Here is a 72,089-nt window from a genome sequence, read left to right on the forward strand (position 1 = left end):
TTGTAAACCTGCACAAGGCTGGGATGGGCTATAGGACAATAGGCAAGCAGCTTGGTGAGAAGGCAACAAATGTTGGCGCAATTATTAGAAAATGGAAGAAGTTCAAGATGACGGTCAATCTCCCTCGGTCTGGGGCTCCATGCAAGATCTCACCTCGTGGGGCATCAATGATCATGAGGAAGGTGAGGGATCAGCCCAGAACTACACGGCAGGACCTGGTCAATGACCTGAAGAGAGCTGGGACCCCTGCTCAAGCCAGCGCATGTCCAGGCCCGTCTAAAGTTTGCCAATGACATCTGGATTTTTGGTCTAAACTCCACTCGCCGTGTTTGGAGGAAGAAGAAGGATGAGTACAACCCCAAGAACACCATCCCAACCGTGAAGCATGGAGGTGGAAACATCATTCTTTGGGGAGATGGACGACTGCACCATATTGAGGGGAGGATGGATGGGGCCATGTATCACAAGATCTTGGCCAACAACCTCCTTCCCTCAGTAAGGGCTTTGAAGATGGGTCGTGGCTGGGTCTTCCAGCATGACAACGATCCGAAACACACAGCCAGGGCAACTAAGGAGTTGCTCCGTAAGAAGCATTTCAAGGTCCTGGAGTGGCCTAGCCAGTCTCCAGACCTGAACCCAATAGAAAATATTTTGGAGGGAGCTGAAACCTGAAGAATCTGGAGAAGGTCTGTAACGGAGGAGTGGGCCAAAATCCCTGCTGCGGTGTGTGTGCAAACCTGGTCAAGAACTACAGGAAACATATGATCTCTGTAATTGCAAACAAAGGTTTCTGTACCAAATATTAAGTTCTGCTTTTCTGATGTATCAAATACTTATGTCATGCAATAAAATGCAAATTAATTACTTAAATATCATACAATGTGATTTTCTGGATTTTTGTTTTAGATTCCGTCACTCACAGTTAAAGTGTACCTAATGATAAAAATTACAGACCTCTACATGCTTTGTAAGTGGGAAAACCCGCAAAATCGGCAGTGTATCAAATCACCCCACTGTTTAAAGTCTGATTTTTTAGAAGACCCACTGACTAAAAAGGTGTTAAGTGGACCAGAGACGACACAACTATCTTGACGCCTGGTCAGAAATGTGTACACTCACAACCGTCAGTGGATCTAAGGGCTGTAAGCTAAATGACTTAAACGTAAATGTGATAAATAGTTGGACAATACTATAGATGATAGATAGATAAACAGATAGAAAGACAGGTAGATATAGTGTATATTTAGATTGCCCCGTGCTGGCGGTGCCGGGTGGACCTGAATGGTTGGCACAGTCCCTGGCTCCAATGGTTGGCAACTTTGATAACCTCCATCGGTGAGTCCGTATGTAGTGACCGTCCAGGCTCCTCTGAGGTGAGTACAACAGGGAACAGGGAAGCGGTGAGCATTTCCAGAGCATCTCCATTGTTGTGGATCGGGGTGTACTCAGTCTTGTTCAGTGTCGACTTCACAATCAGTTCCTTTGGTTTGGCTGATGTTAAAGGGAGAGGTTGCTCACCTACGCCACAACGTCGGCAGACCAACCTCCGCTCTGTCACCGTCTTGTTGTTGTCGGTGATTAAGCCTGCCACCGCTGTATCATCAGCTGTTGACAGACCTGGAGCTGTTTGGGACCACGCATTCAGGAGGGGGTTCAGGACGCACCCTAGGGGGGCCCCCGTGTTGAGGGTCAGCGTGGAGGACGTGGCGTTGCCTTTCTTCACCACCTGGGACTATTCCCATTCGGGAGGTTCAAGGCCCAGTTGCGTACGGAAGAGTTCAGACCCAGAAGTTAGCTTTGTGGTGAGCAAGGCGGGCATTATGTGGTGCTGAAGGTTGATTAACGGCGTGCGTAACTTCTATGTGTTTCCTGACGAAACGAGAAACGGAATCCGCAAATATATTTATGTTGTCTCCAGAAGCATCCAGAAAACATGCTCCAGTCCACAATTATCAAAACAGGAGCAGGGATTCTGATCATTCCAAACCTTTACAGTCTTTCCCACTGGAAACTCCTTCCTCTTTAGCCTTTGTCCTTTCGTCATGATAAACTGTATCTGTAACAGCCAGCCCTGTGCTGTTACATTTCTATGTTTAATGTCTTTAGGTTCCGTTTGTTCTGTTTCTATGTTCTTTGATTGGTCTCATCTGTGTCTCCCATTATATGCATCGATAAGTTCCTCCTGTCCTAGAGTTTCTTGTTAGTCGTTGTTGGATATTGGGGTCTGATATTATGTGTGTGCTCCTTAGAGCAAGGCATTGTAAGCAAGTCAGTCTTTGGATTAAACTACGTTTATTTATACGCCTCTTCGCCTGTGTCCTGCCTTCTCAACCGTGACAATATCCCGCTGACTGGATGTAATTTGTTTTGTCCGGGGTGAGCCAAGTTTCAGAAAAACAGAGATTATTACAGTGTTTGATGTCCCTCTGGAAGGAGATCTTCACTCTGAGTTTGTCTACCTTGTTCTCCAGGGATAGCGTGCCGGCACGTAATACGCTTGGTAGTGGAGGTTGAGCAGTTCGGCGTCTCAGTCTTACAAGGACCCCTGTTCATCTGCCTTGGTGGCAGCCCCTACATTTCTTGTCCATATGTGGTGAGTCACATGTCAAACCACCACAGTCGCCTATCAAACATGGGGAAGGTCAGAGAACATACATATAAAATAAGACTAATTCCGGTTTTTGACCCTCATAAATTAGACAATAATTATGTTCAGCATTGTGGCCATAATTGAAATATTTATGTGAACCGGAGCAGGGAAGAATTGCATGGAAGGACACAAGTGTGTTTTGCCACTGTGCACACTGGGAAGGAAGGTTTGGTTAAGACATAAAAAACTGATCCAAGGAGTTGGAGCAAGAGTACAGCATTGAGTTTGATATGGGAGGGGACGCATTTAATATTTCTTTCAGTGTTCTTATTATTGGGGGGACCGATTTACCTTATTCTAATATTTGGGAGGACCCCCCCCCCCCGCCAAGTCCGCCCATGTTCCCATGCCCTACGCACTTGAGTCAGAGTATTACAGGAGGTGGTTGAATCTTGGGGTCCCCAAGTCTTCAAAAACCTCCAAACAATTAGATGCCTTCTCCATTCCAGCAAGCTATTAATTATTGATGATTGCTGTAAACGTCATTCAAACTTTGATCAGTGTCTATGGTTAGGTCAGATAATATTTTGAGATTCCTGGCCAGCAACATCAGAGACGAGCTTGCAAAGATTTCTCAGTGACCATAGAATCATGCTTTTGCAATGGCTATTCCAGTCCTCTGACCTAAACCAGATTGAAACCCATGTGGGATGAGCAGAAGAGGAGGGTCCACATGCAAGGACCATTGGTTCTGAAGGATCTAGAGAGATGCATGAATGAACGGTCCCAGAACCGTCATTATTTCTTCTCCCACATCATCAGACACTAGAGTGGAAAACTCAATGCTGTTATCGTGACACGGTGAGGATTCACAAAGGTCTGAATGCAGGGGGTGTTAATAATTGGGACATTTTAGGGAATACTATTAATTTGCTGATTATGAACAATTAGAACCATACATTTTACTAATTAATAAATTAATTTTGAAGCGGGCTAATAATTCTGAAGGGCAAAAAAGCAACTTTGTATCCAATAATAATTTTCTAATGCAATAAATACTAGTTTTAATGAAGATAATGTTGAGTATACCATAGATTTAGTGTACAGTAGATGCATGACAGGTATAGTATACTGATATAAAGAAATAATGTTCCTCAAAATCAGTTCGTAAATGCAGTTAACAGTTTGTCCATTAACAATCCATACAACAATCCATGTGACAAGGATGAATAGGCAATGTGTTTTTCTGTCAATGAAACCCCTCCCCAGCCTAAGGTTGACATGAGGAGAAACACTGTGATACAAAGGGTTAAAACAAGGAGGGAAAAAAACTTGGCCGATGTTCAAGTGGAGAGCACCTCCAGGCAGTGCTGGTTGTGGCTCACAGCTGCCGAAAGAGAAGGCTGCATTTCCCCCTCATGTCTCTCTGTCTCCATTTAATTACACCGAGGCTGACAGACGTGGTGCTTAGAGAAACAAAACAAAAAGACAGGGTCGAAAATAAACAGCGCTGCAGTCATTCATTGAAGGCGCGTCGCGTCACTGACATACGCCCTATATAGCGTTCTCTACGCCATACTACCAAGTCCGACCAGCTTGATGCTGACTGTGTGCGGAACTGTAGGCAACGAGATGAATGCTGAGTGGGCAACCACAAATTGGAAAAGCCAGCGTGCCAGAAGGCCTCCGTATCTCGTAATGCTAAACAAACCGTGATCAAACAGTAATGCTTTGTATCCAGCGGTGGGTGGTAAACACAGCTTTATCCACCTTTTATTATTTGGCATCACAGTTTGCCCACCTTTTGTGAAAAAATGCATCATTGGCATAGAGAGTGATATTATATAAATATTGTGAAAGTCTGTGAAATATTTTATTTCTTAACCCCCCCAAAGTTTTTCTCCCAGATTTTGTGATATCCCAACCTGTGATTAAGGCCCTGCTCCATGGAGGAAACTCCCATCGGATTTGGGTCAGTCATGTTGAGATACATTACATTACATGGCAATAAATATAGCACATCTATGTGTATGTATGTATGTATGTATGTATGTATGTATGTATGTATGCACAACCTCTCCTAACGTTATAATTTGTTTGAGTCTTTAATCAACACGATTGGAATTGAAATTGGTTCAGTGACATTTGGAGGAGGTCTAAATAGGAAGTACTGATGTGAAATGCAAACACACGCCATTTTGTAGGTTTTGGCATATATTATACATTTATTGAACATTGATCATATTTTAATACTTATTAATTACGAGACAGTCTCTTGTGTTTGTTTCCAGCCAAAGATAGCCTTGCCGTTCCTGTAGACAGGTACCTTGGTTATGGAAAAAAACCCGATGCATGTTGTAGTCAAACAGATGACGGACACTGTGAAGTTCCTTTGAATTAGCCCACTTCATTCTCAGTTCAATATGGGGTCAACAGCACACCACAAGCGGCTCCTCAAGCCAAGGACCTCCTCCAAAAACAGCTGGAGACTATTTCATCTGTTTGTCATCTCTTCAAATCACGACAAAGGAAAACAGTGACAGGTGGAGTGTCAAGAGCCCTCCTTTCAGAAACCCATTTGTTCATTAGAGCACATACAGTGGCAAACATTTTCTATAAAGAAAAAATGACTACCTAAATGCCTTTGTTATTGTGAGGAATTTAGGTAGTTCCTCAATGTTTCCGTCATTTTTACCATTTGGTGTCTAATCAATACAACTCGAATGAGATGTAGAACAAGACAATACCTAACTCATCACTATCTTACCTCCAACAGCTCTGCCATCAACCCACAATATTTATTCATTTTTAAACTTTTTCTACATTTCTTTGTCCCCAAATCTGTTATATTCAATTTGAGATTAGGGCCCTGCTTTGTTGCAGAAAATCCTGGCAAATTTAGCACAGCCGTTGTTGTGCTTATCACTTTGCCCGCTAAACCAGGATGTCTGTACCAGAATCCCCATGGTAGAAAGGAACGTATTCTACAACCTTTTAACTTGATTGAGCTCACAGGCGCCCAAGCTTCCACAAGGAGTCACTAGGGTGTGACAGGTCATGGCAACCACATTTGTTTGCTAAACTGATGGCATCACTTTTTATTGAACTAATTGCATTGGTAACTGGTTTGTAATTGCTAATAAGGCATCTTAGGGGTTTGTAATATACTGCCAAAATTCCATGGTTAAGTGCTGTGACCAGGCACTCTGAGCTGTGTCCTGCCTAAGCTCTTAGCTGTGGTAAATTGGCCCCTCATGCCTTTCTGATTAAAGATGCAGTTTTGGACTTTTATGAATAACAAAGTACTTTCTCAAAACTCAAATTATGTATGTGTAATATGCGTAATATGGAAGTGTAAAATGTGAGTGACTGGATGTGTAATATGTAATATGGTCACTATCATACCCCATGAAATTCCAAGTATGAAAGTGAGCGGTTATGGATGACTTCGGCACACATCGGCAAACACATTACGTATTTCACAATTTTCGGGGATCCTTTTTTTACAGCACTACTTTTAAAATGACTGGCTATCTTGTAACGCATCATACGGCCAAATACACTGCTAATCCTGTGATTTAGCTTTAGTTGATTTGTTTGCTACCGTTTTTTAAATCCCAGTTTTTCAACTTGCAACTTCTGTTGTTTGATCATTTTTGCATTGATTTTTCAACTACTGCAGATTCACATTTTTTCATAGCCTTTGGTAGGAATACTGCAAATAACCGAAGAAAAATAACATCTGAAAATAACTTTTGAAAAAACATCTACATTTAAATGGCTGAGCTTGATTCTATACCACAATCGTTGTGTAATCAGCTCTTGTTTACTTTTCAAGCTTAAAACTAATTACAGCTTTCAAAAGGCAGCAGCTCAGATCTTAATCAGGGACAAAAACAAAATGGCCACCCTCTCAGAATGAAACACAGGCGTCTTGAGACAATTCATAACCGTGGCCTGTCAAACCACTACTGCTTACATTGCCTTTCCAGCAAGCCATTCTCTCTTAGCTTCTTACCCAAATACGAGAGCTTCCACAAATACTTGTGTTGTTGAAAGACTCAAACAGGATGCCATTGTGCTATAAACACAGAACTTTCTCCTACTGGAGTCGGTCTGGGCCCACGTACCCGCTGTGGTTTGTTGTGTAATCATTCAGCTATGCGTTTTCTGTTTCTCACAACTACCCGCTGTGTGTTTCCATTGGTATTGCTGGACCCTCTTCACATGGAGGGAGTTGGGGGGGAGGGAATGTGATTTCCGCAGATTGGAGCAGAAACCATTTATAAGGTGCAATTCTTTTTTGGGGTGTTGGTTGGTTTTTTCTTCGATACACTAATTAATTTAGCCAATGCAGAACGTTTCCAGATGCACCCACTGTTTCATTACAACTCATTTGGTAATGTGTTTCGGGAAGACAGACAGGTCCTAACCCTCCGCTCTTCATGCAGCATGGCAGCTGACCGGGGGATGTCCACACCACACCTTCCCCACGTGTTCCAGGAACTTCAGAAAACAGCCAAATGCACTGAATCTCATTTGGTTGATGTGGATGGAGGTCGGTAACACAGCCATATATTCAATAGTGAGGCTCTGGCTTCATGAAAGAGAAAGCGAAATGCACTTTAAATGATCATGTTCTCGCCACCTCTCTGAGCCTGGTACTTCTCTCGGTTTCTTCCTTTGTTACTGACTTTCTGGGGAGTTATTTTTTAGCCACTGTGCTTTGGAATTGCTTGCTCTTTTGGGTTTTAGGATGGATGTCTGGAAAGCACTAAGACAACTGCTGATGTAAAAAGGCATTTAAACATTTGCAAAAGATTTTGATTGATTTGTTTGATTGTTTGAAGCAATCCTGTCTTGTTATTAACCAAAAACCCAATTGTTATTCTACTACGATTATAACACTAGATTACGACTGAAACTATCTCAACTCAATACACAAAACTCAGTGAACATATCAGTAAACAGACACATCAAATGTTAAAGAAAGCCCAGATTCATATAATACGAGTACTTTATTGTCAATGTGTGAATGGCATAACTTTTCAGGTAATTGATAAAATATGACTAAAACCAGGGGTTTCCTATTGTTATTTTTTTTTGCAGTATACATTTTTTTTTTCAAAAGGCATTGAGAAACTCTATAATACATATATAGAATCCAAAGTGCATAATTCTGTTCCTTTTTTATTTCGTCCATATACACATTACACTATACATAAATAATTACATTGTAAAAATGACTCAGTATTTACAAGTATAATATATTTCATATAATATATAAAACTTTATATTAAATCTAGGTAGATTATATTTGGGATAGTTGGTTGAGATAGCTGTGTGTGTGTGTGTGTGTGTGTGTGTGTGTAATGACCAACTATGTTTACTGTGTGTATCTTTATTTTGTAAATGCACAGTTAATGCCGTAGAGCACCTGTTTGTGTGTGTGTGTGTGTGTGTGTGTGTGTGTCCCCGTCCTCCTCATCCACCCGTGTGTCCGTGTGCTATCTGTGGGTATTGAGGAGCACCTCCACCCAACAGGGACAGGAGGTGATGAACTGCCGGGAGTAGCAGGGGCCCCAGCCCTTGGCGAAGCTGATCCTGACACTGTTGGGGTCGTAGGGGCCCTCCAGTCCACCAGGGGGCTCTATGCCCTGCTGCAGGATCCAGCTGGACTTCTCATAGTCAAACACTTTGAGCGAGTAGCCCGGCATGACGCGCCTCACCGCCAGGCCCCTCGCCAGGTTGGGCGGGTCCAGGGTGGGCGAGTGGACGAAGACGGGGTGCTCGCTGCGGTTGTACACCCAGACGCCGTCGGGCTCCCGGCTCAGGACGATCCCGTGGCCGATTTTGCCGCGCGTCCGTCGGACGCAGCCGCCCGCGCCGCCGGCGTTGTCGCGGCGACCGTCGCCTCCGTCAGCGACAGCCCCGAGCTGGCCCAGGCAGAGGCCCGTGCCCTGAGGTAGGTCGTAGAAGATGCTGAGCGAGGGCTCGTGGGTCGGGTACAGGCGGCCCACCCGCGTCCTCTGCTCCCAGTAGGCCACGCTGCACCAGTGGGAGTGTCGCCCGCAGGAGGACGAGGAACCCACGGAGGTACCGGTGTCTGAGGAGGAGAAGGGAGGGAGGGAGGTTAATTTTTCACACTGAATTTGACCAAGTTTTATTAATCTGTCGGGTAACATTTTCATCGTGAGCTGAAAACACAGCCAGGTCCGAATTAAAGCGCCAGAGAGAGAGAGAGAGAGGATCCAGTCCTTCATTCGTGGACTTCAGTTTGAGGAACGGTTTGATCGACCCACACTGATTTGAAGACAGGACTTAAACACGGAATAGGTTTTATTAGGTGCTCTAACTTTACACGAACAGGTGTCCATTGATAAAGCAGAGATCTAGGAGAGGGGCCAGGAGCACTGTGCCCGTAGTTAATGGACCAAAAGGGAAACGGTTACATTTTCATTGCAAAACAATCCTATTCCACATGAACCCCTTATACAAACAAAACCTCCTTCACTTGTAGTATGTACAGTATTTAGTTACTCTGTTCCCATGAGCCATTGGGTGTACGTTCTAAAACCCCTGGTAAACTGTCATCTTGGCCGACAACACCCCTTTCTCCCTTTCTACCTCCGCCCCCTCCCCTCTGCATTCCAGACGGGTGAGCCCGCGTGGAACAGTCAGGGGGTCCCCCTTCCCCCATCTCAGAGGCACCTCCCCCAACAGGCTAGGGGAGAGAGAGTGTGCAAGAGTGCGAGAGAGAGAGTACAAGGGGGAAAGAGAGGGAAGAAGAGACCAAAAGAGAGGGAGAGAGCGAGAGAGAGAGAAGGGGGGAGGGGGATAATGCAGCATTCAGCTCCCTGACAACATAGCGCGAGCCTAGAAACCCATGACCCCCCAGTCCTCATGCTATCAGCCTAGAAACCCCTGACCCCCCAGTGCTCATGCTATCAGCCTAGAAACCCCTGACCCCCCAGTCCTCATGCTATCAGCCTAGAAACCCCTGACCCCCCAGTCCTCATGCTATCAGCCTAGAAACCCCTGACCCCCCAGTGCTCATGCTATCAGCCTACAAACCCATGACCCCCCAGTCCTCATGCTATCAGCCTACAAACCCCTGACCCCCCAGTCCTCATGCTATCAGCCTACAAACCCATGACCCCCCAGTCCTCATGCTATCAGCCTACAAACCCCTGACCCCCCAGTCCTCATGCTATCAGCCTACAAACCCCTGACCCCCCAGTGCTCATGCTATCAGCCTAGAAACCCCTGACCCCCCAGTCCTCATGCTATCAGCCTACAAACCCCTGACCCCCCAGTGCTCATGCTATCAGCCTACAAACCCCTGACCCCCCAGTCCTCATGCTATCAGCCTACAAACCCATGACCCCCCAGTCCTCATGCTATCAGCTCGCATTAACTCCCACACAGAGTGATGCCATTATTTTGCTCCAGAGACTCTATTGACACAGAGGATTTAAAGCCCATGCGCCTGTGGCCCCATTCCTTTCATACTCTGGCTAGCCCCCCTCTCTAGGGCCCTAATGGCCGCCCTCTTTCCTATTAACAAGCTGCTTGAAGGTGAAGCTGGGCGGAGAGCTATACATTTACGCTGCAGCCATTTTAGTTTTTGTTAGGTGGATTTACTTTGTGTGCAATCTATGGTGTGTCCTAACTCACACACACACACACACACACACACAGGAGGTCTTCTCGCACCCCAAAACTGATATCTGAGCTGAATTGGATCTGTGAAATTCCTGTTCAATAGGACCTGATAATTCATTTAGAAAATCTATTTCTGATCTAACAGGAATCCGAGGCTGAACACATTTGTTTCCCCGAAAACCCACAGCAATAATGAAGGATCTAATCTTAATCTGACAGAAACATTTAAAATGCATCTTTACCGCCTGCAAGTCAGCTGCATTGTTTTGCCCAATGTTCATCGTGCATTTTCTATAGTTGATGCATCATTTATTTAATGACATCCATAATTAAAAATCTGGAGACAAGAAGGTAGGACAAAGACAAATACGTTGCTTGCCAGAACTCATCCGCTAATTTGTGCACATCATTATACATCTTTTTTATATACGCAGGCAATGAGATGATCTGGCCTTTGCACGAATGTGGGCAGAATTGGCCTTTTGGGGATATCTGATAGTAAGCTATTCATTGTCTTGACTGGCCACCAGAGCTGTGGCTTCTCGAGGTCTTCATTTTGTCAGAGACGAAGTCAACAGCGGCTGTTTCATACATATTACCAGAACCCTGTGGGGAACCGAACTATCATACATATTACCAGAACCCTATGTGGAACCGAACTATCATACATATTACCAGAACCCTGTGGGGAACCGAACTATCTTACATATTACCAGAACCCTGTGTGGAACCGAACTATCATACATATTACCAGAACCCTGTGTGGAACCAAACTATCATGCATATTACCAGAACCCTGTGTGAAACCGAACTATCACACATATTACCAGAACCCTGTGCGGAACCGAACTATCACACATATTACCAGAACCCTGTGTGAAACCAAACTATCATACATATTACCAGAACCCTGTGTCAAACCGAACTATCATGCATTTTTAGATTACACTGATATATTTGCACGATTTGTAATTATCTTAATATAGTTTTGGATATGGTCGGTACCAAATATTTTCAAAAAGATCAGAAACTGACCTTCCGAATAAAGAATCCGACACAGTTGGTTATCGGTAAAGATCTCAGGTAATTGGGTTAGTGTGTATTTGTGAAAACCTCAAACATACGCACGTGCACACACACACACACACACACACACACACACACACACAAACACACATTCATACACAAACACACACAGACACATTGAGCAGGGGATTCTCAATGTGGGGCCTTGTTGCTGAACCAAACATACCCTCCTTCCACTACACACACACACACACACACACTTTTTCAAATTGCACTTCTCATTTGAGGCCCATGTGTGTCATTAGCGAATTCCAGCCTGGCAGGTCCAACGTTCTGCCGTTTTTACAGCTCCACATTAAGATGGAGCAGCCTGGTAGCCGGGATCAGACACACAGCTCTTCCCTGTAATAATGCAGGATAAACACATGGGAAAGAATGTGGAAGGAAGACCACGGGAAAAATCCAGATCTGAACAAAGCGTGGCAGTCAAACTTCAGGGATTAGCTCTCCCTGCATCAACTAAAAGGTTGCGAATCCTTCACCGAAATGAAATGCTAGCTCTTTGACTGCGTAATGCGTTCCCGGTTCTCACTCAAACGCATTCGACAAGAGAATTATTTCAGGACGTTTTGACTACGGATGGGCATTGATGGTGATTGGTGGGTGGCGACTCCGACCAAAGTTCACGCTGTGTCAGACACAAAGTGCTGAATTCTGAAATAGCTTTGGGCCTACCACGTCAGTCGTCACAAAGTGCCTTTGAGAGGGAGCGATAGGCGGAGATTTGGAGCAACAGGAATGTACACCTTCTGTGGAATTTTAAAAGGAGCTTCCAATCTAAAGGTTATCAATATGTTTGGTTCTGGTTTGTGGAAGACACAGCTCTGTCTGTGGCATGTGTTTGTGCATATTTCCTTCAGGATTTCAAAGTGTTTATTGTTTGTCATTGTCTTGTCTAACCTGAAACTTGCGCTAAACTGAAAGTGCCAGTTAGAAAGAAAAATCTGTACCCTCTTATATGTGAAACATTTATCATATTCATATATGAGTTCTGGTAATATTCAACACAGATGATCCTGTCGGTTAACTGACACCATTATCCAATAAATACATCAAGGAAGAGACTCGAGACGGGGGGGGGGTGGGGGGGTTGCAGACATGGAGGGAGAAGCTGGTAGCAATTACACAGCACTGCAACCATTTACCCCAACCACCTTTAACAGCTCTGTTTACCAATTAGATAAGTAGCTTTTGTTATTGCATTTTCAAAATCACCCTCTCTTAGTGCCACTCTCAGGGAAACATCCTGTCCCTCCTGTCCTCGTTCCCCTGCTCTCCGATGTAGGGCCACGTCAGACCTTTAATTATAACCGTTCAGCCCACTTGAACGGTTCATATTTTAGTTGTTTACTAAACACTGCAGAACATGTATACAACCATTATATGAGATTCAACTTGTCTGGGGGATGCTAAAGGATATTATCTGATCTATATTTAAACTATGAGGCAAGTGGTATATGGTCAATATTCCGCAGTTAAAAGCTTAGGCATGACGGAACATGGAGTGCCGAAACTCCGACCAATGAGGTACCTTACTGCTCTTACAGAACAGTTACCAACACAAATGGAACAGTTAAAATAATTGCTTTGTTATACCTGTGCCATAAGGTGACATACATTACAACTTCTAGCCAGTCAGCATTCAGAGTTAGAACCCTCACTGTTTATAACACTTTATATCATCTACCACACTGAAATGCCTTTGAATAAACATGTATGAACTGGTAATGAACACGTTATAACCATTAATACATTAGATTAATGAGTAATATTAAATGTTTCCTGGCCAGGTATAGTGACCACTGATACACCTGTATATACTCTGAATACCAAGGGACAGCAGGTTTCCCCAAAAACATAATTAAGCATTTCTCTCGAATTTCTCTTTTCGTTTTCTTAATTTTCCTTCAATTTTACGAGGGCTGAATTATATAACAAATATGAGATTATCTGATGGTGCGAATAAGCGCCACCTCTGTTTAAGTATGTGTAGGCCATGTATTTCATGGTGCCTGACTAAACGGGTACTTTAAGGGCATTTATGGTTTGGCGAACACACACACCTTTATTTAAAAAAATAAAACAATGAGCCAATCAACTCAACCAAGCTCAGCTACCAATCAAATGAAATCAAATCAAAAAGTCATAACGTCGGTGACAGAAAAAAACAAACATTGGAAAACAAAAGAGGTTCTTTCTACCATGGCTGACTAACTGAAAGTTGCCTGTTCCTAAATAGCGTATGTTAAAATGGTGCTGAAATTGTGGGTAGGTCTTAGCTTTTTTTTTTACAACGTGTGGTTTTGTGATGACTCACACATGTGAAGGAATTTATTCAACCTCTATTTGTGTGTGATTGTTGTGTTCTAGTCTCTGCCGTACAATAGCGTATAATGGCTTATAGAGGTTGTAATATGTACAGGTTATGACTAACAGATGAATAATGGATCTCCCCCGCCCGACATGGCTTTTCCCTGGTGATTTTACCCGCCCACCTGAACGTACAATATATCACTAATAAACATTTGAGAACAGCTGAAAAATAAGTTGTTTTTCCTGGTAAAACCCCTGTCTCTACTGCATGTGAGGCTCTCTCACTGAGACGTGAGGCTAAAAAAGAAGTACCACTCCAGGTTCAGAGGTCAGACAAGTCGTTTCCTGCCGGCTTCCCACAGGCTCCTGAACCTCAAACCGCCACACGGACCTTTCTTCTGCTCCTTTTTTTCCCCCCTCTCTGTCCGTACTGGGATAAATGAACTCCCCGCTTTGCAGCTAGCTCTGACTCTGTAGGAGCTGAAACCCCTGCCAACCTCAACCAGCGTGGAGGGGAAGAAAGAGACGGAGGGGTGGGAAGGAGAGAGAAACGAGAGAGGGTGACAAGAGACGCACAGGGAAGAGAAGAGAGAGCGAGGGAGAGAGGGAGACACAGAGTGAGCGAGCGCGAGAGTGTGTGTTTGAGCGAGGGAGAGAGAGACCCTGCCAACCATAGCCAGCGCCGAACAAGAAAAAAAGTGGGAGAGACTTGAGAGTGAAAGAGAAAAAGAGAGAGAGAGACAGAGGGAGGGAGACCCATGTCTCTCATCCTGTGCCAAGGATTAGATTCCCCTCCAGTTATTAGACTCTTCCACTGCGCTGACAGAGAAGAGGGGGGGGCCGGAGGGAGAAGAGGGTAGGGGGCTGGGGGGGGGGGGTGAAAGGGCGGGGACAACATTAGAGGATAGAATTCACCCACGGTCAACAACCTGGACCAACCAGGCCTCTCCATTATGTAGGACCGTGCGGCCAAGGATGTTTCGTCAAATTTCCCGAAAGCCCACAGAAAACATACAAAAACAACTCCTGCTGCCTCTTGGCACCCCTGCCTGACTGTCTGCCTGTCTGTCTGTCTGTCTGTCTGTCAGTCAGCCTGTCTGTCTGTCTGTCTGTCAGCCTGTCTGTCTGCCTGCCTGTCTCTCTGTCTGTCTGTCAGCCTGTCTGTCTGCCTGTCTGTCTGCCTGTCTGGTGGTACGGCCCGGTCCTGTGTTTTTGGAGACAACTATCATTACAGGGCAACTTCCATCCAGCAGGGCCACATTTAGGTTGGCGTCTGGGCTATCTCTGCCATCAGAAGACTGGATCATCAGCCAGACAGGCACAATGCTGTCTGGAGGAGCTGTATGGGGAGGGCTGTGTTTTTCTTTGCTAATTGGAAAATGCATTGAAGCAACAGATTGAGATAGTTGCGGTAACTTAGGCACTCACAAATCTGGCAAAACTTTTCTTCCTTTTGCCCTCAGCAGTGCCGTAAAAAGGGCAAAAAGGATAGAAAAAGGGCAGGGGACACGGTAGCACCTGTGGACACTTCAACTAATCAGTCATGAGAGAAAACACAACAGACGTCAACAAGCGAGAGGGCAGATCAGGCAAAGGAGGTACGTCCAGTTGAGATTCCTGGCAAGGAGGGGGGTCATTAGCCATCCTGCGGATTGTAAAACACGACTCCTTCAAAACAGGTGGAGAAAAAGCAGTTTGTTCTGTTTTCTTAACTTTGACTTGAAAGGATAGAGCCGAGTCGGTAGACTGGGTCTGAGCTCCTCGTGAGCACTAATAGTTAGGGAGACAATGAAAAAGAGGGAGAGACCGTGAGGGAGAGACTGTCAGGGAGAGACAGAGAGGGAGGGAGTGGGAGAGACAGTGAGGGAGAGACAGTAAAAGAAAGTGAGTCAGAGAACGTGACAGATAGGGTGGGAGGGGGGTGGGGGGGGAGAGGGGTGGGGGAGAGAGAAGGCGAGAGGTGGGGGAGAGAGCGTGGGTGGAGGCGTAGGGGGCAAGGACAGGCCAAGACCACCACCCTACACATTCCTGAAGAAACCCTCTTCCCCAACACGTCCTACATTGGTCAGCTGTGTGGGCAATGCTTTGGCCAGACCCCTGACCTAGAAGGTGAAGAAACTCAGCAAAGTTATTTGCCAGGTAACCATCATGGTGATATTCCAGTGGTAGTAGAATTGTTTCGGTGGCGGTGTGAGATGTTTTTAGTTGCCTCCCGACAACTTGTTTTCCTGATTCTGTTTACGGAGCTGCAGGACCAGTCATTCTAAGGCACCGCTCGTTCAATTCACAATGAGACATACCTCGTCTTTAGACCGTAGTAGCGATAAAGACTATTGGTTGGAAAGGTGTGCAGCGTTGCCATGGAAGGTGGCGTGCAACAATTTAGATTTTGACCTGTTTAGACAATTTAAAGAAATGCATTTTTGACCAAATCTTGCCATCTAGATGAAACTAATGTAGTGTAAAAAAAAGTACCGGTCCATCAGCAACCTCCGGTACCTCCAAGTCGTTGTCTACTTCTGGAGGGATAAGATAGACTGAAAAAACCATCCTGAACGTGAGAAAACATTAGTCTGTCTTTATCAATTTTCAGCAAACGTGTAACACTGTTGCAGAATAGGCCTCCATTTTCTGCTCTTACGCATTTGTTGAAAAAGTGCCTTGTACAACTACAGGATAGTTCCTGAGCTCTCACAAATGATTTGGTTTCAGATGAATCACTTGGAGACACAACACTCACTGAGATATTTCCGTGTCCCAGTCAGTCCCAGCTAGAGGTGTGCCTCATTCGTCTCCTTCTCCAGTGGAGTTGTGTTTCATTTAATCTTTATCTCCAGTGGAGTTGAGTCTCATTTCGTGTCTTTCTCCAGTGGAGTTGTGACTCATTTAATCTTTATCTCCAGTGGAGTTGTGTCTCATTTTGTCTCATTCTGCAGTGCAGTTGTCGTGAGGAGAGGAGTTTCTGCCTGACTGCTAGATCCACCAATCGATTTGGCCCAGGCATGGGAGAAATGTCTCCTGTCAGCATGATGTGTCTCAAGTAGCCTCGATCCATCACAACATGCAACATACACCGACCCACACTCCGCTGCTTGTTATTGTAGGGGAATTACACACACACACACACCACATCTTACGTCTTTATTGTAATGAGAACTTACCTCAACAACAACATTGCGAGTTGCTATTTCCTAAAACAAGGCAAACAGTTCTTCTCTCAAACAAACCAAACTTGACCAAGCGTTCCTGCAAAACGCACATGCGACAATTTCCAACAATTCATAAAGTCATTGCCTGTCAACATCTGCAAAGAATCTTTAGGTTCAACAGCATGGCAGGGTTCCATTAGGCAAATTGCGAGTTGGCAAAAACTCTGACGGAACGATGGAAAGCCACAGCCAGTCCTGTAATTTAAACCTTATTTTAAATAGCGACAGCCTGACTACATGGAGGGAGAGAGAGAGAGAGAGAGAGAGAGAGGGAGAAGGACATTGCAGAAGAGGGAGTAACATACAAAGAAAAGAGGAAGAAAGAGGGGAAACAGGCAGATAATAGAGAAATAAATGCAACATGACACACCAAACGAGGATTTCTATTCCTTGTCTGTCAACCACAGAAATAGTAATTGTTGTGCAGTTTTGGGACTTCCTACCGTACACTGAAAAGTAGAGGTCTGTTCCTACAGGCCACTTCACAAGCTCACCATTGTTGGATCTCATTGAGTTTACCTCAAGTGCCTGGACTCTGGAAAGTGTGGTGAAGTTTTGTGCATTTCTAAATCACTGTGTTTTTCCATTAAAGAAATTCACAATTGTGCTTTTTAAACCAAAGAAAATAACAAAAAACAATGATCTATCACCAAATACTGAACGATAGCTTGGAAATACTGATAACCACCACCAGTTGAAGGTGTTGTGACAAGCTGGTCTTTGAAGGAACGTCTACAACACATGACACAGAGTACAACCATTCTGGAAATGTCTACCTTTTCTCACTGCCTTCAAATCCAGCACCAGTACCAGTTAAACGTACCGGACGGGATTCAACCCACACTAGCTCTCGCCCGTCCAGTCATTCCACATTGGCGGTTCTAAAGGAACGAAGGCCGTGAAGGCCGTAGCGATGACTACCCTCCAGGTAGTGGAACACAGCAGTGGGCCAGGGCTCTCCGGAGCTGTGCACTCCCAGTAGAAAGAGCAGCGGTGGAAAGTATTTGAGGAAATGGCGAGCGGCGGACGGGCGGGGGGGGGGGGATGGGGGGGGGGGTTCAGCTCTTGATGTTGAATTCCATACCGTATTGTGCCTCGGTCATGCATTTTGAGCGTGTGTTGTGCGGACGCCAGGTACAAGGCTATGGGTTCAGGTCAGAGAGAGCACCCGCTATGTTTCCGTGGGTGCCCGGGGACCAAAGGACTCTGGCCCTCTGGAGTCCCTGTGGTGGCACGCTGGCCTCGGTATGCTGCAGTGGGACACCGATAAAACATTTATTTGCACCCCGGGAATCAGTGAGTCAAGTGAGAATCGGAAACCAGCGTGACTTTTGGCTACAAAAGCTTTCATTCTGTGCCCGTTTAGTGCGGCTGGAGCTGTGAGCTCCATCCCAGAAAACAGACACACAGATTTAAACGAAACCTTCTTGAGAACTCTCACAAACTTATTTTTTCTCCCAAAGTACTGACGATCTGCTGATCTGTTCAAACACGTATCCCCTGTCAATCAGGACCACCCCTTGCCCTTTCCCCCCACCCCCTCTTTCTGAAACACTCTGGCGCCCCTCTTCTCGTCCCAGCATTCCAGTGCCGTGCCCCCACAGTCAAAGGGCCAATTCATGGCCTGGCGCGGCTACAAGCGCAGACAGGGGCTCTGAAACAGGATGTTGTTTGGCTGATTCCTCCTTGCTCCGCTTAAACAAACAAGCCGCAAAAAATATGATTTGGGAGGCAGAGCAAAGAGGAAGTGGGTCCGCTCACCTTACCTCAAAACTGGAGGGCATCACATACCCAGTCCCCTTATTGCTGTAAACCATTACTGTCCTGCAGCTTATTTGGATCCTGAAAGTCAGGAAGCTGTGGAAAACTCAAACAAACATTTCACTTTTGAACTATCCAGGCTTTTTATAGATCTGTTGACAATGTAGAAGTGAGCGCAGGGCGGTAACCCAATTCATTTTGAGATGCAGACCTCGGTTTTGCCCGAGATCCCTTTCAGCGCATCACCAACAAAAGCAGACTATTACATTGTTTTAAGAAACGACGGACGGTGAAACACTGTCACCCTCGCGAACCAACACCAGGCCATCTCACCATGTCAAACGCGCCTGTGCTTTACACAGTCACCCATTACCTTCGGTGGAAAGAGTCTGAACTGGTTTGCCTCGCTCATGCCTCTAGTCTCCACATCAGGTTCAAAAGATATCTCGCACGATAGCGGTTATCGGTTTGAGCACTGAGCTAGCGTGTGTCCTGGTAGGACCCCTATGCGAGTGCCGATGTTATCGCCACCAAGTCAGTCAGAAAGACATTCCTGAGTGTCTCACACACGCACACACACACACACACACACCTACACACACACAGACACACAGACACACAGACACACACAGAGCTTTGCCCCAGCTTTCCCATGAATGAGACCTTAACGACAAGCAGACTGTTGACCAAAGCTGGAGATGGCTAGGTAGCTGGCGTCTTAGAAACTCCTAAAAGCTTCCAGTTGACATTTCCATTTGTATAAGGAAGGGCAGTTTTCGGCGGTGTGTATGTTAGCTGATGGGATGATAAAGGGCCTGAGGAGAAGGTATGCACCACGCCCTGCCTGCTCAAGAGTTTCAAAGCTACGGAACTGTTTTAAGATGAATGACGAAAGAAGATGCCACACTATCCAATCAAATGCGGACGAGCTTCTTTACTTCGGCGACAAAGAAATACAACTTTTGCAAATATGGTCATACTCAAAAGTCACAAGCAAATAATCCACGCAGAAGCAAAACTGCACTCATGATAACTTTTTTTTTAAGTCACTGATCCGCATTTTAAACTGAATTATGGAAATGTGCTAATGTATGTGCTACACTTTCTGCTTATTCCCCATGATTCAACATGGGGGTAGGGAGGGGAAAGACCAATGGTAAACTGATCTTTCCATTTCCACTCAACCGTCCGGACCGACAACAGGAGAAGCCCTGCTTTAGCGTTCTCTGGGTCACTGGCTCTGTGTGCATGCTACAAATTACAACTAACACTGTGGATCGACGGAACTGAACGCGCTCTCCCATCGCCCGGAAAAACCCTCCTTTACATTCCCGCTCGACAGCATACTGACAGGTAAGCAAAAACAACGGTTAGTGACTAGCACCAGAAGTATATAGGAAATGTGCAACACATGATTCCTGTAAACAGTAATGGGATAACTGAAGACCCCAGGAGTAAAGACTTTGGATCGATGCACAACACGCTAAACCGAATGACTGCGACTGCTGGTGCAGGCGGCTTTTGGGACTGCTTGAACCGGCTGAACTGAAGAGTCGGTTCTGGAGAGGTCGGACATAATGCTAGTTCACCTTTCAACACCCCACAAGCTGGGCAGGGGAGTTTGACAGAGTGAGTCTGCGGTCTCTCCTCACACTACATGGACCCCCAGCGTAAACAAACAGGACTCAGGTTTCAACCAGAGGGGACTGTTTCCTGCTAGCCACCCCCCCCCCCACCACCCACCCCAAAGCCCCTCTCACCAGAGCTACACTCTGCCTCAATTACCCAGAGGAATGGAGGGAAGAGAGGGAAGAGAGAAAGAGGGGGATGGGGAGAGAGGGAGTGGGAGAGAGAGGGGGATGGGGAGGGAGGGAGTGGGAGAGACAGGGAGTGGGAGAGAGAGGGTGGGAGAGAGTGGGAGGGACAGGGGGATGGGGAGAGAGAGGGTGGGAGAGAGTGGGAGAGCGCGTAAGGATCTTGTTGCAAGTTTTCATCCGACCGAAATATTTCGCCGTACAGAAACAAGAGCAGGGTTGGGGGGGGGGGATTGGAGAGAGGGAGTAGCTGCATTTCTGTGGCATCTACATTGAGCAGGGAGAGGGGAAATGTGTGAGGGGGAAATGGGTGAGGGGGAAATGGGTGAGGGGGGAAATGGGTGAGGGGGGAAAGGGAGAGAGCGAGCATAGCTACATTTCTGTGGTATCTAGATTGAGCAGGGTAAGGGGGAAAGGGTGAGGGGGAAAGGGTGAGGGGCAAGGGTGAGGGGGCAAGGGTGAGGGGGCAAGGGTGAGGGGGCAAGGGTGAGGGGGAAAGGGTGAGGGGGAAAGGGTGAGGGGGCAAGGGTAAAAGGGAAAGGGTGAGGGGGAAAGGGTGGGGGAGAGAAAAGCTACATTGCTGTGGCATCCAGTTTGCAGGAGACCCCCTCCATCCAACTTTCACAATAGGAGCTTTATGTGGCCCAGTCTTTGGTTGTCTTAATAGCCTTTCAACAGAGGGAGTAAAGCACAACATAATAACTTAATTAACTGCAGAGTTTTGCCCATTTATGCAAACATACAGAGGGGAAACCAATATACCTCAGGCTAGGAGTGTGTGTTTGGGCTGCCATACTCAAGCCTTACAGTTAACCCTTTCTGGTCCAGAGTTGAACTCATGTCCAATAACACAATCCTTATAGGTAGGAGATAAAACAACTGCTAACTTCAGTTACATTTATTTCAGAAAAATGCTATTCATAGCACACGATTTACTGGTTGCGTTGATTTCTAAAAGATATTTGGGGAACTGTTTGAAGGGGAAAAGTAAAAGGATCATGGCCTCTAATGTTAGGTTTCATCATCTGGACCTCATTTTCGTAGATGGCAACAAGCCTCTAAGCTGCTTATTCTGCGTGTGCCTGATGTGTGTCATAGAAAAGCAACATGTCCTCCAGCATTCAGGCTAAGTCACCAACATGTTGATACCAAAGTTTGATTAACTAGTGTTTAAAACCCAGTTTTGTATTAAACAAAACTAGGCGTATGAAGAGCAAAAATGACCACGGTGCTAACTGCAATGACTGTCCTTGGTCAAATATGATCTAAACATACAACTACCATTTCCAAAAATCAAGTTAGTCACAGGGGACTCGGGATTCAGTAGAAATAATTGTACAGTTATGTCAACAGCAGTAAAACATAAAACATAATAATGCTCGATTATTTTGTTCTCAATTGCAGTTACTATGTTTGCCAAACACATCGGTCTTCCCAGGAATACATTGAGTAGACAACAACTGTCAAGGCCAAAAAATAACATGCAAACCCACCCAGATACAAGACATTCCAGGAATTGGGTTTCCACTTTCCAGTCCCCATGATCCTTAGAGGCTCTGCCCCGGACTTGTCTATCAGACTGTGTTCATAGTTGCACTCGCTGCTCCACTTTCTCCTCAGGGTTACCCCTACTTCAGTTATCATAGTCAAGTCATCTAGATTGGATGCTTTAGGGCAGTAGCTCTCACACATTTTGGGTCCTTGGGACCACTTTTGTGAAAAACTCAACGAGGACCCCCCCCATCAACTCAGCTCAAGCCAGGTAAGAAAAGTATAGAATTTCAACTATGGCTCCAAAAGTGCATGGCTTAATGAATCACGCTTCAGGCCACAGGTGGGAACATTTTAGCTGCCCACCTTGTGGCTGAAGGGAACATTTTGCCGTTTTCTAGCAACCTTTTTTGCAAACATTTTGTCAAAAGCCAGAAATTATTTTGTCGCCACTTTGACGCTAACAGCCTGTAATTCCACATATTTTGACATAAGGCAGACAGAAAACTTTGTAGTTTTAAAGCTTGACTTTATGTAAAAATGTATGTAAAAAAAACATTCAGGTGGAATACAAGTGTGACTAAGTGAAACCATAGATACCATTATTTTGAGTTGATTAAAACCCTTTATATTATTGCATTACACATTTATTTTATTCCACAGACCCCTTCACTAACATTGTGTAAACCGTTAATGTGCAAAAAATATTCATTTGATCTGGTGTGACTCCGCACTAAGCGAACCACTGTTTCAAGGTGGTAAGCCACCCAAAAGACCACACATTCCTACAGTATAAATTGTTAAAAAAATTTAATACATGACAACAACATATGTTGCAACATTTTGGGGAATTTCTTGGTTATAGTGAGTTAGCAACTAGCATGTGAACCGGCGTGTCACAGCCTGATTGCCTTCCTCACCCATTGTTCCACACACCTGTGTTGCATTGTGCTCCAGCGCCAGCAGATGGCTCCCATTAACCCATCACCTGGGCCTTTATAGCCCATCACCTGGGCCTTTATAGCCCATCACCTGGGCCTTTATAGCCCATCACCTGGGCCTTTATAACCCATCACCTGGGCCTTTATAACCCATCACCTGGGCCTTTATAACCCATCACCTGTCCTTTTATAACCCATCACCTGGCCCTCTATAACCCATCACCTGTCCCTTTATAACCCATTACCTGTCCCTTTATAACCCATCACCTGTCCCTTTATAACCCATCACCTGTCCCTTTATAACCCATCACCTGGGCCTTTATAACCCATCACCTGGGCCTTTATAACCCATCACCTGGGCCTTTATAACCCATCACCTGGGCCTTTATAACCCATCACCTGGGCCTTTATAACCCATCACCTGTTTCATAATAACCCATCACCTGTTTCTTAATAACCTATCACCTGGGCCTTTATAACCTACATTCACTGGTTGTCAGTTTGTCTTGTGGATTCTCTTGTTGTTCTTGCCAGGCTGTATTTCCCTTGACCCAATCAGTTTATGTGTCCATGCTATCCTGTGTATCGACCTCTGCTTGCCTTGACCTGAACTCTGCTCATTCCTTGTCTACTGCTATTGCTATTTACATGTACCAAACCCTGCCTACCCAAGATCTGTCTCTCCTATCGATCCAAATTAAACTTGCCCAGTTTGTACACCTACCTCCTGAGTCTGCACTTGGATCTCACCATAGTTTTTACAGAAATTAGTTTAAAGATCAACAGAGACTCAAAACCCATGGTGCAACACTCACTTTATACATTTTTACCTCACTGACTAGCTAAGTCCTTAGAAACTGTATCAACACAATAATGTAACACAAAGCCCAGCATGTGAAATAATTATATAATTGTACGATTGCTTTTTAGAACGTACCATCTTCAACTTCGTAGAGATTGCGTTTCCAGCAACAATTATATGTTTATCTGGTTGCTACACACCTCTTTAAAATAAATATCATAGAAACACATTCTGACAGGATGGTCAGTGCTTAGAGGAACATGAGACGGTAGACCAATCGCGTTCAGGTCATCATTCTGCATCACCTAGTTGCTAAGCCAATCCCACCCATAATGCACCGCACAGCTCAATGACAACATATGGGTAACGGAATCAAAGCGTGTTATAGGATTCCAGTGAGGATTCCCATCTCCTTAAAGGTATCTCTGTCTGAAAGCAGGAGGAGGAAAACGCACAAACTGCTTTGCTTCATAGGAGTTGGAGGATAACAAGTATATTGACCTGAAGACGCAATGTGTACATTCAGGAAACATTTGTGATGATGAAATAGATGGACGGATGTGTACTAAACTAGTATACCATCTACTGCTGATTTGGCAATCTGGAGTTTGAGGTAATTGTTTTAAAATTGTTATTAAATGTATCTTCCATCTCCATTCCCAAGAATTTAACCTGATGATGGATTGCGCCACGATTTTTAGACTTTACAGACGGCCCACATGGTAGCTAAATCATGGTGAAACAACATGTTTTCCCAACCAATGGACCACAGGCTTTCTTCAAATGTAATTATATACATGTCGTGGAGTGGATTATCCCTTTAAAGCACAATTTGAAACAGTCACCATGGATAGCTAAAAAGTTGTTTCTCACTGGATGAATTAAATGAGTTCCTCCCTGCTTTAGTCTGATCCCAGATGAATAAGTTAGGAAGGAAAAGGAAAAGCTTCACAGCGACTCAAGATGAAATAATTTATTTGACCAATGTTTTCGACAGCTCTGCTGTCTTCATCTGGGTCTCATCTGAATTCAAGTAAAACTACTGCTTTGGAGTTGCCCTTTTTCCATGCCCCTATCTGATAAGTAACCAATTATACTTCATCCCTACTGGATCGTTATGACTGGTTAAAACTCAACACAAAAAAAAAAGTGTTCAGCACATAGGAGACAAGACGTGACATTATGACCATATAATCCAAATCATCAAACACCGCATTCCAATAGTATATCAATGGACACTACAACGGCATCCAAAACACTGACAATATATTATATTCGGTTCAAATCTGTCACTATCAGTTAATAGACTGAACGCTAAATCATTAGCCATCGATGTGAATGCCAGCCTGCCTTCACTTGCTATTAAATTTGGAGGGTTCGTGCTGAGTGACAGTTGTGCCTCACCTGTGAAGGGTCTAGGAGCGACGTCGGGGGAGTGGGGGCCCCCAGTTTCAGTGTACGACAGAGTTGAAAGGGTTGAATCTGATAGATCTAGAAATAATGAAACATGACAAAAAGGTGAAATAGGAAGCAGTTCTCAGTGGGAAACGATTAGAACCAGTCACCAGATAGAACAACGATCCAGGGTGTGTTGTGACACTGTTGTGACCAGTGTCGCTTAAAGACTGTGTTTTCTTTAACCAAGACAATACAGGTAAGAGTACTCCACTATCCGGCACAGAATGTGGTAATGATATGGCCACTATTTGCAACTACTTACTCCGCTTTTTCATATTTACCACATCAATTGCCAATTAATAAATGTAGTATTGATTTTAAAAGACAAAACTGTGCTGGGGGGAAAGAAATGCACACAAAACTTTACATGGCCATGAAAAGCATTGGTCTACCCAGCAGAAAAGGTCTTGTTGTGGGGAGGGAGGGTGATGCATTATGCCTGACTTACCCAGTGGCTTGTGTTCATCTGAAGGAGACAGTCGAGAGTAAGGAGGTGGTGGAGATTCTGAAACAGGAAAATGTGTGTTAGATGCTTGGGACTGTGCAATTGCTACAGTTGCTTGGGAGAGTTGTCAGATTGAGCCTGTAAAGGTCAGTGCGGATGCAGGCTTTTAATCAAACCAAAAAAAATCTATACTATGAAAGTATAGATTTTTTCTTTATTGCAATGAATAAAGAAACACAGGTTCGAGGAGAAACTAAACAGAGCCAGAATAACGTGCAATTCTTAAGAGAATAAGTATGAAACTAAGCCATTTAAAGATCTCTGGAATGAGAACATGTAATTGGTTACCATAACTGAAAAAATGATCTATTATTTATAAATAAATAGTTTGTTCATAGCCTTTCAAAGTCTACAACTATAGAATAAAATAAAATACTATGTCATGTTAACAGGTATTGTTCACTTATGGACAGCTAAAGACAACTAATGGTAAATTGTCGAAATAGTTGTCTCAGAGAGAGAGAAATGCCCAGGGAACTGAGTGGATATAATGGCTGCGGCTTCTTTAAGAGTGGAGTCAGTAATTGCCGGAGTACTCAGTCAGTGAGATACCCAGCTAGTCAGTCTGGCGCCAGCCGTATGCAAACTGTATATTATCGCCACTCCTTCACCTAAATAGCAAGAGGGGGACCTCCTAGTGAAGGAAAAAAGAGCCTTTCAAAGCGCTACTTCAGAGCGATTTCCAAATGGATAGGACTAAAGTAAAAGTAAATTAATACAATCGATCTCATAAAACTTCAACATTGAAACGGGGGCATTTGTTCTCGTGTGCTTAGAAGGGAAAATGTTTGCTGCAAGTCTGTTACTCAGGCTCCCACTTTCTCTCCCTCTGTGTGTGTTTGTTTGTGTGGCAATTTTGTGGAGAGAATAACAGGCTACACTCAGAACAGTTGGAATTCAGTTGCGGTAATCATAAATTCGAGAAAATCCCCCAATGGCTAAAAAGTAACAAAACATGCAAGCATCCCATCATGCCTTACTCCATATAAGATAAATGTAACCATAAGTGTCTATTTACAGGATTTAAGAGCGTAAACTTGTTTTTATTTCAGTCTCGAGCGGACAACTTTTTTTTTTATTGTTCTGCGCAATAGCCTGGACTTTTCCACCATCATCCAGACTTCAGGTATAGGCTGTGGGCCAAACTTTCGGCCACACTCTATGAGCTTTGACATCCTGAGCTTCGGTTGTTATCAAGTTCGAAAAGCAGGCGTAAATGTAGCCCCAGTGTGCGCAATCATGTCATGTACAACAGAGCATATGAACTGGATTTGGGCACAGTGCGTTAAGTATGCGACTGCAATCAAACACGGTCGTCCTTACCTGGCCCACACAAAAGACTGTAGTGATATGGGTTGCAGCACACCGCTACACTGCTATCCGATTCTCCAAAGCTTTGACAATGGCACAGAGCCTTGAGTTGTGTGGAGTGTTGCAGGTCAGTCCAGCGGTAGAGTTTACAGAGCAGGAACGGGGGAGATGCTGCGTGGCCACCTAAACGCATATCCGTCCGGGGGATCAGAACACAATCACTGGTCATCCCTCCTTTCGACTCGACCGCTTCCAACAAGGAATCCAGCGGTTTCTCCTTAAGTCTTTTCAAAAGCGCATAGGTCACGTTCTTCAGTTCTTGCTCGGCCACCGAGCCAGTGTTCCCATCCCGCCCCAAGAGGATACTTCCATCCCGGAGACTAGAGTTTCGAAAACCCCGGGTCAACACGGGGCTCCGAGGTCCAGGGTCCCTGTCCCGAAACAAACAGCAAGTCACCGTTCTACTGTCATTCTCATGTTCTGGCAAAGAACCTCGGTGCTGGGGGACGGGAACACACGTCGCATCCCCCCGACCACGGTCCGAATTGCCCCCGGGCGCGGACTCTGTGTTGCCCGTGAGGTTTGTGGTGCACACTATGTCGACAAATCCCGGAGATGGCGAGGCACGGGTCACCGATTCGAGATCCGTTTTGGGAATTTTCTCTGGGTTACTGCCACTTGAACCGTCCCGACCCCACTCGCTTCGTTTGCTTCTCCCATCTCCCCCGTCTCTGTCTGGGATTAAACGGCTTCTCCAGAGTCGCCGTACAAGACCTGAGCGTTTCGACCTGAACATACGACAACTTAGACAGTTTTGGATGTGTCGTATTGTTCCCGTCCAGGTCTGTGAGGATTCCACATGGATTTATGGTCTCCGCACAACATCAAGGTTTTGTGAACGGCGCGCACTACATGCGCAGCCCTGGGTCGTAGATTTATGACCTACCCGCAGCATTAGAATGTAATTTACGGTTGTATATTGCATTAAACAAAGACAAGTGTAACACTATCACAACGTTAAAATTAATTTACTGGTCTATCTCCAATAACCCTAAAGCCCACCAACTGAATTAAAACGTAACTACAATTTCCCCAATACTCTCTTCGGAACAACAAGCCCTCATCTACGCTCCCAACGACTAGGCTATAACAAGACTATAGCGCGTTAGACAAGTTTTTATTTTTCTTGGACTTTGTGCACCCTTAGATCCTTTGCTCTAGAATCCTTCTCACCGCACATCGATGGAGTTGCTTCACCCCGAAATATTCCCATATAATCCTGGCCGGATTCAGATTCCACTGTTTTTCCCCCACCGCATAATAATCCGTTTGCAACCCCGAAATAAACTGTGTAGATGGGGGGGTTATGGTGCGCGAACACACGTATACAGACGTAGCTCCTCTGATTCTGAACTCCGAAGTGGTTTAAAGGAAAACTTGAATTACTTCACTCTAGTCTCTCCCTCTCTCTCTGCTATTCTTTTTCTGATACACTCTCGTCCATACACACACGGGGGCCCCGAGGAAAGCGTTGGAGCCATTGGTTGATTCCCATCATGTGCCAGTCTAGACACTTTGGCGGCTGTGAGCCGCACTGATTGTTGCGCAAACATGGTTTCAAGTTTCTTAACTCTTAAAGGCGCAACATCCACCTTTTTTCTGTCAAACTTTCAGCTCTTCCCACGAACTTCAGAAAGCCGACTGACAATGTCAAAATAAAAACAGTAATTCTTAATCATTATAATAATCAACCATCACATTTTCGTTATTCCCTTACCAGACGTTGTCACACAGAACGAGCCAAGTGCATTCATCTTAAAGGACCTTATGGCCATCAAATACTGACAAATATGTGTATGTTTTTGTTATTAATAGTACTATAATTATAATAGCTAATTATCAAGTATATATTGTACATGGCTACGGACAGAAATAATTATGTCAGAGCAGTCATTCAACCAATTTAGTTAAAATATGTACACTTTTTTATTAACCAAATGTTATATTCTGTGCATGAAGAGCAAAATGTTCCCAAGAGGTTGAATAGAAAAGTACTTTAAAGCACTGCGCGCCCCAGAGTATTAGATGCCCAATAAAGTAACAATGCTGGCTATGAAAGGGTTAGTGATTATCAGCCATAAATCTCCTCACAGCGGGATTGGAAGCTTGTTGTTTGCAAATGGGTGGGACAGTTGAATTCAAACTTAACAAATAAATAAATAATACAAATATTCTAGCCTGTTTATGGGTAATAGGGAAAACATGTTATGCCTGACTTACTTTTTTCCCGTAAAACACTGCAAAATGTCAACAACAACAAAAAAAAAACGGTCCACCTGCTTACTATTTGGACTATGAGATGTTCAATGTTTTATTGGAGAGAAACACATTTTTTATTAGGATGGTTTTACTGAAATACAATTTTCATTATCCAACATATTCATCTTAAAATAAGGGAGAAATGTACATGAATCACTTCAATTACTTTGTCAACAAATATTACTAGCGCTTTTTTTGATTCGTTTTGGATTAAGTGGGTTCAAATCTTCACTGGGTTGATGGATTGACATGTCAAATTACTCAATTCTGGCCCATTTGTTGAGTGTTAATTGATCTAAAAAAACGTATTTCTTAACTTCATGTGGTCTATTTTAAAGGGTATTTAATTTTGCAGGGGACTCTAAAACATTGTTTTCCTCACCTCAGCAAGGGAATTTGAACTGGTGAGCTTTCGGTAACTGGCTGAACACTGTTAATCACAAGGCTACTGTACCTCACCTACTTAAAATATCCAAAGTCTCTATTTTTGTGGACCATCCCAGTGAACAAAGTATCATCCAGGAGGTAGTTCACCTCTTGGCAGGCCGTTATTGGAATTAAAAATGTGTTCTTTATTGACCAGCCTAGTAGAATAAGTGCTCTTCAGATTGGTTCTTCATACATCCACATTTCTTCACCTTGTGTAGGAGAGGGCCCCGAATATAAACACGCAATAATGTTCACACAGTTGTGGGACGATGAAACACACTGCAGACGTTGGTTACACTACTTTTGCTTCATTTTCCTTCATTTTTCCCCAAGGTACAACAGTGGAGGTGAAAGGGGAACCACACGCACACAATCATCCGTCTGAAATCTCCTTCCATCTGAAAAGGCCCCAATCCAAACTTATTAGCAGACAAGGGGAGAGTGACAACCAATTGTTGCCCACTGAAAGTGGCAGAGCATTGCCTTCACTAATTGATTGGTCATGTGTTTTTTTCTTCTTAAACTATAGGTCACAAAGGATAATTTAAACTAAATGGATAATATGTACTAGCATTCATATTTATGAAATATGATTTTTTTTTACCTACGGCGACTAAAGCAATTTCTTCATAGATAAAAGTCCTAAAAAATCTCCAACCCAGGTCATTAAAATCTTGACAAAGTTCAAACATACACCTGAACCACTGACCTTAGAAAATATCGAACCTGTCTTGGCATTGTGATAGCTGGTCACTGCAAAAAAGAGATCATAATGAATAGAATAGACTTCTTGTCAATCAAGTCAATAATAACATACAGCCTTCAATGCCTATAGCGCTTTTTACAAAATCTCAAATTGCTCCAAGATAAAAACAAACAAGCAATATTTCATCAGTGGTTGACTATTAGAGGTTGAAGATTGTGTTTGTCTAATGATGCATACGGGGGAGGTCAGAGTATGGTAGAAGATGGAGTCTGCTGATGATATTGTAGAGACGTGGTCAGAGGACGGTGAATTATGGTGTTGGTCTGCTAATGATTTTAAAGAGGTTGAATCTGGTAAACAGTCTTCAGTTTGGAGTCTCTGGACTTCTCTTCACATTTATGTGCCACCCAGTTCAGTGACATCTCAACAGCTCTGGGCACCAAAAAGCTCCCCATACAAAGTTCTGAATAGTAGCCAGTTGTGCACATTACGAGCCCTTGACCTTAATACTGCTGTATTCCTCTATCGCCTTTCCTTCTCACGCTCCTGACCTTTCCTCAAACATATCTTTTAAAAAAAAAACAGGTGCTGTCAAACAAGTAAAACAGAAAAGTCGACATTTTGTACAGATGCATTCTTCAAACATAAACTTTAGCCAATCTGCAAATATGTCCAAATAAACAAACAAAAAAACATATGTTAATGTTAAAATGCCAACAGTAGAAAGAACAGACCCATGAAATCTGTACCCTAGTTACATTACCAGATTATTTGGACGGGAGGTAACAACTTCTAAATGTTATGCAACAAAAACAGGGAAGTATATCGAAATTGGATTTGGGGACCCTGATACTAGAATAGTTCAAAGCTACACAGTATATGAAGGGATGTGTTTTTCCTCTCTCTGTGGCCCCATCTACAGCCGGGCGTCAGGTTTCGTCCATAGGATTGTGTGTGGGGGGGGGGGGGGGGGGGCTGTATTGGGAAGGGGTGTGCGCAAGGCACCTGTTCAAAATGTGTTCCCCTTTGTAACTCAATCAGATACTTGACGGGGGAAAAGAAAACTGTTTAGAGAGTTTCTGCAGGCACGCCGGTCCAAACGTGCGCGTCAGAAAGACAAGGAAGATGTATCATATGTCCAATGTGAACCACTCTATACCATATCAGACAATTGTCCAGTTGGAATGGTGGCACCACTGGACATCGAAGTCCACTGAAAAATGCGGATTACACAGATGGCTTCATAGGCAGAACGGGACTTTTTCTACAGCAGGGGTAGTGCTGATTCCAATGGTGGACCAGTATGGAAAGGACAGAAAGGTGTGCGTTCACTGTCCTAGGTCACCCTCACTTTGATCGGTTAGTATCTGCTAAATTACCTAAATGCAGACGTTTGGAGGCAGTGCTGGTTGTCACGGTGATGGCATGTAAACAATGTGTCTGCGCCATCGGAGACAGTTCATGATCTAATTAGTCAAGACAATTAGAAAACCCGTCGTTTGAAACTTGGACTAGTGGCGGTTAACAGGGTTGGGAGATGAGGACGACGAATCACTCTGACTGCACTTGTCAATTTAGAATATATTCATTTCAATTGTAATAAACACTTGTTTTGCAGGGGTTGATACAGTTTAGTTGAAAGCAAATCAAGTCAGACAATTTTAAGTGAGAATCACCTTTTTAAACATACACACTTAGCATTTCCTGCAACAACCGGATGATTAAATTAAGCTATGGCATGTGTATGTCTTTAATCAAACCTCCTGATCCTAACCATGGGCGTCTCATGATGCAAAATGTATTTCAATCTTATTTTGAGAGAAGCTCACCCAATCAGACAGCAAGACGGCCTTGTCAGAATGGATTAGCATTGAAAGTGTCTCCCAGCTGACCCCATAAAACAAAATAGACATAAGATCTGACATTGAAAAAAATAAAAACAAACACAGGATGATCATTTATTTTCTAATTCGATACAAAAAGCTAGACATCTGCCAGACTCCTACTCCTGTTTCTGAATAACATGATCACTAATGAGTGCCTTGAGGCTTCAATCTAGAACTGTTGCTAACCCTAGCTGAGAACAGACAGAAATGTCTTACATTTGAGTAATTTAGCAGACGCTCTTATCCAGAGCGACTTATGTGGATTCACCTTAAGATAGCTAAGTGGGACGACCACACAGCCCACTGGTAGTTAATACACCTCACTGAAGTAGCTCTCAGCAAAGATATTTTAGCTTGAAGTTTTCTGCGAGCTTAGCTCATGAAAGGCAATGGTGGGGGGACGGGACAGACAGACACACACACACAAACAGGGTACTTGAAGGATAGGCCCCACTGTAGAGATATGGCCTCACACACACACACACACACACACACACACACAGACAGACAGACAGACGCTCACATACACTCATACTGATTTATTAGGCAATTTGTGCCTTTAAATCTTCATTTGATTGTTTTTTTTACTATGGCACTTTGTTTTCCCTGCATATTGACCACAGACAGGCAGAAAGAGAGAGAGTGACAGACAGACAGACACGCACACAATATTTTTTCATTAGGTTTAATACATATCCATTCCACCAAAATGTGAGGCACCTCTAAATTGTTTGCGTGTTTGCAACTATGCGAAAAAGGTCAGCTAATCCCTTATAATAATCTCTGACTGGGTTTGGAAAAAAATAAATCACACGTATTGTCTGCGTTTATAATGTTTTCCCTTGCTTGGTAAAATGTGTTTGTTACGATTGCGTTGTTTCTCTCTCGGAGGGACCGCTGCGTTATCTACTCTCTCTCGGAGGAACCACTGCGTTATCTACTCTCTCTCGGGCCTCTGATAACTCTGTTGCCATGGCGTCAGTCTAATAATTACCACGGCTCCTGTTTGAAAAGCCGCCTGCTGGCCTGTTGATAGTGTATCAGGAGACAGGTTGTCCTCCGGACTGGGGGACTGGCTGGCGGAGGGAGACAGGGCGTCCGGCACCAGACCACCTCCTAAAATAACCTCCCTCCCTCCGGCTGTCTGTGGGCCTGTCTGTCTCTGTCCAGGGGCTCCCATGGTCCAGTGGAGGGCAGAGAGGAGCCAGGACGGAGGCATGTCACAGGAATAACATGTCATCAGCTCCATCGCTCCCTTAATGGCCCTCTCCCAGAGACACAGCAGACCACTTTGCCCACGAAGGCGGCAGAGCGTACTCAAAACCCCCCGACTCAAAACCCCCCGACTCAAAACCCCCCGGCTCCCACCCGACACACAAACACAAACACACACACACACACACACATGCAGAAACACACACAAACACAAACAAACAAACACACACACACACACATGCAGAAACACACACAAACATGCACCCTCACATGCACACATGGGATATGATGCACGTGCATATGCAGTCATACACATGCATGCAAGCGCGCACACACACACAAACAAACAAACAAACAAACAAACGGAAGATTATGCACATGCACACATACACCTTCACAGGTCTGCACACACAACCACATGCACACGCACGAACACACACACACACTCACATGCATGCACATACACGTGTGCACACACGTGCACACACGCACAAACACGCACACACACGCGCGCACATACTCGTATCCAGATGAACAAACACACACACACACACTCCCTGTGGTCCTGACTAGACAAGGAGCCCCCCCTTGTAAAACATGCTGACCAGGGTGTTGGGGATACAACTGTTAGCCACGTTAGCTGTGCGATGAGACGGGGGACATCGAGTCCTCAGACACTTCTCACATCAGCTAGACTGAGACCTACTGCAAATGGCAATATTAATGAGAGGGAAGGACCCAATCAGGGCCCTCTCTGAGCCCTTCACTCACAGTTCATCACTAATGCTCTCTCGTCCCTTTGAAACTGCACTCAGCTTTCAAGCCTAATGACTTTCCATGCACTTTTTCCCGTGCCGTCTATTTATTTTTCTTGCTCTCTTTTCGAGGGACCGACCCTCACTTTGGGGCGAGGCAAACTGGCTGCTCCGCCGACTCATTTATCACGGCTCCCCCCTCTTCCTTGCTTTCCTCCATTCTGAAACAGGCAGTCAGTAATTAATGGAAAGCACTCTTGTGACAGGACACTGGCGTTTCCTGGAAATTAAGTATTAATCGTCATTTCCATTATATGTCTAACAGCGTGAGAGGGAGGGAGACGGTGGTGGGGGGGTGGGTGTGGGGGAGGGGGGGTTCCACATGTTGGAAAAGGGTAAAGGGTGTAACATTAGCCCTGGTGGAGCTCCAGAATTGAGCGCTAAATAAGTACTAAGCAAACATTCATTACTTCTAATACTGGCATTAACAAAGCCCACAGCAGCACACATGTTGACGCCTAGCATAGAGTGACTAAGGTAATGAGGGTTGAAAGAGAACCGGTTCGGTACTGCGTCCCAGACGAATAAATACACAGATGAAACGTGTCTTCCATTCACCAAACTGCTAGTTTCGTTTGGACACTGGCAAGACTTTGAGAGTGTAGAAATGTGAATGGGTGATCAACAGAAGCACCATTTATTAGTGGTTAGATCAGATTCCAGGTAGTTTTAGGATCATACTAGTGAAGAAGCTCTTGTGTCACGTGTGGTCCTGTACTGATCAGATATGTAATCTACTTCCACCCCTGCACCCACCTGCAGCTTTGCTGACGTTAACCGGTATGAATATTTAGGCAGAGCTAATTCTAATGTGACTAGCATTGTTAGTGAGTGTAATTCAGGAATTCCCAACCTTCCTGCGACTGACCTGATTTAGCATTTCTCTCAACTTATATTTACAATCAGAAGCGTTAAACTCAGTTTGAACAGTAAACGTACCGGGTGGTAGTTCACAAGGAACAGGATAACTCTGTTAACTCTGTAAGCCTGGTGTAATGTAATTTAGATTTAGCCCAGTATAGTAAATCATAATGTACACCAATGAAAAAAAACAAGAAATATACAGAATTCAAATGTTGAATTATGAACTGAAATGGTAGGAATGTTCCCGCTATTGATTTGCACGCTGTAATGAATCCCGAAAGAAGAAAATTGTTGATCTCTCCTCCTTTCCTCTTTTTTTGTTCCTCCTACTGCGCTTCTCCCCCTCCTCTTTCAGTTCCCCCTCTGCCTCTACCTCCTCCACCTCCACCACCTGCCACTTCTCCTAATCCACCCTCCTAAACCACCTCCCCCTCTACCTCCTCCACCTACACCACCTCCCACTTCTTTACACCCCCTTTCCTCATCTTCCTAATATACCCTCCTAAACCAACTCCCCCTCTTCCACAGTCTCCATACCCCTCCACTACCTCTACTACCTCCTCCCCCCTTCACCTCCTCTTCCACCTCCTCCATCCCCCTCCTCCATCTCCTCCAGCGTCCACCTCCCCATCCTCATTCATCTCCCCCCTCCACTACCTCCTCCACCTCCTTCATAGTCATCCTCCCCCTCCTCATTCATCTCCCCCATCCACCTCCTCCATCCTCCTCCTCCCCCTCCCCATCCTTCACCCCCTCCTCCACCTCCACATTCTTAGGCCTGTCTCCAGAAGGGGCAAGTTGTAGGACCTTATACTGGTTCCATTTGTTTGCTTTCAAAATAAGCCTCTGTTTAGACTTCCATGTGGCGGGGAAACAGTATCTAAGAAAACGAGGAAGGAAACAGGCCGAAAACAAAGGAAGAGGAAAGGAACCCTGTACGACGGGGCCTGTGCCTTGCTGTTCCTGGCTGCAGCCGTGTCGTGCAAACCATGGCGCCACGCTACAACCAACCATCAGCTGTGAGACTTGGTAGACAGGGAGGATCTGGACTTCTCATTGGAAACGGCACGTCCTCAGCTACACACCGTTGAGCTCACTTCAATGGGGAAAGCCAGGGAGCCAATGCATTACGAATTACAGGAGTGTAGTACCAATATGCTCACTTCAATAAGATCAATACTTGGAATGGACAGAGGTAGATTCATGGAAGGCAATGCCCTGGAATGAGGCTGTAAATGGAAAGTGTGTGTGTGTGTGTGTGTGTGTGTGTGTATGTGTGTGCGTGTTTGCAGTTCTGTTGTCGAAATGTTATGCATGGTGCCACAGCAGGAAATGGGAGATATGATGACCAATTCATTTAAGTGTGAATCATAATTTGTCCTGACTCCAAACAGTCTCCTCTGGTGAGCAACCTAATTTTAGATGCCGAATCCACAACAAATAACATCCAACCCAAGTCCTCCTCGGGTCATGATTCAACACAGACCTCTGGTTTAAGATCATAGAGCCAACTGTCTGTCCTATACCATAAAATATAAAATAGTCTGGGAAACAAAAAAAAAAGTTTTGGGGTGGGTTTCATATGCGCAATTAACCCATTGGGAATAATTAGAATGACATCAAATATTTGCCACCCAAAAGCAGACACAGTTCTCCACAGGCCCATGACATGTCATGTCTACACATCAGTGTGTCCCTGTTTGTGAGTGTAAGTTCCAGTACTTTGTGTATGAAAGGCCCATCCAGCACACCGTCAGATTGTCCTGGGAGACGACCGTCAGGGACAGAACAGGCTGTTGTCTCTCGGGACGTACTGCTCAATGTGCCCATTAGATGTGCTCTCCGTAGATTATGTGTCGGGTAAGAATGGTCTCTATAAGAACGGTGTTTCTGAGCAGCATGTTGTTGGCTGCGTCACTGTTATGTCATCGCGTGTCCTGCTGTCAGCAATCTCCCCCGCCGGCGTCCATTTAGGGCAAACGCCTGCACCCTTTTACGTCAGAGGAGCCCAGTCTCCTACATCTAATCTTTTCAGAGTGCAAGGCCTCCTCGACAAATGAGTGGGTAGGAACTGGGGAGCCATGAGGGCTGGCTGGCTGAGGAGGTCTGGAGAGGAGAGGGGAGAAATCAGCAGTGCAGAATTGAGACAGGAAGAGAGTGGCGTCGGTACAGGCGGGAGATAAGAGCGCTGACTCCACACGCGCACGCGCACGCACGGACGCACACACACACACAGTGCACTCTCTCTGGCCGGTTACCGCAGGAGGCGCCCACAGTAGAGACATGCCCCCACACACACCCATACACAAAGTGGTCATTAGACATGACCTATGACCACTTGCCTGTGTGAGTGTGACCGCGGGATAGCGAAATGGACTGATTAGCGAATTAAAGTGAATTAATAATATTCATACCACATTTATGGGGAATAGATCACATCCCCCCAACTGCAAACTCTGTACTCGTACGACAGTCAACAGGGTCCAGCTGATAGATGCTAGCGGATCATTTCTGACTGTTTGTACTTGTAGGACAGTCAACAGGGTCCAGCTGATAGACGCTAGCGGATCATTTCTGACTGTTTGTACTTGTAGGACAGTCAACAGGGTCCAGCTGATAGACGCTAGCGGATCATTTCTGACTGTTTGTACTTGTAGGACAGTCAACAGGGTCCAGCTGATAGACGCTAGCGGATCATTTCTGACTGTTTGTACTTGTAGGACAGTCAACAGGGTCCAGCTGATAGACTCTAGCGGATCATTTCTGACTGTTTGTCCTGCCGCGACGAGGCACAAGACGGCCCTGCCGCTGGGTCAGGCATTCAGCGACCTCAGAGGGCTATAGCTTGGACCTTTCCACACCGTTTGGTGCTGGACTTGCAGTTGTTTCTATGTCAAATAAATTGCGTTCGGTATATAAATATTTTAGTTTTTTATTAATCCAGGGAAATGTGAAAGTAATCGTACCCTTTTTGCTTTGTTCCTGCTCATCATGAGATAAACATTTCTGCCGATTTTTTTAGTTTTTGGCTAAAATGAATTAAAAACAAATAGCCTAAATGTTGTCAACACAGAATAAAAAAAATTAATATCAGGTAATTTCCCACCCTTAAGAGTGAATTTCAAATGTATTTCATGCATTTCTTTTATATTAGTAAATTATCCTTAATATTGTGCGTTCCAGTGGGCTTCACACAGCGGATTGGCCAGTGTTACCAAGAACCAGTTTTTCTGAGTAATGTTGAGGAGTTTTATTCCCTTTGTAAGATGAATAGGAACTCAGCAGGGTATGAAGTAGGCAGTTTCCTCAGATTGTTCTGAACCCAGGCAGGAGTACAGAATGCAGGTCATGGGTGAATTAAAATGCTGTACGTTGCGTGTAGAACGTTGTTGTATGTATCCGAGCAGACCAGTATAACGTCTGTTCAGTTAGTTACAGATCAAAAGGCAATGTGGTGTCCTAGCGGCCACAAGAACAAGGAATAAAAGCTAAATGTTTGATAATCTTGAAGTTTAAATGAATGATGCATTCCCAAGGACCTCCGGCGGCTTTTTGTAAGGGTGGCGCTGGCGAGACAAAATGGGTCCCAGAGAATTGTGTAGTATGTGCTTGATAAGTGCCCTGTGTCATCCAAAACACTCACACACTAACTTGGAATCTCATTAGAATGATGGTGATTCTACTTACAGATTATGCACATGTAAAAAACATATGACACACCCACATGAAAGTGGGAGGTAAAAAAAAAAAAAAAAAATTGTTGTATGCAAATCCCTCTACACTGCACTGTGAGAATATTAATATTTGGCCACGGAGGCTTCGGGAGAAGGACACGACGAGGCATAAGGAGGCAACAGCACTGCAACTGCGGCGCCAAAGCCTTCTGCCTACAGTGCTCCCCTGGCCCGGAGCTGCAGGGGCCGAAGAGGAAGGAGGACATCCGGAAGACGGAGGATGAAGAGGCTGATGGGGGACTCAGCAGTGGCACCCATTACCCCAAAACCACTGCAGTGCAGGGGCCACCAGCACAAAGCCGGGGCCGCCAGCACAGAGCAGGGGCCGCCAGCACAGAGCCGGGGCCGCCAGCACAGAGCCGGGGCCGCCAGCACAGAGCCGGGGCCGCCAGCACAGAGCCGGGGCCGCCAGCACAGAGCAGGGGCCGCCAGCACAGAGCAGGGGCCGCCAGCACAGAGCAGGGGCCGCCAGCACAGAGCCGGGGCCGCCAGCACAGAGCCGGGGCCGCCAGCACAGAGCAGGGGCCGCCAGCACAGAGCAGGGGCCGCCAGCACAGAGCAGGGGCCGCCAGCACAAAGCCGGGGCCGCCAGCACAGAGCAGGGGCCGCCAGCACAGAGCAGGGGCCGCCAGCACAGAGCCATAGGCTCCAAGCCGAGCTACGCATCTCATAAGACCTTTCCATAATGGAGTGCAGCCATTTGTCTTTCTTTGGAGGGATTTCAGGCTTGGAATGCTGGCGGGGGCTGTGCGAAAGGTTGCCGGTGTCTACAAATGTTTGCATTTGTGTGCGTGTGTGTGCGTATGTGCATGTGTCTGTGTGCGTGTGTGCGCGTATGTGCATGTGTGCGTGTGTGCATGTGTGCGTGTGTGTGCGTATGTGCATGTGTGTGCGTATATGTGCATGTGTCTATGTGTGTGTGTGCGTTTGCGTGTGTCTGTGTGTGTTTATAGTGGCAGTGAGAGTGCTGATAAAGAGCTGCTCCGGGCTCCAAGTGGAGTTCTGGGACAATACAACACAGGAACTAAGCTACCGGACTCCAGAGGTCATAAGACCTGTTGTCAACATGGTCTCTGTTCTTATCTTCCTCTGCCTTTTCAGTGTGTGTGTGTGTGTGTGTGTGTACGTGCATGCGTGGGAGAGAGAGTTTGTGTGTGTTCACTAAAATGTGCTCAGAATTTATCTTGTATATTTGTGCTTTTGGGCATGGCCATGTGCGTGGGTGTGTGTGGTTTGGTGTGTGTAAACATGTGCTTGTGCGTGTTTGTTTTTGTGTACATGTAGGATTTGTACGTGTGCGTGCTAGCATTTGTGTTTGTGTGTTTGCGCACACTTGTGGTACGTGTACACGTGTGTGTGTGTGTGTGTGTGTGTTTTGTTATATATGTGTGTGTGTGTTTCTGTCTTGGCCCAGCACCAGACACTGGTTTGACTGAAGCACTCAAGGACTGTTGGGAATACTTGGCATTCCTGCTTTACAGAGGAAGTCTTCGGGAGGACCTACAACACCAGGCCGACACTGGAGCTGTCATGTTCCCCTTTGAAACAGACAGGGAGTAGATGGACGTGACAGTGACAGAGAGAAAGAGAGAGAGGGGGAGAAGGAGAGTGCGACAGAGAGGGAGAGAGAAAGAGAAAAGGACGGACAAAAAGATTAAATGATCAAAGAGAGACAGGAAAAGAGAAAAAGTGAAGGAGTAAGAAAAAGAAAGAAAACAGAGGAAGAGAGAAAGAAAGAGAGAAAAAGGAGAGAGAGGACACAAGAGAAATAAAAGGAAGAGACAGAACAAGGGGCAGAAGGGAAGTGACCAATGAGGGCAGAGACTCCGGGTGCTCCTCGGTGAGGTATCAGTGAAGACTCCAGGTACGCCATGTGACTTGTCCTGAACTGGGCTGTGTTGAAACTGCTCCGCTGTTTGGCCTTACACAACTGACAGGTTCCAGATGGCTTCACAGGGAGCACACAGGCTGATCGGGGAGAGATACTAATCAACCAGTCCTCACGGGGACCATCCAGTCCTCATACATGCCGTGTATGTGTTTACACACTCACCAACCATGTTATTAAGGCAAAGAATTACACAGCTGGCGTTTCCAAAGCTCCCAATAGAAAAAAGTAGAAATACATCAAAAGAGCTTGTTTCGACTTCTCACAGGCACACAAAATGCAGGATTTCCATTGCATAGCGATCACCACTCATTATGTATATATTCACTCCTGAAATAACTGAAATACAGGCTAAATTAAAGGGAGGTGAACAACAGGCCCGGTTCAGTCCAACTCTGGATGCTAGAATGCCTACCAGGCTTTACAGCCCGCGTAGAAAATCATAAAATAACTTTATTGACTGGCACAGCACCTTAACACCCAGGACATCTTTATGCAAATCCACCGATCGCACTTCCATTTCCAGCTTCTGTGACGGACGGCAACAGTTGCTGGCTAGCTTGCTAACTATTTTGTTCTCACAAGGGACTGCAACAGATGGGGAGGCCAGCGGTGAGGCGCAAAGTAGAGCAATGTAAAATGGAGGTGACAATCCCTGAGGAGGCCGAGAAATGTGCCACTGAGACTGACTGGAGGATCCTTTAAGACTCTTGGTGGCTCAAGGACATATCCCAACCCCCCCGGCGCGCGCACACACACACACACACACACACACACACACACACACACACACACACACACACACACACACACACACACACACACACACACACACACACACACACACACACACACACACACTTCCTTTACTGGTTCTTATACTGTCAACTGGAGAGGAGGGGTGTAGGCGCAGTAGGCGGCTCTTCTCCTGCCTCCTTTTAAGGCCACAGTGTGAGGTTGAGCAGGGTCTGCCCGCTCTCTGGTGTGGCTTCGAAAGCTCCGTCGCGACCTGTGAAGCTGCTGCAACGCCAGATAGGTACAAACCGCGCTCTCACTCATTCCCGCCGGCGGAGCGAATATGCCGAGTTCAGCGCCCGCAAGGCGGCGCACCAAACGTGAGAAAGGAAGCAGAAACGGAGAAACTGAGAGGTTCCGTTAGAGGGGGAAAAAGATAACGTAAAATGTTTTGCTGTTAGTGCCAGCCACCCCATGCTCCTGGACGCACATTCGGACTGTGTCCGGAAATAGGGCTGTTGAACATTGCCACGTAAAATGTTATTTGCAAGCTAGCAACAACGTCTGTGATGGTACAAGTATAGACAGGGCAACGGTTCCCTGGTGGTGTTGCTTTGGTAGCAACAACTCCACAGTCCAAAAGGCTGTGTTCCCAAAGCAACAGGCTTCCAGAGCATCATGAAGAGGGATGCAAAATAGTCGTCGTCGTCCCCCCAACCCCCAGACCAGTAAAAGTCCTCCTGCCCTGTCCTGTTCACAGCGTGGGCCGGGCCTACCAGAGAACGTGCTTTATATCACGAGTAATTGCTTGTGATTCTCCCTCTTGACTTCAAAGGCATTGTGCACTGCAGTTCAGGGGTCAAAGGCGAGACCGTTGCCCAAACGCCCCCCAATTTCCTGTTGGTGTCTGGCTCTCCGTCTCTGAGCAGGAAGAGGGAAGAGGGATCTGAGGCAAAGACCATGAGCTCTGCGGTTGTCTGACGACACAGAAATCCACACTTCCCTGTCTGTCCTGCCTGTATGATTGTCTTCCTGGCTGTCTGTCCATTTAGATACTGTAGAGATATACATATATATACACACACACACACACACACACACACACATATACATACATATGTACATACATACAGATATAACTCCCGAAAAAATTAAGTGACCACCGCACCTTTTTCTTTCCTTTCCAAAAAAGTTGAAAAGGAAAGTTTTGAGTGAGGAACAGAAGCGTTGGCCTCCTAAATGTAAGCCTTCTGTTCCTGACTCAAAACCTTCCTTTTCAACTTTTTTGGAAATGAAAGAAAAAGGTGTGGTGGTCACTTAATTTTTTTCAGAGCTTTATGTATGTATGTATGTATGTATGTGGGTGTGTGTATGTGTGTGTGTGTATGTATGTGTGTATGTGTGTGTGTGTATGTATGTGTGTATGTGTGTGTGTGTGTGTATATATATATAGATATATAGAGAGAGAGCCTATAGATGTTTTGTCCATCTGTGTGTATTTGTCTTCCCGACGATCCCCTCATATTCTGCTACTCCATCTCGCTAATACCTCCTCAATTGTCATCTCAGCTAATGTATCAGTGTGTAGTAGCTTTGACTTTCTTCTGGTGCCAAACTCCCTGTGGGTCCAATAGTCTGGGCTGTACCACAATGGTAATGAAATGTTCGTTTAGCCAATGTTTTCCAGAGAATAACTCTAGCATAATCATTGGGTCATGGTCATGACGAACAGAGATGGAAATGTCCACAAGGATAGACTCTTCATCTTAGCTGCACATTCTTGCTCCATCTGAGCCGCAAACCCTCATAGAGTTGGTGTCTTTTAATTTGATCATCCTGTTGTTGTAAGAATTATTTCGCACAGCAGGAAATGTTGACAAAAGTTGGCAATTTCCAACTGATTTACCTAAAGTAATAATGTATATGCTGTTACAAATACCTTCCGGTATGTTTTTTTGAAAATGCCTAATTATTTACATGAATTTTTGCAACGTCATTTTCCTGCTGTGTGTAACCGGGTCAAATTAAGACACAGCACTGTATTTCTCAGACTCACTTTCTTATCAGCGGTTAAGTCTTCACCATTTTAGGCCCTCTCTCCATCATTTAAAAATACTTACATCGCAGACATGCGGCACTATAGAGAGAGGACGTTTGTTATCATAACGATAAGGCAGAAAGACCAGATACCCCGGGGAAGAGCCTAGCAAAGATGAGGGCATCACTGACGCACTCCTGATCCACAGGATGTTGGGGCCAAGGAGCTTCATGAAGATCACTTACACACACACACAGACGCACGCACGCACGCACGCACGCACGCACGCTGGTTTTTCGATTCACGTAGGAACCCAGAAATCTTTGTTCCCGAGTCCAGACCATAAACTTGGCTCTGATCCCAAACTTAAGTTAACCTCAATAACCTAGCATTCTTGCCTAAAAGTAACTATCTTTAACGCTTAAACTTAAAAGTAATCCCAATTCCCAATTGTACGTTTTTCCTTAAACCTAAACCCTAAGCTGTATTTGTGGAGAATAGTTTTTCAGGTTTTACTATCATCGCAGGGACTTCGGGCCACTACATGGACACATAAACCTGGATCACAAACCACACGCACACACGGTTACACAGTGATTGTGTAATTAAACTACGATCAGTGTATTTAAGCTATGAAAGGTAATGCGCCCGAACTGAGATCTGGTGTTTACAGTCTGGTTGAATGTAAACCCAATGTAAACACGTTGCACAGGACGCTGGTGATAATGTATGAAATGGAGTGGCACTGAACACAGGCAAATCACGGTTTTGACAACATCCCATTCGTTTGATTTCAACCGTTCCCCAGTTAAGACGTTCCAAAGCACAGGAAGAGTCATCAAAACAGAAAAGAGTATTCAAAGTAGTCAGGAAGAAGCCAACATGTCTCCTCAGTCTGAATACTAGTGCTATGACAGAATGTCAGAGCTGCTATGTCAGTGAATTCTTTTAAATATCACCTAAAACTCATTTTATAACATGGCTTTCACAAATATTTTATCATTGTGATTTTATATTCTGTTTATTCATTTTCTTTTTATATTTTATTATTATTTTAAAATATTTCTATTTTTATTTTGTAAATCACTTTGTGTAACTGTACTTGAAAAGTGCTATACAAATAAAGTTATTATTTTTATTGAGTGTTCTGACAAAAAAAGTGTTGGGGATTCGGGAATCATAATGGAAAGAAAACTTTACTTCCATTTATATGTACACACGTCTTTCAGCAGGTTTGTCTTCCTGGGATTTCCTACCAATCAACCCTCCTTGGTCGTGTGTACTGGATGGTGTGGGCTGAAAGTGTTCTTCAGGTCTGCTTCTAGATGGTTTGACGGATTATCGATTATTCTGGTAAGTGTACCAGGTACGCTTTCAAACCAAGATCTGAAGTTGAGTGACTTCATTACATCTTGGGTGGTTTAACACAGGCCCATGAGCTGCTAACATCTTTTCAATCCTGCTCACTGTGCTTCCTGTGCCATGTTGACAGAGGGACAGGGAGACTAATTATCTGTTTTCACATTCTCATACCGTGTTGAAAGGCAATTTCTACCCTGTAGGCTGCTGCCACTTTCCACAGGTGAGATATATACGTGAATAAATAAGTAAACGACAAGATCCTGCCTCTGACCCAACTATTTTGAATTCTCCAATAAGTCTTTCCAGGAAATGTTTTGGTTTTCAAACACATATAACACATGACAGAGGTACTATCCACCCATGAATGAAATACAGAAGTCTTCGCTGTTCTTTTGTAAGATTCACATGAGTCTGATATAAATGTTTAAAACATAAATAAACGGACAGATAATTATAGCAGAATGTGACATTTTCACACCAGTTTGCGGTCAAGACAGTTGACAGTTAAACAATAAAACAAAGTGCCTTGTTACACAAAATGTAGTGGAGGATGTGCTGCCACCAATGTTAAGGGAGAAAACGTATCCCCCCCCCAAGCTGAATGTCTGAAGTAGAAGGTTTTGATCGGAGGGCTAACAAGAGGCCTTCGGCAATGTTTAAAGAGCTACAGGCATTTATGGCCATGACTGGTCAAATTATGCATGTGACCATGATATATAGTACCTCAGCTCTCCAAAAATCTGGCTTGTTTGGTAGAATTGCATGAAGGAAGTCATTACTCAAAGAAAGCTCACCTAACTAACCACACACGGATCCTAGCCCTGCGCCATCCACATGCAGAACCTAGCCCTGTACCTCAGTTGGTAGAGTAGCTAACAGTCTCTTTTGGGCGGGTTAATTAACTGGTGAGGGCCACAGAAACTGTTCAGGTGGTGGGACGTCCTTGTCATGACTGACCTTCATTGCTCGCCAGTGGACAGCCGGGGTGGGAGGGGCCAGCAATGACCTCACTTGCACGCTTTCCGGCCCTAGTCTGGTCATGTAGGATCTCGAGGGAGGGCGGATAATGGTGGATCACCCTTTCTGTGTGCCGCACAATGCACTGCGGCTTGATTCTGGGTAACACGTCCTCTTGAGATGCATTGAAACTCACCTAATCAGGTGTTGTGCAACAGCCTTGTTTAGTGCAGAGTTAGACACCTTTGGCTTTTGAATGTTTATTTCTCAGGTAAAAGCTTTTAGACAACATCACAGTGTTTCAGAACCTGACTGGTGCCACATTTAATCACTTCTTTTGGAGAACTTTAAGAGTGGATAAACACACGCACGCACGAACGCATGCAGTCCCTGCGGCTGCTGGCTGCCTGTGTGTCCGCATGTGCCTAGGCACGGGTGGTTGGGGAAGAGGGGGGTTGAGCTGAAAGAGCAGGAGAGACAAGAGCGAGCTAATGTGCGAGCTAAATTACACTGCTGCATGGTCCCTCTCAAAGCCCACATCTGGGATTGGCCCTGACAACTGGATGCCGAGCAGCTCTAATTTAGGCAACTTTGTTTATGACCCTATAATAGAGGCAGTATAGGACCGCAGGGCTGCCGTGGGGGGAGCGGGGGAGGGGGGATGGGGGGAGGCGGGGGGGAACCAGTAACTCCTAGCAAAGTCAAAGCGCTCATTTCATTCAGTCTGGGGCTGAAAAATGGCGTTGCAAAAAGTGGTTCTGTTCTTTCGCCTCACGTTTGGTTGTCTGCGTGCCCGGGGACGAACGCCCACCGCTGATTGGCCCTGTTTACGGTGACAGAATAGGATGGAATATATTCCGTTTTATTTAAAAGGTCTGGTTTGTTTTAGTTTTTCATCGAGGGGAGTTCAGCACAAACACACACGCGCACACACGCACAAACACACACACACACACAAAAATACAAACTTCAGTTTGTGGAAATACTTAAAAGGATAGATTGTCTTTGAGCCAATCAGGCGTGTGTTGAGCAGGCATAACTAGGACGTACTGTAACAAACTGGAAACCTGTAATTATATTGGGAGCAGCTTTGGGCTCAGCCTGCCTACCCTCCTCAGAGTTGCATGCGTTCACAATCACAACGTTGTGCAACGTTGCTGAGGATTGCGCAGAACTTGTAAAGTCCGAAACGTTAGAAACGTGGACATTTTAATTTCCAAAAGTCTATAAGGAGGCAGAATGGTTTCAATGACCCAGTCCTTTCAGATCTGCCCGGAAACAAGGCATAAGGTCAAGAATGCCCTTGTGGTGGAAAAACCTAGCACATGCGTTCAAGTACTACTGCTGATAGCTGCTCATAGGCCAGTGCGATGGTGGTATAGTGGTGAGCATAGCTGCCTTCCAAGCAGTTGACCCGGGTTCGATTCCCGGCCATCGCAGTCTTCTATTGTTGGTGCCAAGGCTGACAAACAATTAAAATATTAAAAGAATTTACTGTAAAATAAAAAAGCATTACAAAAGTGCTTTGTTTGGGATGGAGTCACAAATGTCTGTGTCAAAAAAAAAAAAGTGATACCTTTTTTATAACAACCAACACCAACTAAAGTCACGGTAACATACAGTATTTAACGCTGCCAACATTAAAGTACAAATTAGCTGACGTTTGTGTACCACAAACAAAAAGCTTCTAAACTTTTATAACAATGATATTAAACCCTTTAACCATCTTTACTCTCTCTCTCTCTCTCTCACCCTTTCTCAGATGCATACAACATTCACTAATCCTAACCTAAACCTCACCTCAATAACCTAGTATGTATGAGCAAACCTAACCTAGCCTCAATGCCTAATCCTAACCCCAATTCTAACTTTCAACTAAACCTTAACACTTAAGCCAAAATATTGCCTTTTTCAAATTAGGGACAGAATTAAAGTCCCCTTAGCCAAATTGTTATGATTTAATTACAGTTAAGGGGTGTTTAAGGAATTTAAGAAAACAACAATGCCATTTTGTGTCATGCTTTCATTTGCTGTTGGATATTTCCAGCTCATACAATCTAAACAACTTAACATCTAAACAACCTTACAGTACCTTCTTACTCTGATAAAACACAGCATTTTGTAGACTCCCCTTAATGCAATGCCTTATCTTAGTAGATTATTTTGAGAACCTTTAGTGTGATTGTCACTGTGCGAAAGAACAAGCAGTCTCTGTCATCAGCACTGAGCTTTCTGCATTAGAAATCACAACGTGCCTCTGCGTCAGTGAACCCTGGGGTCCAATACGGATTTGATAGAACCATGTTACTTGGCGTAAATTACTTGCTAAAATGACTTAACTGTAAAGGTTTCTGTGGGACCAATGGACTTTTGAATGTTTGAGGAAGAATGTATCCCATGTTGAGTCAATAGGAAATATTGCGGTCAATATTTCGTGTCTCCATCAGCAGATGTGATACACATACACACACCCAAAGGATTATTAGGAACACCTGTTCAATTTCTTATTAATGCAATTATCTAATCAACCAATCACATGGCAGTTGCTTCAATGCATTTAGGGGTGTGGTCCTGGTCAAGACAATCTCCTGAACTCCAAACTGAATGTCAGAATGGGAAAGAAAGGTGATTTAAGCAATTTTGAGCGTGGCATGGTTGTTGGTGCCAGACGGGCTGGTCTGAGAATTTCACAATCTGCTCAGTTACTGGGATTTTCACGCACAACCATTTCTAGGGTTTACAAAGAATGGTGTGAAAAGGGAAAAACATCCAGTATGCGGCAGTCCTGTGGGCGAAAATGCCTTGTTGATGCTAGAGGCCAGAGGAAAATGCGCCGACTGATTCAAGCTGATAGAAGAGCAACTTTGACTGAAATAACCACTCGTTACAACCGAGGTATGGTAGCAAAGCATTTGTGAAGCCACAACACGCACAACCTTGATGCGGATGGGCTACAACAGCAGAAGACCCCACCGGTACCACTCATCTCCACTACAAATAGGAAAAAGAGGCTACAATTTGCACAAGCTCACCAAAATTGGAAAGTTGAAGACTGGAAGAATGTTGTCAGGTCTGATGAGTCTCGATTTCTGTTGAGACATTCAGATGGTAGAGTCAGAATATGGCGTAAACAGAATGAGAACATGGATCCATCATGCCTTGTTACCACTGTGCAGGCTGGTGGTGGTGGTGTAATGGTGTGGGGGATGTTTTATTGGCACACTTTAGGCCCGTTAGTGCCAATTGGGCATTGTTTAAATGCCACGGCCTACCAGAGCATTGTTTCTGACCATGTCCATCCCTTCATGACCACCATGTACCCATCCTCTGATGGCTACTTCCAGCAGGATAATGCACCCATCCTCTGATGGCTACTTCCAGCAGGATAATGCACCATGTCACAAAGCTTGAATCATTTCTAATTGATTTCTTGAACATGACAATGAGTTCACTGTACTGAAATGGCCCCCACAGTGACCAGATCTCAACCCAATAGAGCATCTTTGGGATGTGGTGGAACGGGAGCTTCGTGCCCTGGATGTGCATCCCACAAATCTCCATCAACTGCAACATGCTATCCTATCAATATGGGCCAACATTTCTAAAGAATGCTTTCAGCACCTTGTTGAATCAATACCACGTAGAATTAAGGCAGTTCTGAAGGTGAAAGGGGGTCAAACACAGTATTAGTATGGTGTTCCTAATAATCCTTTTGGTGAGTGTAGATGAGGTGGTTTGAGTGATGAATAAGTGCACTCAAAAATGTGATTTCCATGTTTTATTTCCCAGATTATATTTTTACACTTTGAGGTTAATATTATGCTATAGTTTATGGTGACAATGTTAGTGTCTTCAGAAAGCAAAATAAGTAATCATACTCCATATTCAGTACTTGTACAAGAGCCTTTGGCAGCAATTGCAGCTTCACGTCTAAAGAGTATGCCTCAACCAGCTTTGCTTACCCGGATTTGAGCAGTTTCTCCTGTAATTCCTTGTAGATCCACTCATACTCTGGCAAATTGGATGGAGAGTGTTGGTGAACTGTGATATTCAGGTATCCCCACAGATGTTCATTAGGGTTCCCTTTGGCCGGGGTCTGAGGTCCTATGTGCTCTAGGTCAAGTTCTTAAAAGGACCTCTTTTTATTTTGCTCCATCCATCTTTTCCTTTCAGTCATGCCCAGTCTCCTAGTCACTAGTGCTGAGAAGCATCACCACAGCATGAGGCTCCCACCACGGTACTTCACCATAGAAATTGTATTAGCCAAGTGATGAGCAGAACCTTGTTTTCGCCAGACACATTGCTTGGCATTCAGGCTTAATAGTTGGATCTTATCAGACCAGATAATATTTTTCCTCATTCTCATAAGTCATTTTCTTTTTAGTCACGGATGGCTTCTGTCCAGCCATTCAACTATAAAGGCCTGATTGATGGTGTGCTACAGATATGACTGTCCTTCAAGCAGATTCTCCCATCTCTGCAGAATCATTGGGTTCATGTTCACCTCCCATATCGAGACCGTTGTTGCCCTGTTTATTTGTTTTCGGTTCCAAACTTCTTAAAATCCATGATGATGCTCCTAGAACTTTTTAATGCTTTTGCATTTTTTCTATACCCTTCCCTAAATTTGCCCTGACACAAATCTCAGAGGTCAACAGAGTGTTCCTTCGAATTTTTTGCTTGGATATACACCGTGAAGAAAGGGACCATATGTAGACAGGTGTATGTCTTCCAAATAATATGGAATCGATTGGATTTTCCAAAGATAGACTCCAATACAACTCAAAGTTGATGAAAGCACAGGATGCATCTGATCTCAATTTGGACTGTGATGGCAAACAATCATAATATTTAAACACGAGATATTTCAGCTATACATTTTTATGTATTATCAAACATTACTAAAAACACGGGGTTTTGTGTACTGAGGTATTGGGATTGATGGCAATTTGTTTATCAATTATAAATCAAGTCTATTACACAATAAAATGTGGAGGAAGGGTTTCTGAATACCTTCTGAATCTACTGTATTTTGATGTTTTATACATTGTTTTAAGTTGTCTTCTACACTCACTGCCCACTAATCTAATCTTCAATGCTGAAAAGAATATTGTTGCTACCCCTCTAATTTCAGCAGAGGCCAGATATAAATATATATGAGTCCTCACACTAAATGTTCTTTAAATTTATCATATCAAACTATTAACACAAGTGTTTCTCTAAAAATGAATGGAAGAATTTTGAAAAAAAATTCTAACATATTTCACTTTTCCTAAGGCACAGTAAGTGGGTTCAGAGCCTGGGAATCAGAAATTTTTCTCACAGGACCCTTGAAGCAGGTACATGGCTAACACTCGCTTTAGAATAGAATTTCAACTTGCCACATCGATATTATTTTTAAGATATTTTAAATATCATGTATACCCATGCACAACAAGTTCAAACATCTAGGAAATCTTGCGAGACAACTAGCTACAGTATGGCCAGGGCTTGACCCTGGGTAATTTGCTTGGAAGGCAGCTTGGCTTACAGCATTAACAAAAATCACTCAGTGAAAACAAACTAGAGGCAGACTCTACAGACAACATTTCAATCCAAAATGAACACAGTCCACGGTAGCCTCGCAAAAAGGCTGGCTGAAGGTTTCGCTGACAGACCTTCAGTCAGACCGAATAAGGAAAAATGGAGGAAGATGTAGGAAGCACAGAAACACATTACCAGTGACATTACACCGTGTCCATGCACTCTTGGTCACGACTGGATTAATAGTTTTCCCTTGTGTGAATAAAAGTCAGTTTGTGGGGTCTTAGAGTAAAGTAGTGCACATTATGCACAGAATAGGGTTGCATTGTGGACGCACACGCTTTTGTTTCCCAGCTGGCCAGGAGCTGGTGGATGTGGCAGTCCAGGGTCCTCAGGGACTAGATGCTGTGGACACAGTTTGTACTATGCCACCTGCTGGATAATCATGGCATTTAGCAGAGTCACCGGCCTTTCCCAGAGACACTCACTGCTAATATGGGTTTGTTCCACATTTTGAAGAGTCTCTAACAGGAACTACAGACTGAACTGGGGCCCTTTTGAGGTTACTCAAAATGTCGGAATTTCTCGGTTTGGGCACACAGAATATCAGACAAGATGTTTGTGTGTGCCTGTGAAGGTCGATCAAAGAGATTGGTTCCATGCTTTGCTGTTCACAAACTGTTGTCTCACACAGACAGACTCAGGCACACACGCACACACGCACGCACGCACACACACACACACGCGCACGCACACACACTTTGTCAATGGGTGCTAGACCTCAAATCTGGCTGTAAATAAACGGTTTTGCCACTGTACTCAGACATTCTCCTAGACTCTGGAGCCAGCTTAGCCACAGGCTGCTAAGCGTAACAACTACCGCTGCTTAGCCACAAGATGCTGAGCTTAACAGCTTCCGCTGCTTAGTCGCTAGCTTCTAAGTGTAACAACTACCACTGCTAAGCCTCAAGATACTAAGTGTAACAACTACTTTACTTTCATACTTTCAGTAACTATTTTGGCTGCAGAAAGGACATTTCCACATATTCAAATCCATTTACTCCCATGATTTAATGTCATTTATAACGATGGCCAAATGGGTGATGTAAAAATGTAGGTCAATTTAACATTCTATGGTCAAAGGGTAAGATTTCATTTAAAATAACATATAAAACTCTCCAACGGCAACAGAGTAAGAGTGAATTTTAACTTACAATACATTGCTATTCTATGGTGAAAAAGTAAGAGTGAATTTGCGCTGAGCTGAGCAATATGTTGACCCACTGCAATTACATTACCTTTGTGGGTAAAAATATATATGAGAAAATGATGTACTCATGTTTTCTCTCCCTCTCTCTCCATTTACATATTTCTCTCTCTGGCTCTCCTTTCCCTCTCTCCCTCTCTCACACACTCTCCCTTGAAGGTTTGAATTATGTCCCTGCCCTTTCAGACAATATTTGATTAAGGTTTAATGATAAGATCAACATAGCACCCAAGTGCAGTCACAAAACAGAGAACACCTCTAAAAACATGTGCAAAACCACTCGTACGCACAATCACATACTTTTGATCCCTCGCTTTTTTTATTTGATCTAACCCCTAACTTTACCAGGAAAGTCGAACATTATTACTAACAGACAAAGACTGAGTGGCAAGCGTGTTCAATGCGGATTGTCTCATAACACTTCAACAACACCTCTGCACTTCGACGTATCTTAGATCAGACCTCTGAAATGCTGAGCCCTGTGACCCCTCGACGCCCAAGCCCAGGCTCAACCCCAAGCCGTGCCTCGACACAAAGGGACACATTCTCACACACGAGAAGGGCGTCGCCTCACTGTTAATGACTTGTCGAAGGAGGGGGGGGGGGGGGGGGTAGAGAAAAAGCTAAAGGAAAACAGAGGAGCATTCCTGGCTGGCCCGGCTGACATTAGCAGGCTGTCTGGGGGCTAGCTCAGCTGGGAGTCTAGGTAGGAAGTGGTGCCAGTGGCAGCCATGTCAACAGAGAGGAGAAAAGGATCCAGCTGGGGACAGGAACCAAAGTATGATTAATCACAGGGGCCTGACTGCTAGTGGGACGTATTTTCTGGGGGCACCACTCAGGACCTCATTCATAACTCCCGTGGGGGGGCAGGAATTTGTTCTATGGGTGGTCAACGAGTTTAAGGTTTCAGCTGTGACCAACTGGCGCAGGGAAGAGAAACACACACACAAACACACACACAATTATACAAACCCATTGGTTGAATTGGTTTTATTCCTACAGATGTGTAAACACTTCTCAGGTCTCAAAAGCATTGCATAGGTTAGTTGTCAACTAAACTCTGTAGTGCTGCAGTGTTAGTCCAGCACCAGGACAATGGTGTTTTCCACGTGTTTGATCGAACTCCTCTTGGAACCGTGGTACCTGTTCTGATAGCACTATTGTCTTTTTCCTAAAGCATTCTAAGGGGGCGTTGATCTTTTCAATTTGATTGGGAATGTTAGGAAAGCTAGAAATGTCCTCTCTTGTCACTGCCGGGTGATTAACACTGGATGTCAAATATTACCAGCCACTCAGAAGAAGAGGTCATTATGGCTTTGTTTCCATTGGCGATTTGACCCGAGTCAAATCCTTTCACCCCACATTTGATTCCAAACAGGTTTGCTGCAGTGTGAACGGGCAAAAGCCTAATGAAATCGGATATGTCAAGCCACATTCTCAACTACATTTGTAGTCAGACAAAAATCTAATATTTGGCTATGTGACTTGTGTCTAATCACTCATACTCAATTAATTTGCTTTTTCTATTGCTCTCATTGTCCAATGTCAAAACTTATTGACAAACAAGCCTGCCGACAAGTGTTTGTGGAGTCTCGTAACTATACCAATTGCCATTATGGGGTTGGATCAAATTTCACTGTCGGAATGCATAAAAATCTGATTTGGTCATTTGAAAATGCTGTTTGAACACTCCGTATTCCAAATCTCATTTAACATAATGAAACAGATGTGAGCATTATGGCCTGCAGTGTCAAAGTATTTGAGAATAATAATAACAATAAATTGTTAATAAAAAGTTATTCTGGGGTTTCCCTGGGTCTATTTTTTTGTTTACCTTTATTTATACAGAGAAATCTACTGAGACCAAGTTCTCTTTTACAGCTGAGCCCTGTGTTACAGCAATCAAGACACACACAAAATGGCAATACAACATACATTAAGAAAAAAATCACAACAGACAATCTATAAGAAATGCAACACGTCTTACGTGCACTAAAACATTACACATAAGATCACTGAATGTCATTCCTAGACGAAATACTTCGCTTGACATCTAGTTTTCTGGAATGTTTGTCAATATATCAATAACCTAGACTTCATAAGCTTCTTCAAATTTGGCTTAGTTAGTTTGGTGATTGGCTGGGACAATACTATAGTCAGATATAATACTACAGATCACATAGGCTGAGCTGACATGATTATTAGTACAAATTCAGGTTAAATCATTGACACAATCCATCTCCTCATCTAAGGCAGAGATACAACAACGGGACTGGAAATTAAAGTTAGTGGTTACCTTAGCTAATGTTGGTTTGGCCAATCACATCCTTAAGGCTGCCTTGTAGAGTTCGGATAAAATCCAGACACCCATGTGATTTGGGTGGATACCATCTGCCTTATAAAAATGAACTTTGCTTCCAGAAAGTATCGAAATTGTCTACAAAAGTTAGTAGCTCTCGAACCAGTAATAAAATGCTAGGAGCCTGGTGAAATGTTCAATCTCACAACGTATTGAAGGTGTAGAACCAGAAATTACGTTTTTTTACATTTTTTTTGTGGCAAGCAGTGACAGAATCAGTTCCATGAAATAAAGCGTCAGCTGATGTCGACTGATCCAGCAGGAATGACAATTGAATTAATGTGAGTGTTTTGCACAGGATGTTAGCGATCATTGCAGCAATTTCCTTCACTCGGTCCCCAGGACAACACAACGTTTTAGCAGTGGAATATTGAGGTTTCTAACAATGCTACTGCTTAAAATAATGGCCGGAGATGGACTTGAGGGAAAACCTCCCATCTCCACATCTAGGTTTGAGCACGGGTTGTCATCTGTGTGACATGATCCATGACAGCTATACAATCTCTGTCTTTTTCTTTTCTTTTCTCTCTCTCTTTCTCCATCACGCTTTTGATATCGCTTTGTTTATCTCTCCCTTAATCGTTGTCTTTCATTTGTGCAATTCGTCCCCAGCGTATTTAGTTTTTTTTCAGTCTCCCTCGTCTTTTTCTTAACCCCATGTTTAAAGGCTTTTGGTATGTAAACAATATTCTTCCAGGACTGGTGTGCCATAAGATTGTCCTGGTTAACAAGTCTGGGCATTTGGAGTCTTCCATTCTCTCAGTCTACTGTATCTCTCAATCTCTCTCTGAGGATGGAAGAGATGGAAAGAAAACACTTGGCTCATGGTACCTCCTACATTCAGTAACAGATTGAAGGAAGTCAGCTTTGTGTCTTTCAGTTGGTGTATTTGCTTTGTCTTCCTGGCATGAAATTGAGTCATAACTTCCCATCTTCACTGCACCAAAAGGTCAAGACTCCTTTACCCCCCCCCTCCTCCCCTCTTGATCACTCCCCCGTCTCCTTCTCTGCCCCAGGCTTTCCACTCCTTCTCAAAACCCCCTCTCTCCCCCCTCCGTCGCAGTCAACCCTTAGAGTGGCCCCTGCAACATACATCCCCCACCAGTTTCCACATTCCACATGCGGAACACCTTCAGATACTGAGGCTAAACCTGGGCAGTAACAGAGTTATCAGCTGCCTGCCTCCTTCTCCCAACCCAGCACAGCACACCACTGGGAAACACAGGGAATCTCTGGGAAGCACTAAGAAAAGAAAAAAAAACATGGCACAGCCTCTCGCCGACGGCCTGAAATGAAGCCGGCAACTGTTGGCCTGAGAGCACGGCGGTGCCCGAAGACACATGGGAGGCCAGGACCGGGGCGTGTGGTCCCTGTGAGTATAGCGTGCCGGGTGCTTTGCGCTTAGCCCATGGGAGAATTCCCTCCCAGTGGCTCACATGTCTGGGGAAAAGGGGGAATGGACACAGGGGTTAGCTGTGACCGGGGAGGCTTATGTTATGGGATGCCACCGGTCTGACACACATTTACACACGCAAATACATGAAAACACACACACACACACACTTCAACGAATACTTTCCGTCTGAGCTTAACTTTCTCCCGGCCTGTAGACAGACTGGATCAGTGGAATCTCTAAACTAATGTATCAGAGTTATGTCGTGTGGTCCGGTCCATGTTGCTAGTCAGTTACTTCTCACTTCCAACTGCTCTGGACAATTCCTCCCCTTTTACTTAGCCTTGAGTAGGAGCCAGGATAGCAGTAGCGTGCTGCAGACAGGACCACACTCTCACCCGGAGAGAAGAGGCAGCACGCAATGTGGTAGAGATAAGAGCAGGCCATCGCACGGAAGATGCTTCCACACACAGACTAACTGGGTGGGTGGGTGCGTGTACACACACACACACACACACACACACACACACACCTGGCAGGAGTTAGAATGCATGTTAAAGCAAGCAGTAGAAAGATGAAACCAAGCACACCTCCATTCAGTTTGCCAATGTGACATGTAATCACATGTAATTCTTTGTTTTATCTGGAGTTACAATTTGTCACCACACGAGGGCGTACATTAATTGTATATGGTGGAACAGTGGAACTTTTTTTGATTAATAGAAAGTATTTATTCTCCCAAACAAAACATGTTTTATCATGGTCTGTCTATCACCCTTTATACCACATTCAGCCCTTCATACCACATTCAGCCCTTCATACCACATTCAGTCCTTCATACCACATTCGAATCATAGCTGACACTCATCCAGAGAAACCCTGAGAATGTTTTTCATACATCGGGCACTTACACATAACAGTATATTTATCAATCTAAATTTGTTGTTAGAGGGAAAGTAGTGGGGGGATGAGTGAGCCAACGGGAAGCAGTGGATGATAGGGATGATTCTTTAAATGGAAATGTAGCCAAGACACCCGGGCTAACACACTCAACAGTGAATGCCAAGGGATCTTCAGCAACAACAGAGTCAGAACACCCATTCATTTTCCTGCCTGAAAGACAGTGCAGAGCACAGGGCATTGTCCCCTTCACTCCACTGAGCCATGGAGATTTGATCTTTAGACCAGAGGGAAGAGTGCCCCCTTTTGGCCACTTACAGCTACATCTGATCTCCCATCCAGGTACCGACCCTGCTTAGCTTCAGCAGCAAGCCAGCAGTGAGATGCGGGTTGACTAGATTATGTAATACTACTGACATTTTATAACGCTGTTACTGCACTGTTTGTCATGGGGTTTGAATTATATGATACAGTATATGTAAGAGCAGAATACACATATACACCACTGACTGAGTGCAGGGAAACTACGCCCTCATGTGGCAGTAGCTTGTTACTGACCCTTAAAATGACACGCACGCACACACGCACGCACGCACACGCACACACGTTTGCCTTTCTATTCTTGATGAGACCTAAATAGAAATCCAGGTTCTCAATCCCACAGCCCAGAACCCTAACCTTGACCTCAACAAACTAACCTTTATGCCTCAACTTCCATTAGCCCTAACAACCAACACTAAATCTAATCTAAGCCTAAAGACTAAGGAGACCCTGATTTTAACACTATGCCCAACTTAACGTTCACCTCAAAACCTTTATTCTGGAAATCCCTTTTCTTCTTAGTGGGGACTTGATTTAAAAATTATGGTGGGAACCAATGTGTCAGGTTGTATCATCTTTCTAAGGACACAATCCATACTTTAAGCTCAGGAATTTGACAGCACCAAATCTCCCTGAAAGACTATGAGAATAGAAACGGTGAGAAAATGTATTCTCGGACAGGGCATCAAAGTTGGGGTCTTCAAGGCATCAGGTTTTGATTCAAAAATATAAATAAGCCTTAAAAAGCGGAAGCTGTTCGAAAATCTTTTGGCGACTTGTCTTCCAGATGAAAAATTTCGGCCGAAGCATATCTCAACCGGCATGACCATTGGCCACAATAGGCGTCCTCTTATCTTAAAATGCATATAATCTGTTTTAATTGCTAACTTGAGTTACCTGTGGTGGCCAGAGGTTCGATGTGATGTCATGGACCTTATTTATAGCTGTTGGCCTCCCAGCGTCTGGCCTGTGAGGAGGCCTCTGATGCCCTGTGTGGTGCCGTGGGCCAACTGCCCTGATAGACGACTCTGGTCCTCCAACACACCGACCCCCGTACAAATACCAACAGGACGTAGTCTCTCCTCCGGTCCGCCCAAAACTTAATTTGGCCAGTAGTCAAGGTGCGAAAAAAATCAAGGACTGTAGGACTGCCTTGTCAACTGAGTATCGAGAAAGATAATCCTTTTCCCCTACCAAGCGACCAGTAACTCTATGTTTTGAACATGTCAGCTTGCTACTTCACTCCACTTGCTCAACACCCATATTATTTGACGGTTGGCATGCATGTGTTGAGCGAGTGAAATCTCCCAAATCAAATGTTTTTTTTTATAGGACACACCGACCAGTCGCCCATTTTATAACTGAAAGTAGATTTATTTTTCGGTTTTTAAATCTTTTGCGGAAACATGGAACGTAGAGTTATAGACACAATTCAATGTTGCTGGAAGGGCATTGCTAAGAACAGAAAAGAACTAAGGGCCAAGTTAATGCCGTTCCGCAGTTCTCCACACTCACTCGATGAAATATAATGAGTATATAGGTTTAGTCGTCAAAACATAACACAGTGCACTTCTCTCCGTTTAGTCACTGCTAAAAATCACTTGGTCCGAGACCAAATAATGTAAGACACGTGTTTCAAAATGAGTCTTAGAAGTGCTAAAGGTAATCTATTAAAGTTTATTTCGGTGTTATTTTAATTTCAGTTATATTCTATATTTCTGTTTTCAGGTTAGACAAAACTCTGAACACTACTTGTCACATTTGACAGAAAATAATTTCCAGAATTACTATCCCATAATCAAGTGTGATCAATAAGACATTTTCTAAAATCTTTGAATCAAAACTTAACTTTTAAAATGTTTTCTTGTCAAATGTATTAAAATTACTACAATTCCATTTGGAGACAAACAATCACTCTCAAAAAGTAATGTCAGCGTTAAGCACACACCACACTCATTTGCATCAATTCTGTCTTCTGCATTTGGTTATGATGTCGTCTACCTAACAATTAATATCTTCATTTTTCATGCACTTTTGACATGACACAACCAAACCTGACACTGGTCACCAGTGATGTCATGAGATGAAGAAGAGATATTATGTGGTAGGGTCTGGGGTCAGGAATTGGGGATTGGACCAAAACCATTCCAGTATCACCTCCGAATGGTGAAACCTAACATTATCAAACAAAATGTCATGGAAGAACTCTATGAGGCGTCCAGCCCTGGCATTGTAAAGGCTTACCAACCCATCTTGGGATATGGCTGAACACAAGGATATGTTTCCGCCACACTGGCAAGGCACATGCACAGTTGGTCATTGGCCAGTGATGTAGCACCGACAGTGTTGAGTTTTGGCCAGGTAGAAGCCAGGTTAATCTCCAAAGGAGTACTTTTTTTTCGCCATTTATCAGTCTTTTGTTCAAGACAATTCAGTGCCTTTCCTTAAACGCATGTCAGTAGTGTTTAGTCATATTTGAAAATAACATTGAAATTGGTCAAACTTTCTTGGTTCCAAAAGTTTGCTAAGCACTGTTACAAAGCCGATTGGTCAGATGTTAGCACTGTTACAAAGCCGATTGGTCAGATGTTTGATCCATTAATTGGATTTGCAACGTGTTTGAACCCAAAGATATGATGTTTTTTATCCATTGATTCTTAAAGAATATAAGCTATGAATTCCTCAAGAGCTTAGTTTAAATGTTGTAGCCAGGCAGAACGCCAAATATCATCTTATTTTACTCCAACATTTTATTAACAAATTAAATTCAAACAGGAGGTGTATATCCAGAAAACAGGATTCTTAATTACTGTGTGATTGTTCCATCCAGCTTCTTCAAATGTAAGCACTAGCTGTCTGTTAAATTACTAAAATGTAACATGTATGGTTCAAACTGTTATATTAATAACTTGGATGGGCAGTCCTTGCATCCACAGTTGGGTATTCACAAAAACAGGGCAAAAGTACTGGTAATTGTTTAGACTGCTGGGCACCTCTTTAATTAGGAATCACAATAAAGTTGTTGTGCCATTTAGATTAATAAAAGATTTTCTAAATAATTTCAGCTTTGGAAACAATTGCCACGGTCAATCCCCTGCCACAGGAAGGACAGAGGAAGCATGTAGCAGACCAAGCCCCACTTGTGTAAATCCTTCCTACATAGAGCAGGAACAGGAAGCTGACTGTCACAAATGTGTACAAAGTGCAGAAATGGATCTCCTAAAAGGAGCTCAGCATGAGTAAGACACACTTGAAAATGGACCCAACCTCATGGACATCTCGAGGACAGCGGGGGAAACTGGGACGTTCCAAGACCTGTTCACAACCTGGAGCCCCAGTGCTGAGAGCAGTGCAGAGACAGTGCCTGACTGACAGCTCAGACCCAGGGTGTCTCCCTGCAGAGCCCTGTGGTGGAGCACAAGGAGATGCCAAGGATGACTGGGTGGAAGGACGTGTCTCAGCTGCTCGAGTGTGGCACTTGCAATACCAAGACAGGGGTTTGGTATGCACCCAGCATTGTAAGTTGGAGGAGAGTATCTGCTCAATTAGGGAAACGACAAATTCCATTAGTGGAACGGCAGACCCACTGAGATGCGGTCCGGACATAAAGAGAGAGAGTTTGGCATTTTGAGAACAATACTGTGAATGTCAATAATGTAAGTTACACAACATTAAACAAATTCTTTTAAATATTAGAAATCAGCTGATAATCTATTGACAATTGAATGCATTTATACATTACATTTAAAATAAAAGACAACATTACGGAGCCATGATAAGGTCTATGCTCAATAAGTCACTGAGCTAGACAGACTCCAAAGGATTGGTTTTAAAGTCCACATCCAGGGAAAACCATGAGAAGGAATTATAGAATCATTGCAGTATGTCCACAAAAGCTTCTGCTCATGGACCCCATTTCTTAGAGTTTCCAAGAGGTCTGGTCAGTAGAACGAGAGCCAGTAGCCAGAAGGGCGCCACATTAAATTATAACAACTTTATTTGTATAGCACTTTTCTAGTACAATTACACAAAGCGCTTTACACACAATGAAATAGAAATACATTACAATAATAATAAAAATGTATATTAAAACATACAGTATCTCACAAGTGAGTACACCCCTCACAAATATTTGAGTATATCTTTTCATGTAAGACTGAAGAAATGACACTTTGCTACAATGTAAAGTAGTGAGTGTACAGCTTGTATAAGTGTACATTTGCTCTCCCCTCAAAATAACTCAACACACAGCCATTAATGTCTAAACCGCTGGCAACAAAAGTGAGTACACCGAAGTGAAAATGTCCAAATTGGGCCAGAGGTTCATTTTTATTACTTTGTCGAGAATCCTTTGCAGGAGATGACTACTTGAAGTTTAGAACACATGGACATCACCAAACGCTGGGTTTCGTCCTTTTGATGCTTTGCCAGGCCTTTACGGCAGCCGTCCTCAGTTATTGTTTGTTCGTGGGTCTTTCAGCCTTAAGTTGTGTCTTCAGGAAGTGTAATGCATGCTCGATCAGGTTAAGACCAGGTGATTGACTCAGGCATTGCAGAATATTCCACTTCTTGGCCTAAAAAAACTCCTAGGTTCCTTTTCGCAGTATGTTTTGGGTCTTTGTCAATCTGTAAAGTGAAGCACCGTCACTTGAATCGGAAACCGTCACACTTCAATAAACACTAGTGACCCAGTACCATTGGAAGCCATGCATGACCTTGCCATAACACTGCCTCTACCATATTTTACAGATGATGTTCTGAACCTTCCCATCATGCTGGTACAGGCTGATCTATCCAAAGATTTCTGTTCCAACGTCTAATCTGGCCTTCCTATTCTTGAGGTTTATGAATAGTTTGCACCTTGTGGTGAACCCTCAGTATTTGCTCTTGTAAAGTATTCTGTTTATGGCAGACTAGGATAATAATACGCCTACCCCCTGGAGAGCGGAAATCCCGGGTGGGACGGCGTGGACACTTTATGTTAGCTAGCGGTTAGCTGACGTTTGCTAGCTATCTACAGTAAAATCAACCAGTGTTTGCAGTTGTTTTGAATTCAAGTCAATGAGAGAAGCTCATCTTCACTTGGCTGGATGTGGTGAAGGGGTTGTTCTTTACTGTGGACATCCAGGCCATTTTGTGTTGCAGAGCTCCCCAGTGCATTCTTTTTTTCTCAGAATGTACCAAACTGTTGATTCAGACACTCCTAATGTTCCTGCGATCTCTCTGATGGATGTTTCTTTGCAGCCTGAGGATGGCCTGTTTCACTTGCATTGAGAGCTCCTTTGACCACATGTTTTGGGTTCACAGCAACAGCTTCCAAATGTGAATGCCATACCTGGAATCAACTCCAGACCTTTTACCGTCTTAATCGATGTAGAAATAAACAAATAGCCCATAACTGTCGATCATGTAACATCTCTGTGTTGTCCTCTGGCTCATGGTTCGCAGCTGACTCATGGAAATCCACCAAGGCTTCTGCACCTTCAGCGTGTCTATGCTGATCGTCTCTAGACTTCATCCTGTGCTCTCGTATACGCAATGCTTCTGACAGGGCTTACCTTTCTGACAACCAAGGTTAACTACAGGAGCCCAGTTTACAGACTCAACGTCGTTTAAAGCACCAGGGCAGACTAAAGAGAACAACACCCTATCAATAAGGCTGTATCCTGCAAAATACTTTGTACTTAACTTTGCTAACGTTACGTATTTTTGTTCAATTAAAGGGGTACAAACTCGAATAAATAAATAAATACCTTCACTTTACGGAACCAGTCAACGTTACATAAACATAGCCATGCTGTATTAACTAACCTTTGACAAAGTGGTCACTGCACACACGAGCATTATCCGACCCGGCTCCTCCCGACCGCAGACGCAGTTTTGCAAGCCATTTTTAACTGGCGTTTTTCTGTCAATTTCTTGCTTTTTTTTTTTTTTTTACCTTTATGAACAACTACTTTGGGTATACGGTTAAAGTACCTTGTGGTTTCTCGGTCTGATCGATTTGAGCAACCGTAAAAGACGCAAAATACAGGTATTTGGCGTTTGTGATAAGAGATTACAATGTAGAAAATCACTTCCTGCCCTCGATCTGCATTTCGCGCCACAGCGTGACAGTGACATGACGTCATATGCAAACAAGCTATATAAACTTTCAGCTAGCCCACCACCCTTTTATAGAAATGTAGGGAGGTTCAAACTTTTTGAGATCGTAAAAATGTCAAGTATGGAAATTGTTTAGACAAGTTGCAGTTCGTAAAATTTCGCGACAGACCATGTAGCCTGATATAACAGTGATACGTCTTTTTTCTCTTTACTGGAAGGCAGGAAAGCTAGCTGCAACTTTCTAGTAGACACCTCAGGGGAGACTATAAGATCTATCATTTGTAATACGAATAAAAATACATTATAATGTAATTAATAAAAATAGGAAGGTGGCCAAAAATGGGGACGGTGGCCGATATAGGGGGTCGTATTTCTAGCGACAACACAAGCCAACTACTGAAAATATTTATTTCCCATTAATGAAACGCTAGCATTTGTATGTCACTAATAATCATCAGGAACACAGTTACAAAACTGCGTGTTTCACAGATTCATGTTTGTTTTGGTTTGAAGTTAACGTATTCTGTTCAGAGGAAGGTAGATCCAGTTATTACATTTTTATTTTTTATATTATGATCAATGTTTAATGACTATTCCGAAATGAATGGGCTAATGACGACATCTGTTTTCGAAATGATTCAGAAAAATCTCGCTTAGAAGCAGAATATACTGTATGTAGATCTGCATTTACTATAAAGTATAGTTGACCAAGTTATTCTGACTACATAGTACATTCGTTTTTGTTGGATGGATGAAAACAGAGGGGACTTTAATTTCTTTATTAAGATAGAGTTTTAGTCTTATTAGACCAGTGTCTATCACAACCTATTAGACAGGTATACTTTTAGCCAACCTTGACCAAAAATAACCTTATTTTGATAGATTTTACACCCGTTGTTACTCTAAAAATACACGATGAAAATATGTTTTGGGGAGAATCCCCAGACCCCGCAAAATGAGGCTAAGCCCCCCCCCCACCCCCATCCCTGTCACAGCCTAATTTACATAATCTGTTATTGTGATAAATACTGTATTTTACAGTCTCATTTTAATGGCCTATTACTGTAGCCCATAGTGTATACAATTTTGAATAATATCCTTTTTTTTATTGGTAGATCGAACAGGTGATGTGGCAGAATTATCAGAGAAAAAAGAAACACATAGAGCAGCAAGACACAGCTCCTGCATGGCACCAGTTTGAACCCCATCATTTTAATAAAGAATCCCATTTTCAATACCAGTTATCATGGTGGGGAAATGGGAAGTCAGAAGATCTAAACTGGTGAAAATAAATTTTCTGTAAGGGGCTCTTGATATGAGCTTCTGCTAAATTACTAAAATGTATATGTAATTCCCTGTCTCCAGGGAGCCTGCGATATGGTAGATACACAAAATGTAATCCAATCCTATACGATTGACGGATAAACAGCTATGTATTTTCGTCAACAGTATGATGCGGCTGTATCGTAATGACAATACAGCCTACAAACCAGATGAGGGCGCCATTGGTCAAGTGATGATTAAGTGAAAACCAATGCCACGACGATATGTAAATAAATTGCACACTCTCATCCACCCATACACACAGACACACACACACACACACAATCATGTACGATACCTGCACACACATATGCTAAAAAACCCAGACAGAAATAACCGTAACGCATTACTAAAGTTAAACAGTTGGCATATTCAATTAGCATTTTCTGTAATACATTTTAAAATGCACAGTGATTTTGTCACTAGCAAGAGAAAAGTTGCGATGGCCGGGAATCGAACCCGGGTCAACTGCTTGGAAGGCAGCTATGCTCACCACTATACCACCATCGCTTGGATATGGGGAGACTTAGCAGTGGAATTGATAGTTTCTGCCACGTATTACTCCAGTGGAGGCAGACTGCTTTCAGCCAAGTTGACTGAACTCACAGCACATCCACAAACGCAGACCAGACGTTCTTCAGGGCCCAAGGACGAAGTGTCTGTTATTTTTTATGTATAATAGAACACAGCCGATGGAGACACTGAGGTGCATCACAGGGTCTTTATCCCCCATTACTCACACAGCGTACCCTTCTCAGACAGAGGAAGTCACATTGAACAGTGGGCTTGGTTAGCAGGTTTACTGTGGAGATTCTGTAATCTTCAGACAAACTTCTACTGCAGCATTTCCCAAACTAGGGGTTGCAACCCCATGTGTGGGCTTCTGATTGTGAAAAAAAATAGGGAGAATTCTTTCTAGTCATATTAAACCAACAAGCCTCCTATATTAACGTCCTGTATTAATGTCCTGTATTAACCTCCTGTATTAACTTCCTCTAATAACCTCTTGTATAATCCTCATGTATTAACTTCCTGTATTAGCCTCTTATATTAACCTCCTGTATTAACTTCCTGTATTAACTTCCTGTATTAACATTCTGTATTAACCTCCTGTATTAACTTCCTGTATTAACCCTCTTTATTAACCTCTTGTATTAACCTCCTTTATTAACATCCCTCCTGTAATATCCTCCTCTATTAGCAACCTGTATTAACCTCCTGTTTTAACCTCCTTTCTTAATCGCCTTTCTTATCCTCCTGTATTAACCTCCTATATTACACTCCTGTATTAACCTCCTGTTTTAACCTCCTTTCTTAACCGCCTTTCTTATCCTCCTGTATTAACCTCCTATATTACACTCCTGTATTAACCTCCTGTTTTAACCTCCTTTCTTAACCGCCTTTCTTATCCTCCTGTATTAACCTCCTATATTACACTCCTGTATTGACCTCCTGTTTTAAACTCTTGTATTAACCTCCTGTATTAACCTATTGTATCAACCTCCTGTATTAACCTCCTGTTTTAAACTCCTGTATTAACCTCCTGTATTAACCGTCTATATTAACCTCCTTTATTAACCTCCTGTTTTAAACTCCTGTTTTAAACTCCTGTATTAACTCCTTGTAGTACCCTCCAATGCTTTCTGTAATTAGAAAAAGGTTTGTCAAGTATTTGGTGGTAATCACATTCATTGAAAACTACAACAAGCTTTCCAGAGGAGTGATGTAGACCTCATGGTCTTATAGCTAATGTTGCTTTTGACTTAAAAATTTTTAAAATGTTTGGCATCCCACATACGTAAGAGATAATAACGAACATAGCTAGCCAATATTACAACCAATGAGACACATTTTCCATTAGCTAAAATCTAAAATCACCTTGCCACAGCATCATTATTCTGGTGTTTGTTGCTCATCTGCAGATTTCTTTGAAGCCCACTGGAATATTGACGGAATTGCCTGTGGCTTCAAAACACTCCATTGTGCTGATGAATCACCTGTCAGCTCACCCGGCATGTCCTTCTTGTGGGTCCTCTGGTGTGAAATGCGACACACACAGACATTCTGGTACTTCTCGCGGTGTATTCCTAATGGTATTTCCATGGTTTCTAATAGCCGTGAACCCCTGCTTGCATTTTTCAATGTTGTGATCTGGTAAAAGATGGTACGGCATACGTCACCATCTGGTAAATGATGGCACGGCATACGTCACCACCTGGTAAATGATGGTACGGCATACGTCACCATCTGGTAAATGATGGTACGGCATACGTCACCATCTGGTAAATGATGGTACGGCATACGTCACCATCTGGTAAATGATGGTACGGCATACGTCACCACCTGGTAAATGATGGTACGGCATACGTCACCATCTGGTAAATGATGGTACGGCATACGTCACCACCTGGTAAATGATGGTACGGCATACGTCAAATCTGGTAAATGACACCAGAGCTGACCATGGAACAACCACCAGTCTTGGTGATTTTTGGAAATGGTTCACGGATAAACAGACATTAGTTAAAGAATCAGTAAAATACATTATGAATATGTAAGTTGCAATTATGACTTTAGTTATCAAACTTTTGATTAGTGTATAGAAATGATGCACATTATTTTCAGACAGTTGTGATCGGTAGTGTAAAGAGTTTTGCCTAATGTGGAAACACTGTAATGTACTGTCGCAGATTACCTGCAACACCAAAGATTGGTCTTGCACATGTTGTTTTTGGTATAACAGTTTGTGGAGATGACTAAATTGGGAGGACTGCATTAAGTTGTATTACGTTTTGTATTGAAAGATGCTTACGAATCAAATGAAAGCACGATCAGTGGTTCTGACTTTACACCGGCTGTGTTGCGAGTTTTATCAGTTAGGAGTGTTGTGCTAAGAGTTTAGCAAAATCACCACACACTAGTGACAACAGTACCAGAGCTATTAATTACAAGCCAAAGCCTAGGCATTAGTTCAGTCTGTGAACACAAGACGTATTCCCACAGGCCTTCACCCAAGGTCACCCGTTATGCGAGCAGGATTCAGAATGACATCCCTTCACACAAGCGATAAAGGTCAATGCTCTGATAGTTGGATGATAGGTCTCTCACACACGGCTCAGCATTCTCTACGTAGACCTCCACTTCGCTACACACCAGAGAATGTCCCTTCTCAAAAAGTGCTTGAGTACCGGCACTCCCTCCTGAATAGTTGATAGGGCAGTCTTGCCTAATATGATTATGTGTGTTTGTGCCTGCATGCACATGTGTATGTTTTCGGGGCATAGTGTCTGTTTTGAGAGATAGGAAATCTTGAATCATTTATACAGCTCATTCCTGACACCATATTTACTATTGGAGCCTGGAGGTGATGCACTAAAACTTCAGAGGAGCCTTTTTAAAGGGGAAGATTATCTCCTGAGAGTAGGAAATGCACCTTTCAATAATATGTAGAACTCCCAACTTCAGGACTTTTTTTTTGGGGGGGGGGGGGGGCTGAATATAACATTCCCTGATCAACAATCAGGTCTGAGTTGTTAGTGAAGACTGGAATGTTCAAACCTCAAGGGACCCACAGTCCATGTGGCCTTTATTGAGCTCTGTCTTCCAGGCTCCTCGACGATGTGAGCCATCTCTCTCTATCTCTCACTTGGTCTCCCACATGCACACGTGCAAGCACGTGAGCGCCCAGCCCCCCCCCCCCACACACACACACACACACACGCACATACACTTACTAGGGAGGTAACACACTCTCTCTTCAAGCCACTCACACGCATGCTTAGTTTCTCCAGTGTAAGTTGTACCGAGCCCTGAGCCAAATGTAAGCCATTGTGGACGGGCTGCAGAGTAGAAAAATGATTTTCTGCCGTGGCTTCCTCCTGGGTGAGTGGAGCGGCCTGTTAAAGAGGATTAAAGGCCACAGAACCTAGAGTCTTGTCTGCTCTTACAGGAGAACCGCCTGCGTTGCCACAGAGTCCATGGTGACAGAGACCCAATGGACTTTCTCTGTGGGCCTCTTCTTCCTCATTTCTCTCTAGCTCCCCTTTTTCCCCCGACTTCACTCGATGGAGAGAACATCTTACGTTCACAAACCACGTTTCCATCCAACACTTTTTACGCATGTCATGCTGTCTGAAAAGACTCCGGACAGGTGTGCTGGAAGCAGGAAGTCTACCGTCAAATGTGTTATTGGTGCAACACAGACAACTTGTTCGTTTAAGATGGTGGAAAGTTATTGAGTCTGTAAACAGAATTACATGGTAAATATTGGTGGAATTGCCTTTAAAGTACATTTTGACAGAATAACCTTCATATCTAGCGAATTCTGGGAGTCAGTCAATTTATATTCACACTTTATTTATGAGCTGTTGACTCTGGTCAAGTACCAAAACCAGAGTGGGGCCAGTTGTTATTTAACACAACAGTTTATGTAACAAAACAGTTTGTTGTGTAAAACATGCAATGGAAACACATTGGCCCATAGCGCTTCCGCTCTGTGGGAACATGAAGAATATTAAGGCAGCACATTTTCATTAAGAAAAAAATCTTTTTTGCAGACTTTTCATTTTTTACCCAATTAAGTCATATTTAGGGATGAGCTGAAGTGCATTTAGTGCCATTTCTATTAAGTTTATTAGGCCTTCCGTATAAATCTCAGCAAACAATACCGTTCCGAATGCGCTTGCGTTTGTGCGCATCAGTTAATAGATTTTAATCACCCGCTCAGTTTCTTTCGTCCTCTGGATTTGTGTACTCATGCTGACCACTACAACACTGGTCAACACGCACTGTGTTTTATCAGCAGGAAGTCAATTCAGTGAGGACACAGCTGACATGGGAAAATGTGCATTTCAAGGGAAAATCTGTCCCCAGTTCACGCGTTCCATTTCTCAGGCTCAATATGTCACCTAAGGACACAACAGATTTCATATCCGGCCAAAGAATGGAAGGGGGGAACTTTCTCTCCCGTAGGATAGACCAGAATCGGTTGGATCGCTTAGACCGTAAGATCTGTTCTGTCGACCCGGAGCGCTGAAACACAAACTCGATGTTCCTGGACACTAGCAGTAGCCTACCCACAATCCCTCCCTTCTCCCACTTCCCCAGTAATGCCTATCAGCCCAGAGGGGAAGGGGGGAGTGGCCGTGACCTTGAATCCTTGCAGCCCCATGTGCCATGTACAGGGTCCACTCATGCGTGTCATTATGTCTGGAGCCAAGAGGATAATGAGAGGTTAAGAGTCAAAACCACTGTCTCTTCTCCACCTGCTCTCTCAGCTATGTCATGCTGGCAGCCAGGACGACTGCCTCGCGTGTGGAGAGAAATAGGGAGGCTGTGTGTTTCGTGTGCGTGCGTGTGCGCGTGTGTGTGTCGCCTTGTAGGAGCACGTGTCGATGAAGCCAGGGTCGTTGGGGACGTCCTCACAGAAGACGTTGTCCAACCCCGAGGTTGGTGTCTCTAGGCAGACCTCTCCTCTTGGCAGCTGTCTTTTCCCTGGTTATCTCTGGATGGAGGTGGAGAGGCGGAGGTGAAGAAACTGGGAGAGAAGGGAGATGGAGGACATGTAGAGAGGAGAGTGTAAGAGGAAACAGGGAGTAGAGTAAGCCTGGGTGGGAGGAGGAGGAGGAGGAGGAGGAGGAGGAATAAAAAGAGAAGAGAAAGTTAAAACACAAATAAAAGGCTTGGACTTGGTTCAGGGTACCTTTCGATCGCAAACAAAGGAATTGTCTCATTAGCTACTGAATATTTACTTCTCAACATATTTAGTTGCGCATTGTTACATTGGTGGAGACACAACATCTATCCATGAGGTTTTCAGGCTCTGCAAAAACACATTTCCCGCCAGCAAAAGCATGTGTGTAATCTCTACAGACTCTTCTTACCAGATAGTGCCAATCCAATTAGTCAAACCTATAGAACAGGCTTCCACCAGTGCTTCAGTTCTTCCACCAGTGCTTCAGTTCTTCCACCAGTGCTTCCACCATGGTCGAGAAGGAAATTGAATTATTTTAACTATTTTTAGTGGGACAATTTGTCCTGCTTGTGTGGGAATAACGTAGTCAACAGAGTGAGTGCGTGTGTGTGTGTTTGTGTGTCTGTACTTGCGTGAGAGTGTGTGGGTTTTTGTGTGTCGGTGTTTGTATAAGAATATGTGGGTGTGTTTGTGTGTCTGCATGTATGTGGTTGTGTGTGTGTGTGTGTGTGTTCGTAATGTGTGATTTTGTGTCTGTATTTGTGTGAGAGTGTGTGGGTGTGTTTTGTGTCAATGTTTGTTTGTTAGCATTTCTGTGTGGGTGTCGGTCGGTCTCCCATCTTCCACTTCATTAAGGGATCGTCAGGATTTTAGGAGGTTAATCCCAGACCTCTTTCTCTTATCTCTGTGTCCAGAAGCTCCTGGGTTCCAAACTGTTCTGTTTTAGTATGTACTGAACTGTTAAATGTGTTGGTAGAGAGGGAGGGTGGACCGAGGTGTAAAGGGAGAGAGGGGGGGGGACTGAGAGGGGTGGGAGGTGTAAAGGGAGGGAGGGAGGGAGGGAGGAAAGGTGGCCGGTGGCATTGAGGCATAGTTATAAAAATTAAGGTGTTTATCTCCCATTCCGATTCTCTTTGTCTTTCTGTTTTCCTCGTCAAACTAAATACAGAGAGCAAAAACCTGCAGGTAATCAAAGTAACATTGTCGCATATTTACACACTTTTCAATCCGAATGTGAGGACAGCAAGGGTGGATTTGATTGATCAAAAGACAAATTGGGCAGTGTTTACACAAGCGCTGAATTCTGATCTTAATCCACAAAGTGGTTTTTAAACCAACTGCAATTGAAATACCAGAATTGTGCTGCCTGTGTAAACTAAGCCTTAGTGAAAAAAAGAAGACAATTGGCAGGTCTGTGTATTCACTGGCTCAGATTTGCTATGAGAAAAACTAATGTATGTACACTTGGAATTAGATATATTTCCCTGATGAAAACATCAGAATGCTGATTGAGCTTGATGATGTGTTTTGC

At 44.0% G+C, this 72,089-nt stretch overlaps 1 protein-coding gene and 2 non-coding genes across 3 annotated transcripts; 1 reads left to right on the forward strand and 2 right to left on the reverse strand.

The window, feature by feature from the left end:
- Window positions 1-7,589: 7,589 nt before the first annotated feature.
- On the reverse strand, window positions 7,590-28,474 carry smad6a (SMAD family member 6a). The gene is made up of 4 exons (XM_010875196.4): window positions 26,959-28,474; window positions 25,579-25,635; window positions 25,077-25,163; window positions 7,590-8,696 (listed from the first exon to the last, which is right to left on the reverse strand). The coding sequence occupies exons 1-4, from the start codon at window positions 27,740-27,742 to the stop codon at window positions 8,098-8,100; spliced, it is 1,527 nt and encodes a 508-aa protein (XP_010873498.1). The 5' UTR covers window positions 27,743-28,474; the 3' UTR covers window positions 7,590-8,097.
- Window positions 28,475-47,261: 18,787 nt separating this feature from the next.
- trnag-ucc lies at window positions 47,262-47,333 on the forward strand. The gene has a single exon. It is a non-coding gene; the product is annotated as a tRNA-Gly (tRNA).
- An 18,190-nt stretch (window positions 47,334-65,523) lies between these two features.
- trnag-ucc lies at window positions 65,524-65,595 on the reverse strand. The gene has a single exon. It is a non-coding gene; the product is annotated as a tRNA-Gly (tRNA).
- Window positions 65,596-72,089: the final 6,494 nt, after the last annotated feature.

This window comes from Esox lucius, chromosome 2 (assembly GCF_011004845.1).
Source record: "Esox lucius isolate fEsoLuc1 chromosome 2, fEsoLuc1.pri, whole genome shotgun sequence".
NCBI lineage: Eukaryota > Metazoa > Chordata > Actinopteri > Esociformes > Esocidae > Esox > Esox lucius.

What these genes read in the sequence shown, in the direction of transcription:
- smad6a (XM_010875196.4), bottom strand. Translation starts at nt 27,742, where the DNA reads ATGTTCAGGTCGAAACGCTCAGGTCTTGTACGGCGACTCTGGAGAAGC. An exon ending in CAGTCTTTTGTGTGGGCCAG is followed by an intron (nt 25,636 to 26,958) that starts GTAAGGACGACC and finishes TTCCTGTTTCAG; the next exon opens with AATCTCCACCACCTCCTTAC. An exon ending in AGATGAACACAAGCCACTGG is followed by an intron (nt 25,164 to 25,578) that starts GTAAGTCAGGCA and finishes CATTATTTCTAG; the next exon opens with ATCTATCAGATTCAACCCTT.